Source organism: Esox lucius, chromosome 6 (assembly GCF_011004845.1).
Source record: "Esox lucius isolate fEsoLuc1 chromosome 6, fEsoLuc1.pri, whole genome shotgun sequence".
Taxonomy (NCBI): domain Eukaryota; kingdom Metazoa; phylum Chordata; class Actinopteri; order Esociformes; family Esocidae; genus Esox; species Esox lucius.
Window position 1 is genome coordinate 24,951,542 of NC_047574.1, and position 72,089 is coordinate 25,023,630.

General features: G+C 43.2%; 3 protein-coding genes and 1 long non-coding RNA gene across 4 annotated transcripts; 2 read left to right on the top strand and 2 right to left on the bottom strand.

Moving 5' to 3' along the window:
• Positions 1–481: 481 nt before the first annotated feature.
• On the bottom strand, positions 482–3,264 carry LOC105030302 (serum amyloid P-component). The gene is made up of 3 exons (XM_010904054.4): positions 3,185–3,264; positions 2,973–3,064; positions 482–1,596 (listed from the first exon to the last, which is right to left on the bottom strand). Exons 1-3 carry the CDS (start codon positions 3,190–3,192, stop codon positions 980–982), a joined length of 717 nt encoding a protein of 238 aa, XP_010902356.1. The 5' UTR covers positions 3,193–3,264; the 3' UTR covers positions 482–979.
• A 5,250-nt stretch (positions 3,265–8,514) lies between these two features.
• On the top strand, positions 8,515–16,683 carry LOC117594596 (extensin-like). The gene is made up of 3 exons (XM_034292838.1): positions 8,515–8,603; positions 9,293–10,037; positions 16,549–16,683. The coding sequence occupies exons 1-3, from the start codon at positions 8,515–8,517 to the stop codon at positions 16,681–16,683; spliced, it is 969 nt and encodes a 322-aa protein (XP_034148729.1).
• An 813-nt stretch (positions 16,684–17,496) lies between these two features.
• Positions 17,497–38,772, bottom strand: pkdcca (protein kinase domain containing, cytoplasmic a). Its single transcript, XM_010867588.5, has 7 exons — positions 37,720–38,772; positions 28,363–28,485; positions 24,676–24,950; positions 24,339–24,418; positions 23,198–23,305; positions 20,066–20,239; positions 17,497–19,401 (listed from the first exon to the last, which is right to left on the bottom strand). The coding sequence occupies exons 1-7, from the start codon at positions 38,518–38,520 to the stop codon at positions 19,316–19,318; spliced, it is 1,647 nt and encodes a 548-aa protein (XP_010865890.1). The 5' UTR covers positions 38,521–38,772; the 3' UTR covers positions 17,497–19,315.
• Positions 38,773–38,823: 51 nt separating this feature from the next.
• LOC109615879 lies at positions 38,824–56,855 on the top strand. Its single transcript, XR_002196885.1, has 3 exons — positions 38,824–38,886; positions 51,378–51,537; positions 56,665–56,855. It is a non-coding gene; the product is annotated as an uncharacterized LOC109615879 (long non-coding RNA).
• The last annotated feature ends 15,234 nt before the right edge of the window (positions 56,856–72,089 follow it).

Genomic DNA, 72,089 nt, shown 5'->3' on the forward strand with positions numbered 1-72,089 from the left:
TTTATTACCATGTATCATCTGTTTTACCATAGATTACCTCGTATCATCTGTCTTATCGTCTAAGACCATGTATCATCTGTCCTTTCACCACTGACCATGTATCATCTGTCCTTTCACCACTGACCGTGTATCTACTGTCCTATAATGCTTTATAGCATGCTCTGATGCTTTGGAAGCTCTCTGCGGATCACTGGCTTTTGCTCTGAGATGCAATGAAGAAAATGTCAGGAACAACCTACTAGAACAGCTGAACTTTATTTGTAATTAATCAGAGTCACTTTAAATGATAGCAGGTGTGTAATGACTTCTATTTAACATGAGTTTGAATGTGATTGGTTAATTCTGAACACAGCCATATCCCCAGTTATAAGAGGGTGTGCACACTTGTGCAACTAGGTAATTGTAAGGTTTTTATTTTTCATTTTCCCCCCTCGAAGATTTCAGTTGGTTTTTCAATTGAATTCTTCACATTATTGGTCACATTAAAAGTGGAAAAAGTTCTGACATGATTTATCTTTGTCTCATTCTTTTACATCACAAAAACTTTTACATCACAGGAGCCAGTGTAGCTATGTAACTAATATCTAGTCTATAAAAAGGATTTTAGGAAATGAAATGTCCACAAACTTGCTACTGTGTTTGCAATTAAGCTAATTGGGTAAAAAACTTTTCATAAGATCAGCTACTCAGCAAACCATCCAAGCCAGCTTACCTAGACAATGCAAAACATTTCACCATAGTTTTTGATGATCTCTAGAAATTAATGAAATTTAGCTGGCTACACAACCGATATTTTCATATTTGATTTAGTTACATATCATGCTTGTCTTCTATCTTCTGTCACACCAACACAGAACCGGGGAATAAATGTAAGGGTCCCAAATAGCCCAAATTACATCAAAGATCAAAGATGTACATCAAAGAAGTCTCAGCAAGAATTAACAAAGAGCATCTTAGATCACCTGGAAACACCACAACCCTAACATATAAAGTCACTTTTCTCTATGAACACTTTTCCATTGGTGGTAAATTGCAATGCTTCCCAGTTGAGAAGATTCCCAGGACTTTTAACTTGGCCATTCATATAGTATTTAATATCACATGGTGAAAGGACTTTGTCCCAGAAGTGGACATCAGTGACATCCCCCACAAAGGACTGTTTGGGATCAAAGCCTCCGCCATACGTGTCCTGATCTTGACCTAACATTATGCTTGGTTCACCAGTTATAGTCACATGAGGACTAATAACCCTCCGTGCACTTCTCTTCCCATTCAGCCACAGCTGAGTCAGACCAGTTTCAGAGTCCCAGGTCCAGCAGAGAGAGATCCATTCATTTATAACATCTGGTAGATTGAAGAAATCCAGTGACTTTTGTCTGACATGGACTCGATATGTTCCCAGGGACGGTTTGTACAACACCAATTCGTTGTCAGTAGACTTTGCTGCCAGTGAGAAAAGAGTCTGGCCTCGATCTAAGCCAGAGTTGAACCTCTGACACATGGTCATAGCAGTAATAGGCTTGGTGATGTTGGCATGAAGCTTTATATATGGGTTTGCATCATTGGTTGGGATTGTGAAGACTTTACCTGAAAGATCTTAGGGGAAAAAAGACTGGAGTCAAACTCACAAATAATGTTAACACAAACATATATGCCTCGGATAGATGCACATAAATATCTTCATTAATGTAATCATTTATAAAATCAAATACCTTTTTTATTGATACAATTATATCCCATCAGAATTTTAATTTTCTCTAGGATGCTTAGATGGCTAGTATTGGTTATACATTCAGGAACTGTACATACTGTAAGGAATTTGCCATGAATGACAGTATTGTTGTATCAACCAATCATAATTTAATTTGCAATGGACTGTTTTGGTTCTCCTAATGAAATTGCTCATTAGGAGTTGTAGAAGTCTCACAGTCATTGCATAACTGAAAGAGAATAGCTAGCATTTTCCTTGTTCACACGCTTTGCTGTGAAGACTTTACCTGAAAGATCTTTGGCAAATAAAGACTGGAGTCAAACTCAGAAATGATGTTGACACAGACATATATGTCTTCAGAGAAGGCATAAAGATAGACACACATTTGCTTTTATTCATATTATATATTTTCTTTATAGAAGTACTTTTTTAATGATATCATCTTTCAAATCAATGCAATTATCCTGTTATCAAAAGCAGATGTTATCTACAATTATTTTGGCTTTTATGTTAGGATTTGATGCTTGTTTCAAATGATGGTAATCTGATAAGTTCCACAGCTTTTTTTGCAGCTCACTCACTTTAAAGAAATTATGAAAGTTCTCACTTTGTGTGATGAACTTGATTATAGACGTTTGCAATGTAAAGCAATAGTTATAGATTTTTGGAAATGTTTAGAATTTTCAGGATTGGGGCCTACTGACTTATTGCTGTGAATAGAATGTTGTTGTTTTTTGGAGACAAAGCGCTCAACACTTCAACTACAAGTTTTAGGCAATGTCAAAATGTAGAAAGGTGATGAAGAAAACTGTTTTTACCTCTTTGGCTTTAACCAAATTAATCACATTCCACTTGTATTGATAGCACAAAACTACAACTCACAATTAAATGTTAACACAAACATGCAAAAGCTAAATAACAAGAACACAGTTATACAACTCATCATTAAATAATGTTAACACAAACCTACAACTCACCATTGAATATTGTTAACACCAACCTACATCTCAATCCAATATGAGGTACCACTCTCAAAATTATTTAAATCATAAAGTATCTCAGATAGCTTGTGTAGCTGTAGCTCTATGAAGATCATCTGGATGATGAGGGAAAACAAACTGTAATATCGGCCCTATTTGCTATCGTTGGATTTGTGCAATAAATGCAAAAAAAATGATTGTGGAACCTGACATGCATGGAACGTTTTCATATGGTTTGTTTACAGGGCATTAACAGAATCTCTGTCTAAAGAAGGTTTTACCTTGAGGTTCTCCAAAACAGCCATAGACCAGTGCTATCAGAAATAGCAGCTTTATCTGCTTTAGAACACTGAAGAAAGACATCAACAAATTGCTGAAAGTATAAAATAGTTAAAAGTTGTGGCCACTTATAAACTCTGGTAAAAAGTGTTATTTACAAAATATTGTATTAATTTTGCTGAAATTTGAATTAGTAATTGGGAATGAACATTACCTCCCCATGATTTTATTTCTTTTAATCCAGATGAAGAGATGCAAGGAAACTCTGTTTTGCCTACTTTATATCTATTAGCTGGAAGGGGTATGATGATTCCTGACCAATGATTTCAGGGATAGGAATGGATTTCCTAATGTTTACCCCTGTTATTTACTTTTCTTTGTATAAAGGCCAAGGCAAGTCCTCCTATCTGTGACAACCTACCAAATTCAGGTTTCAAACATTGATCCTGTATAAATGAACTCACATAGCTATGCCAATGGGGTTGAGCACTCTACAGGTGTGATGAAGAAATAGGGGGAGAATAGGGGGAGAAGCAGTGTCTGAAAGATGGAAGGACAAAGAGATTAAAACTCTCATCTAAGATCATATATCATCTGTCTTATCATTTACGACCATTTAGATTAGATTCAACTGTATTGTCATTGAACAATACAAGTACAACAAAATGCAATTAGTGTCTAACCAGAAGTGCAAATAGATGAAGAGGGCAGGACATTTACAAGTATTAGGTATAGTGTATGTTACAAGTGGAATGTATAGAAGTGCAATGAAGGCAAATACAGAGCAAATGTCAATTCTAAATGAGGCAAATAGGGGAGGGCAGAAAATTTACGTCACCCTGTCATTTAGGTCCATGTACCGTATCATCTGTCCTATCATTTAAGACCATGTATCATCGTTCCTATCATTTAGACCATGTATCATCTGTCCTATCATTTAAGACCATGTATCATCTGTCCTATCATTTAAGACCACGTATCATCTGTCCTATCATTTAAGACCATGTATCATCGTTCCTATCATTTAGACCATGTATCATCTGTCCTATCATTTAAGACCATGTATCATCTGTCCTATCATTTAAGACCACGTATCATCTGTCCTATCATTTAAGACCATGTATCATCTGTCCTATCATTTAGACCATGTATCATCTGTCCTGTCATTTAAGACCATGTATCATCGTTCCTATTATTTAAGACCATGTATCATCTGTCCTATCATTTTAGACCATGTATCATCTGTCCTATCATTTTAGACCATGTATCAACTTTCCTATCATTTACGACCATGTATCATCTGTCCTATCATTTAAGACCATGTATCATCTGTCCTATCATTTAAGACCATGTATCATGTCCATCTTAGACAATGGAATTTTATTTAGATTATATTTAGAAGTAAATTGACATGGGCCTACAAGTCCCCATTCCCTTCCTAGCCAAACCAGATCCCATCCCATGACCCTGTTGTCAGATAAACCAGGTCAAAAGAGGTTAATTAATGCCTGAGGGTTCCTAACCGACTGGCAACGAGGTCAATATTTGACCTCTGACCTGACTGCCATGACCTCCCTGACAACATTCCTTTGATAAGACGGTGAGATAGAGAGAGGCAGACAGGGGGAGATAGAGAAAGTGGGAGTGGGCTTTGTCCATGGGGTGGAGAGGGGAGATGGGGGGTGAGAGAATGGGAGGTATGAGTGGACGATGGGGAGGGGCTGGGTGGAAAAGAGAGACTGGGGTAGGTGAGGGAGAGAGACTATGAGAAGGGAGAGGAAAGGTACATGGGTAAGTAGGGAAGGACCGGGTCTGGCTCAGATTTGAGGAGTTCTTCCCTGTAGGCTGTGTTTCCAGTCCCTCCACTGTGACAGCACACATTGTTCTGGTGGTCCTTGTCATCTGTCTCAAAGCAACACATGTTAAGACTCAGTGTTTGTGCCTCCAGTGATTAGATGGAAGATATCAGAGCTGAGACAGCAGGGTTAATGGGTTTTTCATTGGCATGAAAACACACTGTCCTAGGCGCACGCACACATATAAAAACACACACATACACCTCTATTGATGTTTAAGCCGTAAGTAGCTTGTAAGTAATAGATGTTATTTCTGACTGTGACAGTATCGTTTATCATGACTGGTTATCACCATTAACTCATAAGCATTTATTAAAAGCTGTGATGATTGCAACTGCTTTGAAATTTTACATGCTGATATTTGTCAGTTTCTACACATTCGTACAAGTGTTGGTGTGAAATGTTATTAATATTATTTTTGCATGAAACTAACTGGTGCGTCCTTGGAGAGTGGAGTCACGTCTAAAACGGGATTAGACATTTTTAACAGTGACTGTGCTTTTGGATTGAATCCAGTTATTAATCTCATAGTGACTGATCATTTATTAGTAGTATTTTTTCTGTATGGAAGTAAATTGTTTAATCCTCTCAGCAGAACAATTTGTTTATTAAAAAAAGTATTCATACAAATTGTGTATATTATATGTGTTTTACAATATATTTTAAATTAATAAGATGAGAAAGAGATGTTTAAAAAAAAATCTTTAGAAATATACAGTTTACTGACCTCACCATCAGACAGAACTTCCTAAGGCATCATTCCACATCAGGAGTGGAATGCATCCTGGTTGTAGTTCAGGGGAGGAGGAAAACAAATGGAATGCAGCCAGCAGTCTCTGACAGTTTGATGGGAGTTATTACACAGAGGTTGTGTTGGCCAGGCCATGTCTCAGCCCAGTACAGAGTGTTAAGAAATATTCCTGTCTGGACTTGCTCACACATGCACTGACACACAAACACTAATAAAATGTTGCTAATTTTGTAGACACTTCTATCCTTTTTGTGTTTCCCCCACATGGGAATTGAACCCACAACACTGATGTTGCAAGCACTATGCTCTACCAACTGAGACACATATACCTCTCCCAGGGTTGCTGTTAATGTTATTTACTGGAAAGTAACACAGTTCAGAATTTCTTTGGATATGATACATACTGCAAGAAAGAGGAGGACGTCTGTTTTATTTCTAGTCCATTCCAAACAATTGCACACCCTTGACATAATTATGACTGGATGTGTCACATGAAATACATCCACGTAAAAGGTGAGCCCCATTTTAGTTTGATATTTAGTACAAAACTGGAACAGATATTAAGCTTAAAACCAGTGGTACGGAACATTCCCCACAGATATTCTGGCTGGGTTTAACACCCTATACATTTACTCATATATAAGTACGTGGACACCTCTACTAATTATTGAGTTCAGGTGTTTCAACCACAAACATAGCTCACAGGTGTATAAAATCCAGCACATTGCCATGAAATCTCCATAGACGAACATTGGCAGCACAATGGGTCGTACTGAAGATCTCAGTGACTTTAAACGTCTGTTTGTGCCCCGATCAACTGTAATTGCTATAACGTGAAGCGGAAGCATTTAGGAGCAACAACAACCCAGCCATGAAGTGACAGACCACACAAACTCATAGAGTGGGACTGCCGAGGGCTGAAGTGCGTAGTGCATAAAACATATTTTCTCTGGAGTGATGAATCATGCTTCACTATCTGGCAGCCTGATGGATGAATCTGGGTGTGGCATGTGCCGGGAGAACACTACCTACTGGAATGCATAGTGCCTACTGTAAATTTGGTAGCTGAGGGATAACGTGCTGGGGCTGTGTTTTAAGGATTTAGTTCCAGTGAAGGGTCATCTTAATGCTACAGGATACAAATAAATGTTCCAGCACGACTGTGCCCCTGTGCACAAAGCATGATCCATAAAGACATGGTTCTGACAAGGTTGGTGTGGAGGAACTTGAGTGGCCTGCACAGAGCCTTGACCTTAACCCTACTGAACAGCTTTGGGATGAATTGGAACTGAGATTGCGAGCCGGGCCTTCTCGTCCCACATCAGTGCCTGACCTCACAAATGCTCATTTGGCTGAATGGGCACACATTTCAACCGAGACGCTGGAGAATCTTGTGGAATTCCTTCCCAGGAGAGAGGTGGCTGTTATAGCTTTAAAGGGAGTGGTAACTCAATTGATGCCCATGGTTTTGGAACAGGATGTCCAACAGGTTCATGTAGGTGTGATGGTCAGGTGTCCACATACTTTTGGCCCTATAGTGTATCTTTGAGTTTCCTATGTCCTGCTACAAATAGAACACACAAAGGTTCATACCTGAATTAAAAAATATATTGAATTATTTTCTCTAGCTCATTGTGGGTGTGATCCTATGCTTCAGGTTAAAACAATAATTGAACTAATGCTAATGTAACTTTTTCATCGTGAAGGGAATATTTTGTTTGCAGCAGTCTAGACACGCAACATTTGAACATAAACATATTCATATACCACCAAGAAAATGTCAAAGCTCAATAACAGAACTTCTTTCTGACTCAGCCATACCTACATCTCCCAGTCCGCTGCATTCGGGCCAGTAGAGGAAATCTTACCTCAAATGCACTCTCCTTGGGTGGCATGGCTGCGGGCACTGGGTGACTAGACAGTACCCCTTCATTCCCACGCGGGCGTTGATTACTTACTTGTTGAGAGCCAGTCACCCAAAAGGCTGCCTGATAGCATCAGGACTGATGGGTATCTAGTGGGGCATTTCCCTGCTCCATGCTATTCTAAAACATTCCCCATTCCTAAGAAACTGGTATTTTCCTTGTTGCTTTGTTTGTGGATTGCTCAACGTGATTGTTAAACAAAGTTTTCTTTGTTTTCATATGTTGTCAGAAACGTAACATTACTTGAAAGTACATTTTATAGAAAATTGTCATCTCTTTGTTTTTGCATGTAGGTATGGGTTTCTGTGTGTGGGACTGTGTTTTACCTTGTCTCAGGGGTAAATGTGGCACAGTGGATATGAATCTGGGACATTCCGTTTAGTGTGATATGTTATGTTAAAGGGGATGTCTCTAATGTGCTCCCACCTTTAGCTCTATTACAGCAGCAAACCATCAAACCAAATCTCTTTTCTTTTCTATGCTGTAGCTCTTCATGAATTCAAACAAAAAAACACTGGAATAATTTACTGATGAGGCAAAACACAATGGCCGCTCACAGATGAAGTGAATCACCATGTCAAGGTTTGGGTAGGTTAGATGGCAAACAAACAATCAGTTCTCGTTGTCAACATGTTGGATGCAAGAGACATGGGCAGGAGTAAAGACCTGAGAGACTTTGACATGGGCCAAATTGTTCTGGACAGACGACTGGGTCTGAGCATCTCTGAAAAAAAAACATGCTTGTGGGGTGCAGCACCTACAGTGGTCCAAGGAGGGACAAATCGCAAACTGGTGACAGGGTGATGGGCGCACAAGGCAGGGGCAACAAAGGCCATCCCTTCAGGTCCAAACCGACAGAAGGTCTACAAGTCCCAGAACATTTTAATGAAGGGTACGGGAGGAATGTGTAACAACGCACAGTGCATCGCTCCCTGCTGTGTTTGGTGCTGCGTAGACGCAGACCCGTCAGAGTGCTCACGATGACCCAAGTCAACCGTCGAAAACTCCTACAATGGGCGCACAAGTGTCGGAACTGGACCAGTGGAAGAAGGTTGCTTGGTCCGATGAGCCCGTTTTCTTTAACATCACATGGACGGCTGTGTACGTGTGCACTGTTTACCTGGAGAAGTGATTGCACCAGGATGCACTGTGGAAAGACGACGGAGTAGGGAGTGTGATGCTCTGGGCAATGTTCTGCTAAGAAACCCTGGGCATTCATTTGGATGTCAATTTGACATGTGTCACCTACCTAAACATCATTGCAGACTAGGTACATCCCTTCATGGCAATGCTATTCCCTGATGGCAATTCCCTGATGGCCTCTTTCAGCAAAATAATGTTCCCTCCTACACTGCAAACATTGTTCGGGAATGGTTGGAGGGACATGATGAAGAGTTTGAGGTGTTGCCCTGGCCTCCAAATTCCCCAGATCTCAATCCTTTTGAACATCAGTGAGCTGTACTGGACCAACAAGTCCGATCCACAGTGGTTCCACCTCGCAGCTTACAGGACTTGAAGGATCTGCTGCTAATGTGTTGGTGCCAGATACCACAGGACACCTTCAGGGGACTTGTAGAACCTTGGCTAGTCGGCGCTGTTTTGGCAACATGCAAGGGACCAACAAAATACTGTAGGCAGGCGCTCAACCATATAGTTGGCAGCTTAGGGTTGTGCTTAGTTATTGCACTAGTTACAGTTGTTAGGTTTAAGATTATAGTGTTCATTTCAAATACCAGTCCACCATCCCCGACTACCATCCCCCATCCCCAACTACCATCCACCATCCCCAGCTACCATCCCCCTCTACAATCTCCATCCACCATCCCCAACTACCATCCACCATCTCCAACCACCATCCCCAACTACCATCCACCATCTCCAACCACCATCCCCAACTACCATCCACCATCTCCAACCACCATCCCCAACTACCATCCACCATCTCCAACCACCATCCCCAACTACCATCCACCATCTCCAACCACCATCCCCAACTACCATCCACCATCTCCAACCACCATCCCCAACAACCATCCACCATCTCCAACCACCATCCCCAACTACCATCCACCATCTCCAACCACCATCCCCAACTACCATCCACCATCTCCAACCACCATCCCCAACTACCATCCACCATCTCCAACCACCATCCCCAACTACCATCCACCATCTCCAACCACCATCCCCAACTACCATCCACCATCTCCAACCACCATCCCCAACTACCATCCACCATCTCCAACCACCATCCCCAACTACCATCCACCATCTCCAACCACCATCCCCAACTACCATCCACCATCTCCAACCACCATCCCCAACTACCATCCACCATCTCCAACCACCATCCCCAACTACCATCCACCATCTCCAACCACCATCCCCAACTACCATCCACCATCTCCAACCACCATCCCCAACTACCATCCACCATCTCCAACCACCATCCCCATCTACCATCCACCATCTCAGTTTTATGCCTCCTCTTCCCAGTCACTTCATCTGTTAACTGGTTTCAACCTTGAAAGCCTGGTACTTGCTGCTGTTTTGGACGAACTGATTACATTTTACCACACAGACTACATGTTCTCCCTTGATTGGTCAACTACGACAGCAACAAGCAGGAAACAGTTCTGTTTTCTCCTTCTGACTTGAACTTGGCTAAGCGGCACGAGCACCACTGCCCTGTTGCCTGGAGAAGAATCCATCCCCACCTCGGCATAGTTGAAAAGAAAGGGGCCAAGCCACATGCTGTGCACTGTCTGTGAGCACCTTCAGAGATAGAAAGGGTCAGGGCCCCCATCTTGACTTCCTTTACTTGTGCGTCTCTCTTAAACCCCCATCCAATATGTCTCTGTCTGTCTGTCCATTTGTCTGTATGATGACAACAATAACACACTGAGCAGTGTTTTACAGTAGATTATCTCTCTCTCTCTCCCTCTGTCAGAGTATTGGCTTTGATTCTGCCTTCTTCAACCCCAGCATTTGTGTGTCCTTGAAACTTCTGTCCCTCTGTCACTTTCACTCACTTTCTCCCTTGCTCTCTGTTTCACCAACACACACATACAGCCTGTCTGGGTGGAGGCTTATGCCTCTGACATTCCTTTAGGTATCACACAGATCTGGACTCACAACCCTGTGGATTTGTCTTTCAGATCACATCCCCCAGTCACATTCACTGTCACTTAACACTAACCTGACATAGCACGCGTTAAAGAAAGACGTGAAACTAGGTCCCCTGCATGCTAGTCCAGACGAATAGGAGATTAAACTGTCTGGGGTGGTTCTCTTCTGCACTGTTTGACCGATCCAGTAAATGTGGAAGAGTTAAGATGGATTGTTGCCTAGTTTATGTACAAAGGAAAATACTGTCTCTTTCCATTTCCTATTGTAAACTGGAACTTAAGCTGGTTACAGACAATGCAAAAATAATTCAGGAAAATGGAGCTCACTCACAGTGTGGCTCACTAAAGAAGTGGACAATGCACCCTTAGGCAAAACACCATCCATCTCAAATGACATGAACATAATGACGGGAGGGATAAAATGGGGATTTATGTCATGGCTCTGACTGTCATGACATAATCCTGCTTGTCCATCCTAAGTGAAGCCAGCAGTTCCCTGCTTGTCAGCTGCTTGCTATCGATCTGTCAGAGCTCCGTCACGTGGTGCCCCCCCCTCACAAGGCGTTGACACGCTGCTGTTAACAAAGTACACAGTGCGGTTCCTGGTAACATCTCTCTCCCTCTCTCTTTCTATCTCAATCGTTTTGTGCCTCTCTCCTCTCTCTCTGTCTGTCTCTGCCAGCTGAGCTAGACTGAGCTAGACTTAGGTCAAGGGCTTATGGCCAACTACTGTTTACTTTGGTTGAGATTTCATCCCTTGATGTACTGTACACACTTTCTGACACAACTTGATTGCATCAATATTCAGAGACGATGAATGGCTGAAGTTTGTTTCCTCCTTATTAGATTAGATTCAACTTTATTGTCATTGAACAATTACAAGTACAGTACAACAAAATGCAGTTAGCATCTAACCAGAATGGCAAGGTGATGCAATATGACAAAAAATGCCCTTGTGGGAGCAGTGCTAGACAACCAAATCTCTCTGCTTGAGATCCACTGTGAAGTACACTGTGATTCTGTGTCTCTCTTGAGTTTTTACAGACTTGTAAATCACTTTAATGCTACCGGGTGAAGTGAATGTGTGTAACACTTTGGTAGTAATAAGGTGGAGTCTTTATGAGAAGAGATTTCTTGGAAGTATAAACAGTCATGAAGCGTTAAGAACTAGAGCGTGGTTCTGGCCAGAAGAAACAGACCACACAGGGTTTGTCTGTGTGTGTGTGAGCCAGGTCTATGTGTACCTGTGGGGAACTGATGTCCCCACGAAGATAACAAAACCAGAAAAATTGGTCCCCACATGTTTTTTTCAATATCCCCACTACCCAACAGAGAAAAAAAGGAAAGATAGTACAAAAGATTTAGGGAAGATAGTACAATTTGGGGTTCATTTACTTTACTGGTCAAAAATGTTGCATAAAACCTATTGAGGTTAAGGTTAGGGTTATGTTAGATTTAGTGTAACGCTTTGGGCTAGGGAATACAGGTGTCTGAGTTTGGGTTAAGTCCATATAAAGATAGTAATACAGACATGTGCGCTTGAGTCATTGAAATATCCTTTTCATGTTAAATGTACTATAACTGTATAGTACCCTCTGAACACCCCAAATCATGTCAACATTAAAATAATACATCACAATAATAGCTCATATCATTTGAACCAATGAGGGTTTGGAATTTTAAAGCCAATTATCTCAGGATCATCTTTTTGCTGATAGAACCTTTTAGTTCCACTCCAGAGACCAAAAAGGCAGAGAGATCGAGTGAGACAGTGCAGGTATCACCACTTTCCTCTGTACCCCCACCCTCCCCGCCCCCCACCGCCAACCCACTTGATGCCCAGATTGAATGTCGTGTCCAGACGTTCACATGTAGTCACCGCCAACAATTGCTGCCATTGTGGCTTCTTTCAACGGCCCCGGAGAGAGAGACACGGGATAGCTGAGATAGAAAGCGGCTTGTGGGAGCTCCTGTGACCGAGGACAATGCTGCCAGTGTTGTCGGCCCTCAGGGCCATGCTGGGACCTGGGGGCCAAGTGCAGCCAGCAGCTTTGGTGAGGTGCAAATCGAACACACGCACAGGCGCGCGCACACACTTGACGGATGTTCTGCACTGAAACGCGTGGAGATACAATGACAATGCCCGATGGCCAGCTTTCCTAAAACCTCCAACCTGCTTTAGATGCCATGATTCGCTGACTCAGCTGTCTGTCTCTCATTAGCAGCCTTAAGTCTAGAGGCCCTCTGCCCTCCAGCCGCCGTCCCCCTGGCCCCCAGGCTCTATTCCCCTGGCCCCCAGCCGCCATCCCCCTGGCCCCCAGGCTCTATCCCAGGAAAGGCCCTAATCCCCCAGGCCAATAAAACACAGATGCTGCCCCTTTTCCCCTGCTCATCCTGTCCCTCACACAAGAAAATGTGACGCTAGCAAGCAGTCTGTCTTTTCCTCTCCCTCTCCATCTCTATCCCTCCTTTCTTTCCTTCTGTCTTTATCTTCTCATTAACTATCTGCTCTCAATACCTCTCTCCCTCTTTTCTACCCCACCCACTCTCCTTTCTCTCTTTCTGTCTTTCTCTATCTATCTCTCTAATCCTCTCGTTTCCGTTTTTGAACTGGCACCAAAGTTTAAAAAGAGGTTCCCTCTGACAAAAAAAAGAGGCCATTTCAGACCTGTCCTTCTTGATGTGAAGCACATGGCAGGTGTCTCCCTTTTAGTTTTACATCCAAGAAGCAGTTTTCCCGCTAGCTTATACACACAGCGATCACACAGTTACACACATTCACGCATCAACAGGCACTCACAATCCAACACATACATGCTCAGACAGACAGACCTGCCCTAAACAAACAGAAAGCATCAAACACTAATGCACAATGAAACCCACACGCACCACATGCCCGTGCAGACAATCTTTACACAAACACGGACCGTGACATTTTTTTGCTGGTTGGTTTGTTTTGGAGAGATGGTTGGACCAGGCTAGCTGGCCTCCACATAATCACATGATCTGTCATATGGAGAACAGCTGCAGTAACAATGGGACACAGGTCTATAAAACAGCCCAACCAACTAGGGGTTGCATTCCTGGAGGGAATTCATGCATAATACATTATACCTGTGTGTGTGTGTGTGCATGTGTGTGTGTGTGTGTGTGTGTGTGCGTGCGTGTGTTATAAAGGATATGCTCATCCTCAGGACAGCCTCATTTTGATTCAGTGTGTGGTATTGTTCGTATTTATTAAGAGTGTGTGTGTAGATATGTACAGTCATGTAAAAAAGTAAGTACCCATCCTGGAAAGTTTATTTTACATATTTGGACATATGGATATGTAATCTTTCTTTCAAAACAATTGATAGATCAACATAACTTGATTCAAACAAATGACATTGAAAGATTATACTTTACAATCATTTATCCATCAGAAATATTAGAATGAAATTTCATAGTGCAGGAAAAAATAAGAACACCCCTAACTTCATTAGCTTGTGTTGCGCCCTTTGGTTGAAATTATTTAAATGTCAATCAGTCTCTTATATCAACTGGAAAGATTTTTTGCCAACTTTTTTCACATAACTTATTCAGCTGTCATACTCCTGGGTTTTATTGCATGCACAGCCCACTTCAAGTTCCACCACAGCATTTCAATAGGTTTCAATTTGGTTTTTGACTCTTCCATTTTATAACTCTCCATTTATTCTTTTTGAGCCTTTCTGTTGTAGCTTTGCTTGTATGTTTTGGATCATTGTCTTTTTGCAGGTTTCGTGTTCGATTCAGCTTTATGACAGATGACCTCACATTCTCCTCAATAATTTTCTGGTACAATATAGAATTCATGGTTATATCAATGATGTCATGTTGGCCAAGCCCTGAGGCAGCAAAGCAGCCCCAAACCTCCTCCATTCTTTACAGTGGGTATGGGCTTCTTCTGTTTCAAGGCTGTTTCATTTTCACCAAATATGGTATCTGGCATTGCAGCCAATCAACTCCACCCTTGACTGATTTGTCCAGAGCAAATTGTTCCAGCAATTTTGGTCTTTACCCAGGTGTTGTCTAGCAAATGTCAGTGTGATATTCTTTTTTGAGTGCAGAGGCTTCTCCCTTTCTAACCTCCCATGTAGTCTCTTTATGACAGTTGACTCATGGACTTCAACATTGATTGTGACAAGAGAGGCCAGTAGATCCCTTGATGTTACCTCAGAGTTCTTAAAGATAGCCATGTGCATATTTCTATCAACTCCTGGGCTGAATTTGGTGGAACAACCTGCCTTATGTAGATTGCCAGTGGTCGGGTATTTTCTCTATTTGTAGATGATTTGCCGGACAGTGGAATGATTTACTTTGAATTGCTTGGAAATTGATTTGTAACACTTCCCTGACACAAAGGCATCAGTAAAAAAAATTCTGAGGTCCTCGGCTAGGTCTTTTAATCTTGTCATGATGTGGTACCACACACTCATATGGTTAAAACCAACCCAGACCAAATTTCACATCTTTATGGGAGGCCGCACCCTCCCAAGTTACTCTCTAATTATTTTCTAATCAATTGTGCCTTTTTTGGTATACCTGATTCCAATTTTAGCCATTTTATATGATGGTTAAGGTAATGGAGTACTACCTTTTTATCCATAAGGAAATTGTTTTCTATTTATTTGAATGGTATTAAAGTTGATTTTGTAGTGATTTGTTATATTGAGTTACCTTTATCAGTGAATGTGATTGGAATTTATCCATGTGTAAAAATATATATGGGGTTTTACTGTACATACTTTCACATGGTTCTATACAGATGGGTGACAACTTTAAGGAAATTCTTTTTGTAAATGAGTAGAGGGACATTACGAATGCAGATGCTTCCATACTGGTATACTGCATGATACAATTTAACAATTATCGCCTAGTTGATCTCATTTTTGAATGTTCGAATGTGCGTATCCTTATAACTCTTTGTATTTTTGATCCAGTTTCCTTACCACAATCAAACAATATTTTAGATTTTCTTCTAATAATCCACTGATTGGGTCCCGATTTTTTTTGCTTATTATTTGAATATGTACCACTTTTAAAATACAGGCAGAAACTGGTAAATCACATAATTCAAATTAAAATGCATCATACCTAAAACATTTCCGTATCTTAAAAACATTCAAAACATTCAAAAGATTTCAGGACTGTATCAACCGTGGACTATGAGTAAATCTTTTTCACATAGTATGTGTGTTGACATGAGCAACCTTTGAACACCCAGTGTAAAAAAGGATTCCCGTTAATAGGATGCTCCCATAGTGCTATGGCCCTCCATCTCCCACTGTTTAACAGCTTCTCCCTTTGTCCTTCCCAGTCTGGGGTCAAAAGGTCAGGGGTCAAGGGTCAAACAGACTAATTTTCACTGAAGCGGTCAAAGAGACAAAGACTCTCACTCAAGAAATGTGCATGCAGTTGCTGACACACACATGCACTTGTGTGCACTCACTACATTAACAATTGGAGAAAGTAGACCAGACATCTCTTCATTAAGAACTTGTTCTCTCTTCATTAAGACCTTGTTCTCTCTTCATTAAGACCTTGTTCTCTCTTCATCAACATGTCATTCTCTCTTCATCAACATGCAGTTCTCTCTTCATCAACATGTCGTTCTCTCTTCATCAACATGTCGTTCTCTCTTCATTAAGACCTTGTTCTCTTTGTTAACATGCTGTTCTCTCTTCATTAAGACCTTGTTCTCTCATCATTAAGACCTTGTTTTCTCTTCATTAACATGCCGTTTTCTCTTCATTACCATGCCGTTTTTCTCTTCATTAAGACCTTGTCCTCTCTTCATTAACATGCCGTTCTCTCTTCATTAACATGCCGTTCTCTCTTCATTAAGACCATGTTCTCACTTCTTTAAGACCTTGTTTTGTCTTTGTGGCTGCATGAAGAGGCCTCTCAAGCATTCCCCCGGGGTTCCTGTCCCCCTGGCTGTGCCCCTTGCAGTCTCTGCCCCCAAAAACCCCAGCCAGCCCCCCAGCTCTGTGCAGCTGTTTGAGCCAGTGACCCGGGACTGGTCCAAATGAGCCGCAGGCCCATGCCAGCTCCAGTTCGACTCACACCGTCCAAAATAGTTTCATGATTGTAAAATTGTGTTTGTTCTCAAAGCACAAACTCTCTCCATGTCTCCCTTTTCTCCTTTGGCTTTCATGTTCCCCTCTCTGGAAGTGAAGGAGAAAGCCAGCTCCATATGTTTCTCTCTATTTCTTGTGCGATTCTGTTTTCCCACGTGGCAAATGTGTTCGGCTGATCGTAAGGAAATGTCTTCAATCTTTTCATTAGAATACAGAAACTGTGGATCAGGAGGCCAATTGAAACAATTCTGAACTCTAACCAACATGTCACATTTAACAAACTCCACTAGAATCTATACATCTTCATACTAGATGTTGTATCACATAGGGTCAGAACTGTTTTTAGAACGGTAACTCAAACTCTGTTTTTGTGGGGACCTGAAACTTAACCCTAACCCAGAAATACATGTTCTCCCCCACTTAGCACTAAACCTCATTTCAATAACCCAACCTTTAGGTGTAAACTAAACCTAGTACCGAATGCTTAACACTGACATAACTCATAATACCTAAACCTAAAAGTAACCTCAATCCTAACATTATGCTCAATTGTAAGTTTTATTTTAGCACTAACATCCAAGGCATAAATCAATTTTGTACTTGTGGGAACTTGCCAAACAACCTTGTGGACAGATTGTTTAGGTCTTTGTATCTTTGTGGGGACTCCCCAAATATGCCCAAAGATCTGAATTACATACACACACACAGACCGACATAGACACAGAGAACCCCACACACACACAACAACCCAGACATAAAAACAAATAGTTTGCCATAAAGTTTTTATTTTTCCATATAAAAATAACAATCTCATCAGTAACATCATTATATACATGTGTTCTTGCTTTTGATTTATTTTGTTCAAAAGGTTGAGGGCTTTCACTGAAAGCGAGATCTGTGTAACTGACTCTTGAGCTATCTAAAGGTTCATGTCACATTTCCTTAGGAAATTAGAATAGAGGTACTTTCTGCTTTGTTAACTTTTAACCCAGGGTCATATTCATTAGGGTCAAATCATAGATTATGTTTTAAAAAAGGAAAACAGTAAGATTTATTTTTGGATGAGTTTGGGTTGTCACTCCCTGGTTCAGTCCATGTTTGCTGCCTAATGAACGTGACCCAGAAGTTGGACTGGAGCCAAATTACACTCTCTCCAATAAATAAGCTACAATCGAAAGCTGAGCTCACGGAGATCACAACACTACATTACATTTGGTCAACATACAAAATCAACAATGACACAATACATTTTTGATTTGTCCGAAAGAAATAAATGTCTATGTTTTCATTGACATTGGCAAAAACAAGAAATGTTATCTGACAACTCAGATGTTACAATCACCTGTACTGTAAGTGCAGATTCTTCATTCACTAAGATTTGGAATCAATCACACTTTCTGAGATGCTTTTTGAAAGCACAGAGAAACCCTGTTTGACTTTAGAGAAAGTGCTTTGAAACTAGGAAAGGGGTGAGCTAACTCTTTTGGCTTTATAAGAATTTGAAATTCAACAGAGCGGGGCACAATAAAATAAAATAAAATCCATGTTTTTTTTATTGATTTGCGGGCCATGCATATACTCAACACTGCCACAGGCTGGATTCAATCTGATCACCTTATTTTTCCCACCCGGAAAACCAAACAATAAGGCGTCTATAAGACTGTAATACTGTATCAGTCCCTGTTCTCTGACTGTGACGTCTATAAGACTGTAATACTGTATCAGTCCCTGTTCTCCGACTGTGACGTCTATAAGACTGTAATACTGTATCAGTCCCTGTTCTCCGACTGTGACGTCTATAAGACTGTAATACTGTATCAGTCCCTGTTCTCCGACTGTGACGTCTATAAGACTGTAATACTGTATCAGTCCCTGTTCTCTGACTGTGACGTCTATAAGACTGTAATACTGTATCAGTCCCTGTTCTCTGACTGTGACGTCTATAAGACTGTAATACTGTATCAGTCCCTGTTCTCTGACTGTGACGTCTATAAGACTGTAATACTGTATCAGTCCCTGTTCTCTGACTGACGTCTAGAAGAGTGTAACTTTAGTACACCTGAGCATTGTGTAAAGATGTCAAATTAACGAAGTCCTTGTATGGATGTTTTATTTTTTGGGGTAAATCTCATATTCAGATATGCTTGTCTTTACCTTTCTTAGAGTTTGATAATTGGCTGAACAGTCATGGAGAGGCTGCCTTTGAAGCGTAGCATTCCCTGAACAATGACAGACATGCCATAGTACCAGAAGCAGAAAGTGACCTCACTATGCCCTGAGCTTTAAGCCTGGACACCTCTAAATGTCCCTTCGTAGAACTTACAGCGCATGGCGGGTCCGATTCACACATTTACTTGGATGGATTGTCAACAGAGACGTGAACGTAATGCTCTCCTGCCAGTGTTATTGCACTTCACAGGGAATTGGATTCATCTTCTCCGCACTGAATCAAGGGTGGGGTCTAGAATCATCCAGAACTTCCCCTGTTCAACACATCCAATCAGGTTGACAACCTAAGCTGTCCCAGGATCAGGTTAACCAATCACAGTGAGGTTTGGCAGTTATCTCCTCCCCCTACTCTGATTCAGCCGCCCGCTCTGACGTAGACAATCTGTCCCTTGGCGGAACTCAGACTGGCAGTGCCTGTCTTGAAAAATACAAGCCGGCGACCTGAAAACACAGTCAAAGAAATACAGTTAATGAATGTGAAAATGTTAGGGAAGAGAGCATGACAGCAGAGGGAGTGAAAGAGGAGGACAAAATTGAGTGTGGGGGAGGGGCAAGGGGAGGGTTAAAGGATGACCAGGAGTTAAGAGAAGGAATGTGAAAGGGCTGTGGGTCTAGACTGGTCTGGTTCAATAAAGATTAGTCATTGCTTCACTAATGTGCTCCCCTGAGACTGCACTCAAATGAAATGTGTCTGTGTGTGTGTCTCCCCATCTACTAGTGAGGAGTGGGAGAGTGATGAGAGATGTGAGATACTGAAGGCCCTGCATCTGTCGGAGCAGAGACATCAAACAAGCACACACACACAGACACACAGACACACACACAAAATTCCTAACCACTTCCTAACACTAAATCTAAACCTAAATATAACCCTTAACTTTAACTCCCAATCCTAATCCTAACCCCAACCTCAATGTAACCTTAATCATAAACGTAACCCCAAGCCTAAAATATACTTTTTCACTGACACTGTGTCAACTTTTTCTTATTAGCCTTGGGTCAATATACTAGTTCTATAGTATAATACACACACACACATACTGGCAACCACACCCATATACACCATACACTGTATTAGACGACCATATGGTCAGTTAAGTCTTACCTGTCCATGTGGTCTGATTGGTCAGGACAAAAGCTTGGCACTGGGCGTGGCTCTCGCACACATCAATAGCCTCCCGGATGCTGAAAACGGACAGCAGACAGCCGTCATGCTGATAGGACGGCCAGCAGCGATAGTTCTCTGCCAGGATAGAGGTGTCCATCACACTCTTATATTCTACAGACACCAAGGAGAGGGAACAGAGTTAGCAAGGAAGGTTGTGTGTGTGTGTGTGTGTGTCACCAGCTGGTGGAGATTGTACGCGTGTAATGAGGTAGCTCATTGTGTGAGCGTGGGGGCTCTGCTTTGTCTGTCTGTCAGGGGGCATGTGAGGCCCAAATGTTTTCTATGTTCTTGCCCTGCTCGACCCAGCCCCCAAACCAGCCCACCATCCATCCACACACACACACACACACACACTTCCCGTCTCCACGGCCACCCTCCCTCCACCCTGCTAACTGCCTGACAAGCATTGTAAAGGTCAGTCTCACTGACCCCACTACAATGCATTCCACCGTAGCCAAGACAACCTCGACCCAAGGCAGGGCGGCACACATAACTCAGGGATGACACAGAGAGAGAGGAGGGTGGGATGGAGGGAGACAGAGAGACAGGGGAGAGAGTAAGAGAGATATGAAGGGAGGAAGATGAGAGAAATGGAGAGGGAGACAACATAAAGAGAGAGAGTTGTGAATGGTTCAGGAATTAAAAGCACCATTCTAACGGCACTGGAACTGACTAGGAGTGGCTTTGAAGCATAACATTCTACTGAGATTGCTTTTAAATGTAATATGTGTGTAAGCAGTTATAATTTAACTGTTCATTTACCCTGGCAATGAAATAACACAACTTATATTACATTGAATTATAGAGGGAATGAAAACAAAAGCTTCAAATTGTTGTAACTAAATACAGGGTCAACTAAGGATCTTCTAATAAGTATTTTCGGTGAAATGTAATAAAACCAAAAATAACAACCTCGATACAGAAAAAATGAACAGTAAGGTCAATACAATTAAATGGTTTCCCTCGCCAAGGCCCATATCAAGCTAGCTCTGCTAGCCTAATGTTAATAGCTGGGCTTTGTAGAAGTTACAATAGGCTGTTTTGTGCACTTGGTTTTACGCTCAATAGAGCAAGTCATCTTGCTCAAGCGGAACAATAGTTCCATAGCTTTACAGTACAACCTCAGTACATTACTGATTAAGCCAGACATGGTTTGCCATGAAGAGGAAAATAATATTGGCCACCTGTGCGGAACATTCTTTATAATATGTTTTTAACAGTCCTTAATTTGATTAAAAGTTGGAATTCAAACAATCTGTACAGTACAGTTGAGTGTGCGCATAGCCCCATGGTCTGTTTTAGGGTCATCTGGGGTTGTGGTTGCTGTGTGGCTTGAATGGTGACTGGCAATTGTCATTCTCATGTTTGGTCAAATAAAACATGTATAATTTCTATTCTGTACTGGTAAGATACATTACTGACTATCATTACAATTAGTGGCCATTCTAATGCCAGTCTTTTATATGCTAATAGTTAGGTTTTCCTCTGTCTCGCCCCAAATACCTGTGATTACACTGTCGTCCTGTCGATGACAACCCACTACATGGTCCAGTCAGAGTTCTCTGTGTGTGTGTGTGTGTGTGTGTGTGCGCGCATGGATATGAGGTTGTGTGTGATGATAAGTATACAGTATGTGTATAGTGCTCCAAAATAAGTTCAGAAACCTTTAGGTTGTGTTTAACCAATTTGAAATAGCCTATATCTGCAGACGTCAGGATCTAGGCGTACTATGGCCAGTATGTTGAAGCTCCAGAGATCCGTGATAATGAGCCTGATGAGTTTCTAAAGCGTCCCGGCCCGTGAAACGCAAATCTTTCGGTCCATCTTTCTCTTCTGCTTCCCTCTCTGTCTGACTCTCTCTCTCTGTCTCTCTCAGTGTCACGCTTGGCTGGGCCAGGAGTAGACCTAGTGATTTACAGAGTGGTTTTAAACGCCTGTTTGAAGAGGAGGAAGAAAGATGGCCTTTAAATGGTGGGAGGGGGCCGGACAGTACGTCTTTGTAGACAACCTTTCAACGTTTCACTATGTGGAGGTACAGACACACACACACACACAAACACACTAACAAAAACACATTCACAGACGCACACACTGCGAACCCCCAACCATGCCCCCCCCAACCCACACACACACAAACACACACACACTTTGGTGTGGCATCAGACAGCCGTGCTTTGAGAGGCAGTAAATAAGTACAACTATTAGAGGCTTTATGACTGTAATGAATCATTTATGGAGCTCTCGCTTTCTTAAAAGCTCCAGGAAAGATATGACTGTTGGAGAGACAGGGGGATTTTCCTGTGGCATTTCAACAGGACAGGGAGACGAACCACAGTCAGTGAGTGACCCTGATGAACGGGGCGACTGAGGACAGAGTTAATCAGACCCTCATTTGGCCCTGGGGCTAAGAGTACTTGTCGGTCAACAACTGTCTCGCTCCAATGTACACTGCCAACAGAGCAAGGGAAAGACAGAGAAAAAATTGTCATTATATATCTAAGTAATTATATATTAGGAAAGGATTTATTTTATATTAGGAGAGGTGCTAAATAGGAAAGAATAGCAAAGATGGGACTGTGCGAGTGAGGTTTACAGTACCTCTCCCCCACCAATACTACTTGGTATTACCAGGCCTGCCAGTCTCCCCTTCCCCCAGTGACTTCACTGCTGTTACATAAAACCATAATCTTTTTAATCTCATTCCATTTGTCCGGAGTATATCTGATCTCACTCTTCAGGGCCCCCGTGGCATCTCCGCACACCACACTCCCATATACGGCCATCTTCCCAGGCCCTCCGGGTTCCAGCTCCAGGTATGAGAGGGTGGGTCTGAAGGAGGACAGTGTAGTCTGGGACTCAGAGTGCAGCGGAGGCAGACGGACAGTTATGTAACAGCGTGGTTAGTTCTGGACGAGCTGAGACCCAGCCCAGCGGATGCACTCCTGGCTGTCTTCAATTACAACAGACCCTTATCTTAGTACGGACTGTATGGGAATAGAAGAGGTTTGTGTGTGTGTGTGTTTGTGTTTGTGGGTGTGTGTGTGTGTGTGTGCGCATGTGCATGTTTACCTGCTTTGGGCATCTGTGTGTTGTTCTGTAGGTAAAATCCATTCCTGTACAGGTGTAAAACTTTCTCCAGCTGTAGCAGAGTCTCATCAATCCCCCATTTGAGCTCTCCTGAAAACAACAGGGGGCAAATCTTTCAGATGGCACGACGCAGCAGGCATTCTACGCATTCAAACGACGTCTGAAATAACAAAGGCACCTTCTCATGCCGACATTAAAGGGTGCCGGTGAACCAGATTTCTGGGAGGAACCAAACATGGGTGCAGTAGCCCAGACAAAAAAGGCCCGGGTCGGTTCAGTCTTTGAACATGGATCAAAGGACGTGGGGAGGTGTCTGTGTGTGTTGTCCACACTGCTTAGAGGTTGTTAAGATCTCCGTCTGACTGGCGGACTGGGGCTGATAGTATCACCTGATCCATCCCCCAACTATCACACACATACTCACCAACACTGACAGAAAGACACACACGTACGAATGCACACACACAAATTCTGATGTGTGCAGATTCTCTCACACACAAACACACACACACACACGCACACAGAGATACACACACACACACACACACACAACGCCCTCCCACACAGCCTTCCCGGCCTGTCGTGTCCCAGAAAAACAGATCTCAAACTCCCGGCTGCCTGACCGTCACCACGATGAGATACCGGATTGGGGCATTGGTGAAAGAGAGAGCAAGAGAAGAGGATGAAAGACAGCAAGTTTAGAGTGAGGGAGAGAGACAGAAATAGGGAATAGGGAGAGATCTGAAGAATAGACAGACAGGAAGCACAGGGAGGATATATGGGAATCCTCCACTGACAGAAAGACATGCATACCATAGTGCTGAGCCTGTTAAAGTATATTGATAGCTGGTTGCTTCATCCAACTGGACACAAACTGGTTGAATCAATGTAGTTTTGAAATCATTTCAACCAAAACATTCCAATGTCATGACATTGAGTGCATTCAGGAAACTGATTCGATTTGCAAAATGTCTTCAACGGACAGGAATTTGTGGATTTTAGTTTGTTTTTCACAGAAGTGTTTATCTAAATCCAATTTGAGTTTGCGGATTCACCATGAATTCAAATCACCAGACAGCTCAATGAAATGACTACATGAGGTCTGTGGCGAGTGGTCTCTCACCTGTAGAGTTGACTATCTTGTCCAGTAGGGGGCGTAGAGTGGGCGGGGCACTGTGAGGCAGCAGGTACGTGAAGAAGAACCTGGAAATCCACATCACATCAGGAGTTTTAAACACCATGACAAGGAGTCTTGAATTCAGAACTACAACTCCCATCATAATAATTGACATATATTCAGTGTAGAATGGTATACGTTCAAACAGGAGCACAAGGTTATTGTCATGGCTGGAACACAATTAACCAAAATCTTCCTCCAATTTCTCCCTCCCTCCAGCCACCATTGAACTGAGGAGATTTTCCTGAATGGGTGTTAATATGGCAGAGGTCTTGCTCCACACCTGTATGCATTGTAAAGGTTGCGCTTCTCATTGATGCCTAGGCAGCGCCCTCTACTGCAGGGGAGGGAGAAGTTGCGAGCCGGAAACTCCATGGCGCAGTCAGTGGGGATGGATGGTGAGCAAGGTGCCTCCTCCGTGCTGGCATCGTCCAGGTCGGTGACTTTGAGCTCCCCCTTAACCAAGACAAACTGGCGCGGCCTGAAGTCCAGCAGGGTGACCGAGCCCAGCGGGGAGCGGGCCAGGTAGTGGAGTAGACGGACCAGACTCAAACAGATCTATAGCAGAGAGACAGAGAAGAGAGAAAGAGACACAAAGATAGAGAGACAGAGAGAAAACAGACACAGATAGAGAGACAGAGATAGAGACACACAGAAGAAGAGAAACAGAAACAGAGTGAGAGAGAGACATGAAAAGAGACAGAAAGAGAGAGATAGAGAGGCATTATGTACATTGTTATATCATCCAAATAAAGTCATTTCAATTGGATTGAGAAAGAGAGATGAACCAGACTTTAACACCAGTTACATCACAGTGTTTCCAGGTCATCCAACACCTCATTTATGAAGGCACTATCTATGTACAGCAGTCTCTCCGAAATGAAAGACCACTGAGCGATGCTGTCGATTCCGTCATGACTTGTGACAACAGAGGACAATGAAAAGTGTCTTTGTTGGGGATTCAACAGGGTGCCATTAGATGTGGTGGAAGGCATCAGTGTATTCTATGACATGATAAGACACAGGGGAGATGAGTCTATCTCTGTTCTCTCCACTCCTTATCACACAAACCATTCTTAATACCTCCTCCCCCTCCTCCCCCTCCTCCTCCTTTCTCTCCAAATGTTCAGACTGGGCAGGTCGGTTTTCCTTTGAGTTGTTGTCTTTGGGGTTGACTGAGAGTAATCCTGATCCCCCATCCACCATGAACAGAAATCCCTGAGGACCACTTGCATGTGTGGGGGGGTACGTGTGTGTCTGGGGCGGGGGGGGGGGGTCTCTGACATTGTGTGCCTCCACAGGTCGAGGGCGAGGCTTGAGGGGAGCCAGAGGTCGAGTGAAGGGGGGACCTGCAGTCCATCCTATAAACCAAACATCTACGGTTCCAAGAACAGGGGGAGCGAGACAGAGGGAGAAAGGAGCGGAGGAGGAGCTGAACAGCTCGTATCTATTCAGAACAGACAAAAGCTGTTTTTAATGCACTGCGGATTAAGAGTGTGTAGGAGGGGTCTGACACTGAGCAGTAAGGCGTAAAATAGGGGGAGGAGCTTCTTAACATTGTAAAGACTGTAGTGCTACAAGCGGCCACTTGCAAATGCTACATCAATTTTGGAACTTTTTTTTATTTTACCTCTAATTATTCAGAGCTGAGACATGTAGGTCTGTGTTACAGTATTGTTACAGCACTAAAAACAACATATTAAATATTTCTTGACCCTCACTTTAAATTCTGTGTCATATCGCACATTTCAATTTGTTTCCCTCCCTGTACGTTTTTCTTTTATATTGATTGATTTCTGAACACTTCAAAAAATTGAACACACGATTTTGTAATTTGCCACAGTATTCCTTAATTTGACTAGAGTATTCCTTAAATTGACCCATAGAAAAAAAGTAGCTTGGACTGAAAGCTGACTGACATACAGCTGGGTGGGTGTGGTTAGTGAGGAGGGAGGAGTTATATGGGATATGGGTGTGTCTGTCTCACTGACAGCAGCTGCAGGCCAGGTCCATCAAAACCTTCGTCAATGGACAGAGGAAATGGCTACAGACTTAAATGGAGCATTTGAAATTCAGTGGGTTTACAGCAAGCCTCCCTAGAGTCTATTAATGGCTCATATGAATTGCAAATGTACTGAGAGAAAGCATATTTTGCTTTCACTCGGCCCCTCACATTTCAAAGGAAGAATCTTGGGTGACAAGGTAGAAATGGAGACCCGACACTTATGTTGTGGGAAAACTAAGAAACCACCAAAAACATAGCCCGCTGATCGGAATCTCCAATCTGGTAATACACCTGTCAAATGTTATAATTATTGTAGGAACAGGAAATTTGAAATAATAAACAAATAGTTACTCAAGAGCAAGGCATTGTTTTTTTTAACTCAATAGTTTTTTCCAAAGATAGACCCTCTGTTTTCACTGCGTCTTAAAGCCACAGAGTACACGCAAAGACATTTTCAGAGCCATTTGGAGAAAAGCTTCAGATTTTATGAGCAAATTAAAGTTATTTAAATACTGTTTCTATCGTACTTACTAAAAATGAACAAGTAGGAAGAAATCTTTAAACACAGGTACTTTATGATCGCTGGTTAAAAGGGGGAATGTATTTCATCTATGTACTGGGTATTGTTCTCTACTGAAGTACTCAAGCTTAGGAACTCTACTGGCTATCACTCAAGGGCCAGGAAAGTTACCTTAGTCAATTTATTTACCAGAAGGCTGATGTATTTGATGGGGCTAGCTACACTGTAAAGCTCAGTGAGGGAAGGAGCATTGACCTTGATTTATGACTCTTCATGATGAATACAGTGTTGATTATGGGATGAAACAAATTATGCTTTAGCAGGTCATGTAACGGCTTTGTGATGACATGTAGATGGGTGTAGTCTGCGCTGTAAAAAATGACAGCGACGACACATCACTGAGCTGTGGATGTGCTGAGCTGTGGATGTGCGGAGCTGTGGAAGTGCTGAGCTGTGGATGTGCTGAGCTGTGGATGTGCTGAGCTGTGGATGTGATGAGCTGTGGATGCGTCAACGGCTGCACTGGGATGTCTTCAACTAAATGGTTTGAAAAGGATTTAACGTTATGAAACTTTAAGGGAACCCAAAAGCCTGTCAGAGCTATTAAAATGTTCCCACTTTATCTTTTATGATCCATTAGCGCTAAAAGAACGATTTGAAATTTGGCAACAATATCAACTGTGCACTCCGATCTTATATTCTTCAACTTGTAACGCAGTGAATCTCCTCCAGTCTTGCTAGTCAGGAAAGTAAGAGAGGGAAGAGAGAAAATAAGGCAAAAAGAGAGAGATGAGAAAAAAAGAGAGAGAAAAGAAGAGAGGGACATAGGGAGGGGGAAAGAGGGAGAGAAAAGACAGGGAGAGAGAAGAGAGAGGACTGAGTAGAAGGAAGAGGGGGATGAGAGAGAGAAAGAATGGACAGAGGGGTTCAGAGCACACGCTGCTTATTTCATGGTCCAGAGCTCTTTCATCGTCTGAAGGCAGCTGGGTGGACCCTCCCCCGGCCACAGGAAGCCATAGGAAGTCATTAGAGTGTGGAACTGTGGCGATAGGGATCGGCAGCCTCGGCCGAGTGGTCTCAGCGGCCCAGCGGCACACCAGGTTGGGGCTAGCCATGTAGGGAGGAAACTGGGCAGGGGAAGGGCTCCGGCTGTGGAAATCCCCCCGCTATACCAGTAATGTTCCTTTAAACCAGGTCAAGCAAGCCCATGCAACAGCCAATTGGCTACACACTCATACACAGCCCGTGACGGGTGGGTCACAGGGGGCTCAGAAAGGCCTGGGTTTCAAGTCATGTGATCCACCTTTGGTCCCTCAGCGACCCCAACCGGCACTAAGCCCTTGGGCACTATTCAGACGTGTTATCTGAAAATCACGCCGGAGTCCGCGTTCAGGGAAAGACGCGCACGTTTGTGAGGGTGTGTTAGTCGTCTGCTTAGGACTCACCCTGAAGCGTTCCTCCCAGGATGTCTGCAATAGCTGGATCATCTCCAGAGGGCTGCCTAGCTCTGTGATGGCTGTCACCGTGTCCTGGATGTCATTGCTGTCCTGGTAACAGTAACCATACAACTGGAGGGGTACAGACAGAAACACTCTTAGTTTATCTACAAACATACACACACACACACACAAACACACAAACACGATATATGGATTCTGAGCAGATAATGACAAACCGTCTTCAATCGGAAGTATTATTGTGTGTCGGTTGTAGGCATTTGTTCTGATATGAGAACGCAATGAGACGTGAGATGGCGTTGGCACTGATTTGTGCGTCTTTTGGTCGATTGCAGTAGTTTACTCTAGATTGCCATGGAGACAGGCTCTGGGAGAATTTGGCTCCATGCTTGCAGAAACATTTGCGTAAGATCATTTGTGCCAGAAGAACCAGTTAAAATTAGAGGGCATGAAATTCAATCTGAAAGCATAACAAACCATCTGGCTGTCAACCTTAACCACCAGAAAACCAAATCACAGGAACACACTGACTACACTGAACAGGGAAGGTGGCACTGGTTGTTATGTTTGGACCATGACAGTGAAAATAGGAGAAAGTGCTGTAAAGTGGAGAATTTATCAACAGAACTATGATGACATTTAATGTATAGATTCGCGTAGTCCAACTAATGGATGTTTTGGGTGCTTCTGAGAAGAGTGACCCATAGACATTTCCTGCAGTGGTGTATGTTGGGAAATGTGAGGTGCCCAGCAGATGCCAACCCCGTGGGAGGAGATGTGGGCAAGGCTGGCAGAGTGCCCCCATCGCCCCACCCTTGGGTACTGCATGGGAGACACATGGAGAAGACTGCACTTATAAAGCTTTATTTAGGCTTCAAGGATACGTCCTCCTTTCGTTACTCTTCTTTTGTGGTAGGAATGCACTTTGAAACGTAGTTCAACTGAATAGTTAAGTGTTGCATTTAAGGATGCACCGATGTCGGCCAGCAAAATGTGTTGGACGATTTCAGGAGGACATTATATAACTATATTGGCAGATTGCTTCAAAATGCCTGATTGCTTCCTCTTTTGTCTGTATAGGTGTTCAATCTGCTCCAGTATTATTAATTTTTGTTTGAATCGTGTCTCCTATTGTTTTATTATTATTGTTTATTAGCCGCTGCAGTTTTGTTAATAGACTTTAAATGATAACAGTCTAATTACTTAATGCATTTATATCCAGACATCCAGACAATGTACAATTACATAAAGATTATTAATTATTTTATTAACATGTAATTCATACATTTGATGCATTGTGCATGTTATTCAAATATAGAAATAAATCCCTTATTCATTTAATTTGATTATCAGAAACAACATTTGCATTTATTTTATTCCAGGGTACACAGGTACAAAACATTGTAACTGGCATCACCGATTGTGATATATGAACATTGTCTATTGGTATCTGTAAACTTTTTTTTTACTGGCGCATCCCTGGTTGTCGTGTATTGGTCTCTCTTTTTCAACATGGTTGAGTATGTCAATCCTGTGTTTTTAAAATAAAAAAAACATGTTTTACATCTGAAGGAAAATATAGTCTTCTGAATATAGTTTAATATCGAACAATGTAACTGTATTTTTGAAGATAGTGGACATAACTTTTTCAGCCTCTTAAGCTTAGTTTTCATTCAATCTGCACCAAAAATCTGATGGTTTTTGTCCAAAGTATTTTTTTTTCAATATTCACACACTTTAACACAGCCTCAAAGCATGTTACTTTCTCATTCTGACAGTCTGGATGGACAGTCATTCCATCCATAACTCTGTATATGAATTTCAGAGGGGCTCCACTTCTCCAGCCCCATCCCTCAGCTTTTTAAAGAATGTGATAAGATAATAGTTTGTTATTGTTTCAGATGCTGGTTCCTGCCTTCAATGAACAGTAATGACTCTTATCAAACCATGCCATCTACAGATAGCGTGCCACTGAATCAGCAGAATCACAGTTGAGCCCCGAACTCCCCCGCCATCTGCCCCATCGACGGGCCTGTGTGGGGAAACAGAAAGTGGCACACAGTGAAAAGGCTGACAAGCTGTGGTGAGGTAACTGCTAAAAGCCAGGTACGTTTGGAACCAACCCCGGTAGACCAATCCCCAGGTACATTAGGAACCCACCCCGGTAGACCAATCCCCTGGTACGTTACGAACCCACCCCATTAGACCAATTGCCTGGTACCATAGGAACCCAGCCCGGTAGAACAATCCCCTGGTACATTAGGAACCCACCCCGGTAGACCAATCCCCTGGTACATTACGAACCCACCCCGTTTGACCAATTGCCTGGTACATTAGGAACCCACCCCGGTAAACCAATCACCTGGTACATTAGGAACCCACCCCGGTAGACCAATCACCTGGTACATTAGGAACCCACCCCGGTAGACCAATCACCTGGTACATTAGGAACCCACCCCGGTAGACCAATCCCCTGGTACATTACGAACCCACCCCGTTTGACCAATTGCCTGGTACATTAGGAACCCACCCCGGTAAACCAATCACCTGGTACATTAGGAACCCACCCCGGTAGACCAATCACCTGGTACATTAGGAACCCACCCCGGTAGACCAATCACCTGGTACATTGGGAACCCACCCCGGTAGACCAATCACCTGGTACAATAGGAAACCACCCTGGTAGACCAATCACCTGGTACTTTAGGAACCCACCCCGGTAGACCAACCCCCAGGTACATTACAAACCAAGTCCAGTAGACCAATCCCCTGGTACATTAGGAACCCACCCTGGTAGACCAATCCCCAGGTACATTAGGAACCCACCCTGGTAGACCAATCCCCAGGTACATTAGGAACCCACCCTGGTAGACCAATCCCCAGGGACATTAGGAACCCAGCCCGGTAGACCAATCCCAAGGGTACATTAGGAACCCACCCCGGTAGACCACTCCCCTGGTAGTTCTCCCCTTTACTGGCCAGAGGCAGGAATGAGTCACCATGGCACGGCCTAATGAGGAACAGAGAGCGGACCCGGGGACCAGAAACATTAAGAAACATGGGCCAAAACCTGTGGTGAGCCGCAATGGCCAGTCGCCTGGACACACAGGAAGTGAGTGGAACAAACTGCGATTTTTAGAATGAACCCAAGAAATCCCCCAAGCTGTCATTTCCAGGCTGGTGATACCGAGTTGGGTGGGACCAGGGAAAAGAGGTTGGGAGGTCCAAGCCTGAACAAGCGACAGCCGATTTGTCAGTAGTGGCGAATTTGGGCAATGTTTATTTCAGGAAATGCCTACTCCGTGCGGTGCAAATGTTCAACAACACAACAAGCTCTGCGCTCCTAAACAACGACATTCCATGAAACCGTGGCCCAGACAGGTTAATAATAGAGTCGAAGAGTCCATGAATGCTCTTCTCGATGTGGGCCAGTGTATCGGTCAGAATAAAACTGGCCCAGAAACCAAGAGGTCTTGCTGCAGGAAAGGTTGCCTCACACATGAAGCAGATGAAATGGTGGCCAACGCGCCAACACGCCAGTGCTCCGCGAAAGCATTTCTGTGCGGGACATTTATTAATGTGTACACACAGTGTAAACTCAGTGGCCGCCGCTGTCCGGCTGGGCAGGCCGAGCTGGCCTTTACCCCAGTCACCACGCTCTCTTTAACGAGGGCCTCCTGGACCTCGATCAAACCATCCCCTGGGGCGGACATGTTTGTCCAGGGATGAAATGGCCAGCATCTGCCAGGGCCCAGAGCACACTGCCTCGCTTCTGTTGAACAAGGTCAGTGCAGGACTGAGTGTCAGTGGAACAAAAACACCTCTATCACCAGACCACATTCTCTCTGGATCTTAGCTATTGCCTGGGTGTGGTGAGTTAGCAACTTACTGTAAGCTTAGATGAGCTAGGCCCAATAAAAAAGTAGAGCTTTCCATTTTACTCCCAAATCAGGTAATAAGTAACATACTTTGGATTATTATTCATGGAGAATTGATCAAATCCATGTGTGAATTGCATCTGTGTACAGTATATGGGTTTAACTTAGAGCTCAGCTCCTGTGTGTACGCATGTCTTTGTGTGTGTATGTGTGTTTTCACGTCGGTATCAGTATGTAAGAGCGGGTTTTAGCTTGTGTCTGGTGTCTGGTGTGTGAGTTTGTGTGTGTGTGTGTGTGTGTGTTTGTGAATCGTTTGACGTTAACGATTGAATTTGTTAGCCTTGTATTAATCAGAGATTTGGACCCATTGCCAGTGGCAGAAAAACCTCTAATGTCATGTTCCTTTTCCATGTGAATTGATCCAGCAACATTAAAGGGATCTGAGACTTATAATGCATTAAATAGAGAGGATGAAATTGTTAAAACGGTATGATTGGTTGCATAAAGGGTTTAAAGGTTTTCAGTCTTTATGATTCCACACTGTTTATTACTCTCTTTCCCCTTTTATAATTTGCATGACTTCATAGAGTTGAAAACTGAGTTGGGAGCTGAGCGTGTGTGAAATTCTACGACTGCTAAGTAAGCAGTCTTTTGATGACTGCAAAATCGACCTTATATTTTCTGGGAGCAAGATTTGGCACCTTACATCTCAACCATACCGGGAGGGTTATGAAAACTAAAACAAGTTTGTTGAGTTGGATCTCTACTTGTGTTCTCCTGTCGCTCGGTAGAAAAATAAACTGAAAAATAATGTCAAACGGTGCGTGAAAAACGACGCACACAAGGCATTCCGTTGGAGTGATCTACTTCAGCACCCAGCAGTGAACTTCAACATTTAACGCATCAAAGGCCTTATTTGGGCTCACATCAATACCTGGCCTTCAGATTACCAACAGTACATGAGCTGTTCTCAGAGCGGGAAAAATGGGTACAGAGCTTTAACTAGGGTTCATAATGCAGTCTAAGGCTTGTAAATAACCTTTCTTTTAACCACCTATTTTGGCTGGATGTATAAGGTGTTGTTTATATGATGAGTAGAATAAATACAATAACTTTGAGTGGTTTTGATGACATGAAAACGTGTGGTATGAAGCACATATCGTCACACAAGACATAGTACACAATTTTTGGAGACACGACCTCGACAATGGCACTTTTACAAAGAGTCCCCTAAAATCACGAAAAGCGTCTATTATTCGAATAGTGATGCTCACTGGTCGTATGACTTACTACCACACACAAACTTCTCTTTATCCAATAAAAAAAAAAAGAAATACAATTTTGCCTTTCGTATAAATGTACTGTGTTTCACGTGGTGAGAGTCTGAGAGAGTCTGTGATCCCAGGGGAGGAGGCAGGTTGCAGCCGACCCAGGGCCTGACCCAGAGCCAGAGATGATAAGAAACAGGGCAGAGAGATGCAAGACAGTCAGAAAAGGCTTGGGACCGCATTTATTTTGTGTCTTACCCTCTTCTCCCCCAGCTTCCTTCCCGTGGAAGTCAGAGGTTAAAGTGTTAACCCCGGCTTAATTGCGACTCTGTCTTCGGCTAACCCCACCCCCCGACCCCTCCATCCCCCTCATCCTCCAGCTGACCTCAGGGCCCCCGTGGCCCCGGACACCCAGATTTAACATTAACACAACCCGGTTACTGATTCCCCGGCTAATGGAGGAGCTCTAGTGAGCAGGCCCTGCGGGAGAAACTGACAGAAGGACATGCTTGTGTAAATATCCCCATAAGACACAGCCGGGCAGTCTCAGCACCACTTCAGCAGACCAAATATCCCACCACTTCCAAATCATGTGTCTCCACCACACACACACGCCCTCAAGAACACGCACGTAGACGCTCACACAAGACGTCCCTTCCATCTCCTGTTCCCTCCTCCCTCACCCCTCCCCACAGCCGCTCAGCCTAGTCGGGACGCCCCTCCTGTTATCTCCCTCTCTGATCGGCTCAGATTCGTCTTGTTCACACTCGCTGTAACATGGACAAGGCCAGGCAAAGGTGGGCCCGGGCCCGTCGTGCGTGCCGGTGTGAAAACACATGTCCACAATCCAGCTTCACCCCTCCCCCCCCCACACCTTCCCAGAGGCATCCCCCCACCCATCCCGGACAACAAGCAGTGTCCGCCACCAAGGCTATCGAAACCATTAGGATAACAGTGATGGACTGCTTCTGTCTCTGCCGCCAGCCTCATGTTTGGTTGGTTCAGGGTGATTAGATTCGTTGGTGAGAGGAAGCCTTGACATGTGTCCCTGTGTTAATACTCAGGGGCTGGAGAGGCAGGAACCGACCAGACTGTGCCGTTGACCGCGTTCCTCAGACACAACCGGAGTTCATCACTCCAAAGGGATGTGTCTGAACAGAGCTGGACCTGAATTACACTTTTGATACAACAACATGCATTTATTTAATGAGTGCAACATTTTTAGTGAATTTGCTGCATTGATGTCAACAGGAGATTTAGATGAAAAAGACACTGTAATGCATAGGGAGTTCCAGTTTTGAACACGATGAACAAAATCTGGACCTAAGTCGGTAAAATAAAAACATTTGTTTTAGGAAGGGAGATATTTTTTTGATTCCTCCTTTACATGGCTAGTAGAGCATGTCGGTTGATTTGACCCAAGATGTAATTGGGGCCTTTTTCTTGCATGGTGCAAAACGTTTTGCCTGAAGCCTTATTCCATGCATTTTCCTCATGTATAAAGAGGAATGAAAAATACGTTATGTTTTTTCCTATGATTAAAGAGAGAAATTCCATCCCATTTCAAGTTTATGTTAACATTTTCAAAAACAATTCCAGTAATCCCTCAATGTGTCTTCCTTGCCAGAAAATAAATGTTGATGGTTTTTATGTTTGCCCGGAAATAAATCCTCTTGGTTATGACAACGATGAGAGAGTGGGATAGCCAAAGTGCACATTCAACTCACATTAAAGCTAGCGTTTGTGTGTGTGTGTGTGTGTGTGTGCGTCTGTGTGTGTGTGTATGCATTACAACGTAATGACAGAGAAGACTAAGTGGACACAGAGAATGTGTGTGGTACCCTCTGACCCTGATCCAGTCCTCACAACCCAGGACTGAGGTAGAACTGAATAATAATGTCCATCTGCAGTCAGAAAGTAAATGATGACATGGATTAAGAAGTGCAAACCCCCTGCCCGGTCTTTATCAAAAATATGTTCTCATCATTGAACAAAGCTATGAAAAAAAAAATTTTAAGATCTGTGGGTAAATACAAAGTAGCACAAAAAAACAGGGATGATTTTAAATATGAGATAAGTAGCTGATGACAGAGTAGTCCTAATTTCCGTAGTGTTGAATAAATGATCTCTGGTATAGTTAAGACTTAAATGGTAAAAAGATTTTGATAAAAGTTTCGATTGAGTTTATGTATGAAATATTCCAAATACTCTAGCTAAATCAAATGGAAATACACCCAATTCTTGCAACATGTAGAAGATTAATTATACATATGTAATTATAATTATATGTGTCTATAAAGGCCACTCATCCAAACACAAATTATGCAAATTATCCACGTGGTTTTATGTTTTAATGTCCTATTTTATATTAATAATAATAATAATTTTGCTTTATAATAGTGCACATGTTATAATGGTGTTCTATTTTGCTTGTATGAAATAAAAACGTAAGCAGCTAAGTCACCTCTAAATCTATACAAGGAAAATAACTAGATTATTGCCAAGATATTGCCTTTTATCCTCCTGGATCACACATGTATAACTTAAAAATGTCCTCCTTTCAGTGGGAAAACATAATGCTGATTGATATCGTTTCAAAAATATTAATGAAACGTGTTTATGCCAATACAATGTTCAACAGATATCTTCCAGTTTGGGTGTGCTTGGAAAATACTGAGCAATTCTGATCAAAAAATCCCAAAAGTATAATATTGTACAGAAATGTTTTTTTAGGGAGTGTAATTGATTATTTTATTGTATTTTAATGAAAAGTCTGTATACAATATATGGCTACTGACACTAGCCTATGTCTTTCTTTTAACATCCTATGAAACAGTTGACCAATCTTGAAAATATGCCACTTTTTTAATTGTTTAACCTTTTAAAACGTAACATAATGCATTACCTAATTAAAATGTGGTTATAATACCGAGTTAACACTTTGTTTTAGAACATCAAAACGTTTTCATTGTATTGATACTTCTCTATCTATACAGAAATCTATACAGAAAAGTAATTACGTCGTTTGGATTGCTGTTGCTTGGATTTTGTTATTGGGCCTGATGCAGAGCATATTAGTGTAAATTGCTGATTGAGGACTATGTTGTAGCCTAGAAATGCCACAGTTTCTCGAGGCCCTATTTTCTTCAAAAACAGTCGCGTAACAGTTGAAACATCAGATGAACATGCTTCAAATACAGGCTACAATAGTAGGCTCTTAGACATGGGTACATTTGTGGGTAAAGAAATATAGGTGAAATATAGGAATATATGTACAGGCAAAACTATTGATTAGGCCATTTAGCTTATGTCCGTCTGAATTGTAAAACCGTCCTTTTCGGCCGATATATTTGCTTGTGTGATGTCCTAACATCTTTAAACGGGCTGTTAAAATAAGCTAAATTAATTAAAATGCCTCTCAGCTTTACATAAACGTATGTTTTTCTCGGATAGCTTATCGTTAGGTCTTTCCACAGAACTTCCTCTAAATGTAAATAAAATTCGAACAAGCCTTGAGGCGTCTCGCCCGCTAGTGCGCAATACGGATCTAGTAAACCGCTAATCCTCTTTAAATCTATGGTAACAATGGGGCGATGGCGCTCGTTCAGCTGTGAGGTAGTAATCAGCCACTAAACGCACTACATATCTTGCAAATAGCACTGATATTAATAGACCAATCATGTAGTTATTTAATCTGAGTTATTTGGTTTCCACTGCTACACTGATCTAATTTCTCAAGGAAGCTCGTGGAAATGGAATACACACGAATGTTCCAAGTGTTCAACCAACGTGTCACTTTTGACACTCTGTGACTAGAGTTTCACACCTACAGTTATTCAGTCATTAGGGAAAGAATGATTAATAGTTTGGCTGTTGGTATACGACAAAATGGCTATTAACTGTAACGTTGATACTGCGTAAAAACAAGCGAAATGGGGTCATATATGAAGTCAAACTTGAATGATTTATGGGGCCACTGCTACGGTAGATATAATTAACTTGTAATTAAATGTATGGGTTTCATATGTAGGGTATAGGGCTATAGACAACGAAGACAATTATATATATTTTACATATGCGTGATGTAGGCAAATACCTTAATAAATAAACGTGCTAGTAATTTACAGAAGTAGGTTATAATAGACCGTATGCTCTATATATGGAAATCTATTCTTTTTTTGCTATCTTAGACTGATTACCTTGAGGATGTTGGGGTGTTGTAGCCTTTCCATCAGCGTCATTTCTTTCAATATTTTGAAGGACGCCAGTCTGTAGCAGTCTCCAGGTGAACTATATTTCTTCACGCAATTTTCCATATCGTGTCCCCCGAAATCCACTGATTTAAGAGCCACGGACAAGCTGCTGTTGAGAGCCGCCTTGTAGACAGCCTTTGTGTAGCCAGAGCCAAGATACTGAACATTGGTCACATTTGCTATGCTGCTGCAGCCGAGCATCGGGGTACCGTTAATGCTCTTCGAATTCATAGTGACATGTTTTTCAGATTTTGCGCGCATGAATGTCGAAGGTGAAAGTCGATTTTGAAAATGTGTCTGTCGGTTATCGGTTCGCTCAATTACTTTGATAGGGTCCCAATTGTTCCCTGGCTCTGAATCCATGAGCCTCCTTCTCTCTAGCGGGCGGACTAGATCTCCGGTGCCAGACCCATGCGCTTGACGCTGACGGTACCGCACAACTTCATCGAATCTCTCTCTCATCTGCAGCATTAGGTCCTGGTGATGGCTGCTTTCCGAGGACGGTTTACTATGTGACTTGGCTGCAGCTTCAGTCACTAACTCACCAACGCGAAGCTGTGAATCGCCAGTAACCCGCTGCTGTTTTTCGTGGTAATATCGATGCACTCTATTATCGTTATTCTGGTGGTGCTCAAACCCTGGTATATACAGCAAATTCATCAGTGTACCGAGAAAGAAGGAAAGGCAGAAGCCTGCCGCAACCACAATCTTTCTGCGCTTCATTGTAATCTGTTTTATTAATAGCATAAAATATCTTTGTCTTCGGCTCCAGCCCCCGCCTACCTCCGCAGCGGTGCCCGGAGTCCACGGTTCTATCGCGCGTGTCAGAAATTAATGGTATTCCGATGCCTCGAACGATGCCGAATGCGCTATGATCACGTCTTCATCTTGAATTATATGATTTATGCAACCACGGAGGTTTAAGATCCTCCCCATATAAGGTGAATCATGGTGATACTGAGACACTTGCCTTCACAGACTGCAAGCTCGCCACTTCTGTAGCCTTTGCGCGCATCAGGCGGGGGTCCTCTCTCCGAGCCTACTAGAAGCCCCCTGTACGACTAAACAACGGTGACGCACCTGTGATTGACAGCATACGTGAGCCATGTCAATGTGAGTACTGTAGTTCTTCAGGCAGTCCATTTCTCGTTGGGCTACGTAAAATAGAACGCCTTCAAACCACACTACCCATGATGCAATGTAAAAATAAAAATAAATAGACTGACGGACAGACAGACTAACTGGATTCCAGCAAACCAGAAGCTGTGGGGCGGTGTTTGAGTTTTCCTCGAACTGCGGTGTGGAGTAGGCCTAATGGCACGCGCAAAAGCTGCCCACTGAAGTGAGTGATGAAAGCACATACATTTATGGACATGCATTTTAATAGACTTTTCACTATTACACTTAATTGGTTTATGTTGTTTAAATTCAAGTTTTGGCTTAATGATATGTGTAATGGTTAATGTAGGCTAATGTTTGTAACGCCTGCTTAATTGAGGACTGAATAAAGGCAATGTCAATTGGTCGCATAATGTCCTCCGAAATATACACGGTTACCATTACGCATGGACTCCATTATATAGACTTTCTATTAGGTTTTCTACTGATTTATTGTAACTCAAAATTAAAGGTAGGCTACTCTGAATATAAACGTTCCCTTTGAAAAATAGACATTCCGCTGTTAGAGACAACTGGTAGCATAACCTAAACATAAGAACATTTATTGCTTTCGGAATTCATTTATCTAACACTTTCGGATTGATTTAAATCGTCAACCTCTGTTTTAAATTGATAGAGAAGTCCAGACTCCTTGTAGGCTGAAGTCCTGCGAGCCTCTGTTTCTTGGAAAGAAAGATTTGTATAATTATGTCTCTGGGGTCGTGGGTCGGAGAAGAAAACTCTAAATTAAAAGCAGACATTACAAAAAACTATTATAAATAATCAAATAATAGGCTTCAATAGGCCTAAGGATTTATTAATCTCGGCATATAAGCATTCCTGAAAAATAATGTAATGTTAGCCACCATCACTGCCTTCCCAAATAAAATCCGTCGTGTTGGTCAACTGTAAATAGGCTACACTGGTTTAAACAAATATATAATAATCCACATTTTAGTAGCCCAAACAGAAGGTTTTCCCAGAGGTTCGCTTTCTACTGCAGTAAAAATGATAATTAACTTTAAAATAATGTAACCTACCAACTATTTTTCTGATTAATTTCATAACATAAGTTACTTTGGGAGTAGCAGAGGGGAGACCTTGCGGCCTTTATGGCTTCATTAGGCCAAATGAGCTTGATGACGCGGTGGGAGAACGGCCTGAGCCCTGCTGCGGCTCCGGATAGCGAACCTGAATGCAAGTGACACGGCTATCCATCAAACCCACATTACCATGCTGTTAGCAACTAATTAACAAATACAATCAACCTGGAAACTGGATAAACAAAGCGGAGACGGAGGGCCGCAACCGAAAGAGGGTCGACTGGCCAGACAAAGGAAGGCATAGGGAGTCGCGCACACGCACTAGGTTTTTACACCAGAGTCTTGATTTAGAAAGATCCGAGTTGTGAAAATAATAATATATTAGATTTTAGGAACCACTGGCCCTTTTCATAGACGGGGAGATACAATTTTTGGTAGGAGCTAAAACATCAGTATTTTTTCCTTATCTGGAACAAATCCTGTTTTTATGACACATATTTGATAAGTGGTGCGTATAGAGAATCTTAGCTCCATCTCCTGGACAACAGTCTAATGATCATGATAATAAATTGTGATAGGAAATATTTATAAAAACTTGAGATAATTATCACTGTGTATTTGGTGTTTCTTTTTCTTCACGATAAATTGTGAAATATTCAGTCATGTTAATCTCAGTATATGAATGGTTCATCAGACTTGACCGTCGATCACTAGCATGTCCAATAAAAAACAAAGGTATGGGTTACACTTCATCTTTGCCTATTTATAGTGTTTCTTCTTCTTTATGCGCTTCAATCATTGTTATCTCTAAATAATAATGGTTCCTTTATATTGTTGGTTGGTAAATAAATGGTTTTTCAATAATGATTGGCAACGGAAATCTTTTGCCTATTTAGCAAGGTAATCCCTACATTATGATGTAAATTGTGTTAGTTAATTTGCAGGCCTATTTTTTTATTCCATCTATCAACACGTTTTTAAAAGATAGCCTATAACCACTATTTTGCACGGATACAAATAATGAATTCTTTTTCTGGAATATTTTGGTATGTAAAGTATCAGGAGTAATGCGCAAAGGAAATAATATTGACCTCATCAGTGGTCCAATTGTTGTTTAAATATTTCCGATTCCTAGAGGTCATTTGCATGGCTTGGTATGGGGCGGACAGCTCTGCCTGAGGATGCGCCTACGGGAAGCTAAATGCGCATTAATCCCACTTAAACAACGTCATTTTCAAGAGGATTTCTGGGGACAATAGACAAACAAAGTATTCTTATAACCACTGTGCTGAGGCCTAACCTTTTAAGGATTCAATTTAACCAGTCGTTTACATAAGAATCCCCTTGGAGGGAGTGTCGGTTGGCTGGCTTCGGGGGTGACGGATTAAGCTGTTGCAGCACAGGAATGTTTAGCCTTTTCAGTCCCTTTGTGTTTGGTGCAACCTACGACCTTATTTGACTGAGGTAATCCTCTTCTATTCTATTTTCCGAGGGTGATAATTCTGCGCAATGGGTTACTGTAAGCCACACATTAGCCTATTTAAAATAGTTTTGCGGGATGTACTGCCATTCATTGTGCGCTACCCTATACCTACTATGGCCTCAAAGTAATTGCATGTGTCAATCAATCAACCTTAAGTCAAAAATAATTATTAGTAATTTGCAACCTGTAAATGTGAATGACATGGAGAGGCTTCACTAAAGAATAAAACAGAACAGAAGAGGATTAGCTCAGTCAAATAAGGTCGTAGGTTGCACCAAAGACAAAGGGACAGAAAAGGCTAAACATTCCTGTGCAATTTACAAGTTGTGCACTTCTCCGTGAATGAGAAATATCTCTATATTAATTTTCTATATGACTCAAGTACCAAAACAATTTGGCTAGTTTCATAAATAAACAATTTAAGGAGGGATTTCAAAATCAGAACTTCAGTTTATAGTGGAGTCTGTCCACTTCAGCTTTTTAAAAATAGATTTGTCCAAGTACTTAATTTCTGAATATTTTCTTCATGTGATAAAAAATATTTTGAAGTTGCGGAATCCATCATTGTTTATTATTTAATTTCCCAATTTGATACTAAGCATTTTTACGATCTATTGAGGTTTAAACGGACCCCGTTTTCATCTGGACCTTCAATAAGGAGGTAGAAAACTCCAAACTGTTATGTAAGTAGAGAGTATATTTGAGTGGAGTAAGGGGAAAGTAAGCGAGAGAGAAGGGAGAAGAAATAGACGGCTTAAGGCCAGGGTAGGCCTATATACCTCTGTGGCTGGATGCATTGAAATATTTGTCTCGCGCAGCGGAACGTGCTGTGCCCGCATAGTTCTAATCTTTTGCGTAAAAATTATAGGGGAAGAGAGGGGGAGCAGTACAAGTACCCCGGGACAAGGTATGGTGCTCGAACGTCTGAAACATCAAAGTATGCGAACTTAAGCGAAACGAAAGAAAGCTAGAAAATAAATCTTAAACGCCAACTGACGAAACCCCCACTGTCGAAACATCCCCTCCCCCTTCCCAAAACAAACCAAATTGACTTAATCCATGCGCAAATGGTCTCCATGCACCCACTTTCAAGTGGAAGCATAAATTCACCTTTAGAGGCATGTACTGCCCGCCAAAACTCAGTCACAGTTAGAGTTTACGGGCCTCAGAATACACTGTGAATGTGACCTGGAAACAAGCGTGCGCTTTTGCGGGAGCCATTTGGAAACGCATAAGTGTGGCGATGTGCGTCCGTATGTCCAACAAGAATTCAGAGTTTCACATCAGTTTTAAGTTTTGCCCAGCCAAGGGCAAGATGAACAACTCTGGGTTAAGTAATGCGTCAATAGTTAAAGTGAATGGTGAGAAGATGAGCATGGCCCCAAAGGATTGGAAGATACTGTATGGAAACCTTACAAGGATTGTTAGGGTTAGGTATTGTTCAAGTTAAGGGTTAAGGAAGCGGAGCATATCCTTGGGGTTTCCTGATTTGTAAATGGGGTCACAAGAAATTGGAAATAAATTGTGCTTGGCACATAGAACTGGGGTTAAGCCAGTAACCTCCTGTATTTTATTACTTTGGAAGGATTTGGGCTAGAAACAAGTTGTTCTCTGTGGCACAAAGCTTCTGCCTGACATCAAAAACTAGTCAGACTGGACTGCATTTTGTGTTCTTTAAAGCAACGTGAAAAGATGTAATGTAACCCAGTCTGTTAAGCAACAAGCTTCTCCCAAAAAAATATGAATGCATTAAACAAGAGAAAACATTGATTTCACAACTAAGTCCCTTTTCCAGAGCTGGCAGAGTAGATGTATTCTCATCCACCAGCCATCTCTCCTCTCTCCTTTTTTTGTGGGTAAATCAAACCTGCATGGGTACTAGGTTTTTGCTGAGTCAATAATGTCCATATGAGAAAGACTATCTGACCCCAATGACATGTACTGTTTAAGCTCTTAGAGGGGAGCTCTGTTTTTTAAATACACATATTTGCTGTATTTTTACTGCTATCACTTGCATTTCATTTAAACATCAGAATCGATAACCAAGGTTTTTCGGGAGGGGGCAAGGCCACACACACACACACACATTGGTTTTTCTATCCTTGTGGAAACCAGAAAAACAGAAATTAATGTTCCCACCAGAAATCAAAACCCTAACTCTAATCCCAACATTCACTCTAATCAAAACCTTAACCCTTATTTTAACCTTATCTTTATGATGTGGACCTAATGTCTAATCTTAACCCATAATACCAGTAAGTTTTACCCTAAGCCTAATTGCCTTTTTTCTATTGAGGACTGGCTAAAAAAAACTTGCTGGGATGGATTTGTTAGGTTTTGCTATCTTTGTGGGGTCTTCTGGTCCCCAACTGTACTGTTAGACCCCGATCTCAGACAGACAGACAGACACACACACACACACACACACACACACACTCACACATATTTCTGGTGCCAGCAGAAAGACAGCACTGACATTCGGATGTGCGTAAGTCTTTGCACGTTTGCCATGCAGCTGAGCACCAGAATGCCAGGCAAGCCTTGAAGGGGAGACGCTAGCATGCTTTACTTCTATGTTTCACATCCCTCTGACATAAGCCTGCTAGCACACCACCACATTCCACATCCCCTAGAGATTCCTCCTCAGACCGAAATATCTGCTAACAGGTCACATGTCCTGAGTTGCTATTGATTCACACATTGATTCAGCGAATCGTAACTAAATGAACATATTCATTACAGTACCGCTATTTATAATAGCCCAGTACCATCATTATAGCGGATCAGGGAAAGGCCTGAATTAGCATTAGCTTCAGTAGTGTAAGTGCTTGAGCTCTGACTGAGTTCTCCTCTCCGCTCCACAGGTCGGAATTCTTCCGCCAGTCCCAGACTGGGGGCGGGGCTACAGCTGCTTCCAATCAGGGATGTCTAATAAAGAAGGCCTGCAGGTCACAGTACAGATCACTGTATCTGCACACCATATCATTTCAGACTACTGGTGGGGCAGAAAATTGGATGAACGCCTCCATCCCACCCCCGTTCACCAGGCCCCATCCCGCGGTTTTTCAGAGAGTGATCGGAGAGGAAGTGGCTTAAGGTTGAAGGAGATGCTGATATAGATAATGCCACTCCTGAAATTCACTCGCGCCACTTTCCCTGCCCCAGCCGCTGACAAACAACCGGAGCTGTCATGTGAACTGCGAGTGGACTGTCCAACTTCATCACGCTGAGTAATTGCTTGCTTGTTTTAAGCATCAATACATTTACAGAGCCACATTCCCAAGGCTTTCTCTTCAATGTCAACCATATTTCATGGTTCCTTTCTTCTGAACTGTCACAGTTTGAGTCTAAAACACAGTGGCAGTGGGCAACAGGTTCAATACTTTGCTTGTTTCAAGGCTGTTTGCACACCTGGTCTGTTCCTATATATTTTAAATGTTATTGTGCGGTTCACTGACGTCTTTGGAGCTGTGGAAATGCTCCAAAGTAACTTAGACCAGATACCTTGAAGTAAACCAAACTTCTGGAATGATGCTCTGAATTTGGTTTGCTGGAAGTCCTTGGTCTGGTTTCCTTTTTAAGAGCATTGATTTTATTGCTTATCAATATACCCACACCAAGCCCCTGGAACAGGGTCAGATCGCCTCATCTTAGTGTTTTTCCATCTTCTTCCGCTTCATCCGGGGCCGGGTCGCGGGGGCAGCAGTCTAAGCAGGGATGCCCAGACTTCCCTCTCCCCAGACACTTCCTCCAGCTCTTCCGGGGGGACACAGAGGCGTTCCCAGGCCAGCCGGGAGACATAGTCCCTCCAGCGTGTCCCAGGTCTTCCCCGGGGTCTCTTCCCGGTGGGACGGGACCGGAACACCTTCCCAGGAAGGCGTTGCGGAGGCATCCGAAACAGATGCCCAAGCCACCTCAGCTGACCCCTCTCGATGTGGAGGAGCAGCGGCTCTACTCTGAGCTCCTCCCGGGTGACCGAGCTTCTCACCCTATCTCTAAGGGATCGCCCAGCCACCCTGCGGAGAAAGCTCATTTCGGCCGCCTGTATCCGGGATCTTGTCCTTTCGGTCATGACCCAAAGCTCTTAGTGTGATAAACCAAAAAATATGATATGCAACATTTCAATTTTTAGAATGCACAGTATCCCGCTATGTATGCTAGAACTAATAGTCAGCTTTTTTACATGTATGCTACATATTTGAATAATAATTTTGACAGAATGTATTTTTTAATTAGTTCCTAAATGCAAACCATTAGCTTGAAAAAAATTAAGTAGTTACACCCTAGAATACAATCATGGGTTCTGATGGCATGGCTTGTCATCCACTTTGCCTTCAAACAGAATGCAATGAATGTTTAGAAAAAGCTTATCTTTGAATGTGATGTGAATGTAGCTGGTAAGAGCCCCCCGACCCCGCCATATCAGCATATGCCGCGTTTCCACTGGTGCCAAACACTGGTGTTTTACCCTAAAGTAAAGTTTTTTCTGTTTCCACTGACGCGGCCTGACACTAGGCCATGGCCGATTAGCCCGGCTCACTTGGTGCCAAGCCCCGGACTTTAAGATTTGTGACGAGGTGTGAAAACGCGGCACGTTGTTCTATTTGAATGGCGATGTGTATCGTTTGCTTTAGGCTTCTCGTAATGGTTTTCATCCGATCTAACAAATAGATCCCTGATAAAATAAAGAAAATAAAGCAATAGTACAGGGCAGCGAAGACTCACAACAGAAAAGAGTTGGAATGAAGGTGGTAAGATGCCATTGACTCAATAGAAAACGCTGCATGTTGTGCTATTCGAATAGCGATGCGTATCATTTGCTTAGTCGTCAGGGTTCTCTGAATGGTTTTCCTCCAATCTAACAAACAGATCCCTGAAAAATGTAAGAAAATGAAGCAACAATACAGTGAAGCAAAGACTCAGAACGGAAAGAGTTGAAACTTTCGAATGTGGTACGATACCATTGACTCAATAGAAAAATGGAGCGCTGAGACTGGGATGTAGTCTGCAGAAACTATAACAACACAAAATTACCTCAGAATTCTCCCAAATCCTTCTATGAAAGGTAGATCGTTTTGTCAAAATACTTATCAAACTAAATAATGAATACATTGGGTTACAGTTGCAGTGTTATGAGTATAGGAGAAGGAGCTGGTCGCAGAAGTTTGAGGAAGAATTTGTTTTTTTATTACGCAAGTTGAAACGCGGTATTAACTGAGCATGGCATTATTGTTTATTTTGTTTTACTACTTGAAAAATATCACCTTTTATTTTTTGTAACCGGAAAACTAAATGGCGTTGATAATTTACTTCTACCTCCCCACCTGAGCCCTTCCTTAAGTCCTTGGTACCAAATGTATAGTGGAAACAGAAATGTCTGGAGCCAACAATAGCATAAATCACCGGTGTGACCCTGGTGCCAGGGTAAAGCACCAGTGGAAATGCGGCAATATAATACCCAAAGATTGTGTTTTTAGAAGAGGATCAAATGTAAAACACTATAGCCCCGCTGGCTGGCATATAAAGCCACAACACCAGGGGCGAACAGATATTAGGGGTGAGTAACATCTGCTCAAGAGTTGAAAGGCTTGGCTCAGGGCTTGTCTGGGTGGTTATGAAGCCTCCGTGGGAGATTAGATTGATGTGTGAGGAGGACAGGGGTTAAACCGATCCTCTAGCACCTGACCCTGTAACATCAGTAGCTAGCTGGCTAGCGTTAGCATAGCTCCCTGACACACCCAGCTAGCTCTTCGTAGACCCCCACCCAGAGTGGCCCAGGAGAAAGTGATCCGGGGCAGCCGCTGAGAGACGGACGCGGGGCACTTTACGCTGTCAGATGGCCCTGATCGTTGGGTCGTGTCGGCAACCCAAGAGCCCAGAGGGAATCCGTCTTCCCAGGACAGTGGCCCCTAGGAGGGCTGGGAGGACTGGGGGGGGGGGGGGGGGGGGGCGCCTGGAGAGAGGAGGACTAACAATGGAGCTGTTCAGCAAGGAGATGCGAGTGAGGTTCCACCCCACAGCCCTGGGAGAGAGGGGGGCATTGTCACCCAAAACAGAGGCTCTCAGAGAGAGATAGAGAGAAGCGAGAGAGGGAGAGAGAGGAAATATGGAGGAGAGAGAACAGCTAGAACGGACATGGGATCTGACAACAGGTACATACGGAGAACTGGTGACAAGGACTTTTATTGAAAAACCTATGGAAAAAACGTATGGGAATACTTCAACTTGAGAAACCAAGAGATAAACATTAATGAAAGGCATGAGTGGTACAGTTGAGCAACATCACATCACAAAGTCTGTCAGCAGGGGTTATAGAGCAGAACCAGAGTCCACACAGGGCCTCTTCCATCCCAGGGCATGCATAGGGCCTCTTCCATCCCAGGGCATGCATAGGGTCTCTTCCATCCCAGGACATGCATAGGGCCTCTTCCATCCCAGGGCACGCATAGGGCCTCTTCCATCCCAGGGCACGCATAGGGTCTCTTCCATCCCAAGACATGCATAGGGCCTCTTCCATCCCAGGGCACGCATAGGGCCTCTTCCATCCCAGGGCACGCATAGGGCCTCTTCCATCCCAGGGCACGCATAGGGCCTCTTCCATCCCAGGGCATGCATAGGGCCTCTTCCATCCCAGGGCATGCATAGGGCCTCTTCCATCCCAGGGCACGCATAGGGCCTCTTCCATCCCAGGGCACGCACAGGGCCTCTTCCTACCCCATGCACACGGAGGGCCCTGTCCAACCCAGAGCCCATAGAGGAACTCCACGGGGTTGTCAGGCCAGTTGGAGAACCCAGCTCTGATCTCTCATCATCTTACCTCCTCCCTCCTTCCCTCTGCATCTCTGCCCCACTGTTTTTTGCTCTCTTTGTCTGGCCCTGAGAACTACAGGAGGAATGTCCTTCATTAATGAGCACTGGTCATATGAGCTTGGCTGTGGTTCCACTTCGTGGTTTGAAGCCTGAGGCTCTGAAATGAGTCGCGCACACAAGCAGACACACGCTCAGAGGTTTGTTACCTTGTGCGTCTAAAGACTGACCAAAAGGCACCATTTCCCCGTAAAAAACAATCGCTTCCTGTTCAGTCGTCGTATGTTTGTTTTCAATTAATGTTGATATTGTGCACTCAGGTCATGAAAAACACTGCAAAACAATGGCTAAACGTGTCCACTAAACTAGAGGTTTGGACCGGCAGTTATCAGGCCGTTTATACATCTTCATGAACGTCATGAGCTTCTGAGGCCAGTTCTGGCGAGCTTCACATCTGTCCACAACATGGCGCCCAAATCGGCCTAAGCCGCCGTAGTGTGAGCTGTCACGGCGCCCACGGCGACGCCAAACCCCCACCCCGCGCCCAGTACGGCCTGTCTCCATCTCGTCATTCCTCCGCGGGGAGACTGAAGAGCTTAATGCCAGAGATGGGCTCAGTTTACAGGTCAGAGACAGAGAGGGCCCTCTTCTCGCTTCCCGCGGCCATCCTAGATGTGCCGGCCTGGGGTGGGCCGGGTGTGTGAGGCGATATGGGGAGCGGGACCCCCCCCCCGCTGGGAGGGCTCAGCTGTTGAGATGGCCTCAGCGCCACCGCTCGCCAGAGGAGCAGAGATCCGCGCCGCTGTTATTGTATTGTATGCAGACAACATGAAACACAAGGATCTCGGCTCAACACAGGGAGGTTCTCCTGACACAATCCGAGTTTAGTAACCTGTACTCCTTTAAGTGTGTAGGGGGGGTCCCTTTGGGTGCGGGGGACAGAGACGGATGGGGCACAGTTGGGTCAGAAGTACGTGGGGGGTGAGTGGGAGACGGCTGCTCTGTGTCGCCTGCAGGCCGGGCCACAGAGGGTGGAATTACACCCCCTGTCTGGGCACAGGGGCTCATCATGATGGATGATCAACACCCGACAGAGAGTCCAGCCCCACCGGGTCACTTGAGCAGGCATCCGCTTGCAAGCACACACGCACGACACGCACGCAAAGACGCACACGCATGCCCTGTCAGACGCACAGGCATATGCACATGCTGCCAGGTAATCTTGGGCATTGTGTATGTACCTACCCACTACTAACGTAAGTCCTAAAAGACCTACAGGAGGCAACAGAACATGGTGGGGGATTGAAGACAGATTTCAGCATGGAGGGAATCCAGGCCAATCATGGGCTTCTGCTCCATGTTTAAACCCAGCTATCTCCTAGACAGGCCTAATGCAAAGGGACAGACTGCATTGACAGTAGTTGAAGTAAACCTGAGAGCTCCTTTGAGATATTACAAAAGCTTCCTGCCCATCCCGTAAGAGGCACCAGTGGGTTTCTTTTTTTGTGGGAGGGGGACTTGTGGTTTGGATTAAAGCTCTGATTGACATTTCAGCACTAGTTAAGTCCGGCTAAAGATGTATTATCTGTAGTAGGGCCTTGACAGGACCTTCACCATTTTGTGTGCATGTGATCATGTTTAGTATTTAGACTATGGGAACGTCGCATTAACCCAGCTCTGTCGGTGACAACATACGACATGCATGTGATCATGTTTAGTATTTAGACTATGGGAACGTCGCATTAACCCAGCTCTGTCGGTGACAACATATGACATGCATGTGATCATGTTTAGTATTTAGACTATGGGAACGTCGCATTAACCCAGCTCTGTCGGTGACAACATACGACATGCATGTGTGCGTTTGTGTGGAGAGTGAAGAATCAGGCATCCTATTTTTGTTGTCTTCAGTTTGACACATTTTCTGATGACCAGTTGGTTAATATGTCCCTGTCTGATTTTAGCCACTCCTCAGAAGTTTTAGCAAAGAACTTCAACGATTGAGACGTGTCATCCGATGTACACTCCCATAACATATTTCTCCATGTCTGTCATCAGGAACTGAATGCAAAGACTGTGCAAAGCTGTCATTAAGGCAAAGGGCGGTTACTTTGTAGAATCTACAGTATTAAATGTATTTTGATACAGTTTAACACTTCCTTAGTTGTTTCCTGTTTCCATATGTGTTATTTCATAGTTTTGATGTCTTCACCATTGTTCTACAATGTGGAAAATAGTCAAACTAATGTAATTCCCATGAATGAGTAGGTGTTTCTAAACTAATGACTAGTACTGTACACTGTACAGGATCAATGGGCCTGAATGTCCCAGTTAGAATGCCTTGTTCTGTTTTACAGTCTTTTTACAACGTGCGTGTCTTTGTTAAACCTTTAACCAGCTGATAATTGATTCACAATGAAGGCGCTGGTTAATTTCATGTAGTTGCCATCTGTGTGATGTCTAAACCACTAAGAAATGTCTGCATTCCTTGCTGATTCATTGAGATATCAATAGGGCTAGATCTCTTAAAAAGCTGCTGACGATAGATCTCAGAGGGATCTTGACAAGTGAAAAACCAAGGCTTGTAATTCCTTTGCTGTGTCTCATCAACCGCATCATCAAAAACAGTTTGAATCACAAATAATCTTTCCCCCTGGCATTGTTTCACACACAATGTAAATGTTCCAATGCACTGTCAAGACCATTCACTTAAATGTGCTGACAAATACATGAAAATGTGAAACATTTTGTCCATGTTTTGTGTTAGGGTTAAGTTTAGAGTTAGAAGTTAAGGTTAGGGTTAGGTTTATGGTTAGATATTCAAGAAAGGTTTTGGAAACAATCCCAGATTTATTACATGAAAACATGGTGTGCGGTTGTTTACTGTATGCATGCGTTCATGTATGTCTGTGCGCCTGTGTTTTTGCGTTCATGTAAGTGACAGCAAAAGGCAGATCAATAGCAGAAAAATACGAATTATTTTTGACGCATTTCTTTGGCTGCAGTGTAGAGCCGAGAGGGAGAATTCCAGGGGTGGTGGGAGCTGTGTGCCCTGCCTGTGTAAACAAGCTGCTGTAATTTACTACCACAATGATTCTCCCTCCTTTCCTCAGTGCTCTGCTCCCGTTTTCACCTCCGTGCCAGCCCGGCCCGCCCCCGTCCATTCCTGTTCTTCGCTGACCGCCCCCGTCCCTCTCCTGTCAACTGTTGATCCAGATCCAGGGACCAATGGCTGACTCCCTCCGAGCTTATCAGGGCCCTCAGATCCAATAGGTGCCGGACCTTATCAATCATTACTATATGAAGTTTGTTAAGAGTAAACAAGGTATGCTCATGTAATGCAATGCATAAAGCGCCTTGATTAAATACAAAGGAATTATCCCAGGTGGTTAGTGTTACCGCCTGGGATGACACAGGCCTTCTACCCCTGGCACCATTCTGCGTTTCTGGCCGGGAGCATTTGTCGAACGGTTCATCATTTTTACGAGTTCTGCTAAGACTAGTGACATGCAAACAGACAAGACAGCCCAAAGCAAACACACATCAATCTGGCAGCTCAGAGCCCAGCCTGTGTTTATGCAAGCATGTCTGTAACAGCACAGCTCACACACAACTGCACCGTGAACACGGAGACTCTGAGGGATGCATCAGATTTCACACTCCGGCCTAATGTGTGTGTGTCCTAAGAACCTGACACAAAGTATGTGTGTGATATGGCCAAGGATATTGAACAATTAAAGGGAAAATCCACCGCTGGTCACTATTAGTGGGAGTTTTTTTCTGCTGTCTCCCTAAATAATTACGATTGGATGTATTTTTTTTATTTCACGCCGGGAGATCTCCAAAATCTCCTTGTTAATAGATTGAGTCACGTTTTGTAAAAGTCACGTTTTGTAAAAATGATTGTGGCCTTTGTGCTTGGCTGATCCAGCTCAGTCCAGTCTAGCCCTTCAGGAAGCTGTGCTCCGAGGGTCCGTGGGAGTGCTGATGTTTGTTTGGGTTGGAGGGGTCAAAGGGCATGGCCTGCACAACAGGAAGGGCCCTCCTGCGCTGACTGATGTGTATTATGGGTCTATTGTAGCTCACGCACACAGGCCAGTCCCTAAGGCCCTCAATCTTCCATTACCTCTAAGACTGAACCGCTGTCCTCGCCAGCTGACACAGAGCATTCTGTGTGCACGTGCATGTGCATGTTTGTAAGTCAACGCATGTATTGATGCGTGTGCGTGCATGGTTGTGTGCAGACAATAAAGAGGAGTATATCATTGTCGGTCAATGGGTTTCTTGGGTTTGTGAACGCATACTGTCACCCTCCTTTTCTTTTTTCCAGTTCGGACTAAGATGTTTGCCTCTGGGAAGAGTCCCCTTTACCCCGATCTCCGCTGGAGCTAGGGAGACTGTGTTACAGTTTGCTTAGCCTGAGTTTGTTAGAGCTACAGGTCAAGTTATGAACGGCTGTCTGGTTTGAAAAGAGATCACTTGTTATTAACTCACGGGTGGTGTACAGCGCCCATATGTTTGACCCTATTAGCAATGTTTGGTCTCCACATCTGACATAGTGGAAACATAAGTAGAAACGCTAAGTAGAAACGCTGCGTTTGTGATTCCCTGAGCATTCCCAACAACATTACCTCTACGATATCCAGAACGCTGAGGCCGTAGAGCTCCTGGTACTCTCCAGGCAGGCAGCTCTTTAATGACTGTAGCTCCTGTGGAACTCGCCAGCGGAGCGTTTTTTTTTTTTAACTGAATGCCTAGAGGCTCTGAGAGCTCCTGGTAAAGCTATCAGCCTCAGCGCTGGCATGGTCTCCTCTTGCTAAGTGGACGGTCGTAAATATGTGAGCAACAAGAGGGGAACCCGACACGCACCCCCCCCAACCCAACCGCAACGCTGCACCAACACTCAGGTCCATGTGAGGTTAATTATGCGGGAGGAGCACCCCCAAAAAACGCATCGACAACATGCAACAACACACTTCCATTAGGTCCCACCCACGTAAAATCACACACATGCCTGATGTCCTTAACAATTATTCAACTTTTTAAGTCTTCATAAGTCACTTACTAAGTTTTTTTCAACTATATTTTATTCTCATAAATCTTCAGTCTGTTACTCACGACACAATGCGTGTCGTGAGTAATAGACAAAACTGGCATTCATATCGACTCCTCTGAAGATTTTTGATGACTGAAGTCATTGTGGGTCCATAAAGAAATATACTTGAAAATGAGGCATTTTTCCAGGTCCACTGGATATCAATATATGCCTTGAAAATTAGCCGCTATTACATACCATTAGGCTGACACACACCTACACAGACCCCCCCTCCACACACACACATCCCCAGTCCTCTCTAATTGCTTGGTAGAGTGGCTCATTAGCTAGAGTGGTTTATTTGTCACTAACGACTGTCTGTCAATGGCCGGAGGTTGATTGCTACAGCGATTCTCAGCAGGCACTGCAGTTAATGAGGTGATAATGGAAATGGGATTTTCTCTTCTCTTTTTACTGGCCAAATAAAAACAATATCACACCTTTAATTCGAAATGTTGAAACCTGTGTTGGTAACCATGTTTCCATCTACGAGTGAAGACGTGCTGCACCAAGATGGAACATCAAATCTGACTTGTTTTGTGCTTTCAGCTTAAAAGTTCTCCTGGTGCTGTCAATCTGGATGTTTTTATTATCTTTACACAGATGCTAATGTAGCTACCTGCAGCTCCCCAGCACTTAATGTTATGCCCAAAAACAACCGTCACATCAATGTGTTCTCCAACACTAGATACGTTTGATTACATTTATGAGTGTAGTGAAAATGTATGGATATGCGCATATTTCTCCTTTACAATAAATATTCAGGGTCTAAATTGCCATTCAACCAATAGCATTTTCCCTCATCCATAATAATCTCTTCTTGTACATCCTATCCATGCTGTATTTTTCAGATATTGTTGCGAGCACAGGTGCCTTTTTAAGTGGCGTATTTTCTCCTTTACACAACAGAAAGCACATCAAACTTTAAATGTTTAAAATCTGGTACATGAATATGTAAACAAAAAGTACATCACCAAACATTGATTTGAATCCACCAAATATTGTCTTTGGTGGAATTACAAACTACTAAGAAAAAAATCAATATTTTCTTCATGCAGACTTAATTTTTTTTCAAGTCAATCTGTTGCCAGTTGGATGGAAAATTAGCTTCTAACAGCCAATTTAACTATAGTGAATACAGTACTGTATACTACAATATCAGTCTGTTTGGGCTAAAATGGACACACTGTATTTGGCTTAATTGATGCCATGTTGTTTTGGTTGGTGGTGAAATTAAATTATTTGTGTGTGTACGTGCATGGTTGTGTGCTTACCCTTGGTGTATGTGAGAGAGACAGAGCAGGAAATAGATATTACTTGTGATAGTTGCTTTGAGGTGCAGTTGGCTATCTAACTGAAGACATTTGTCTGTGTCAGTGGCTGAGCTATTTTCTCAGATTTTCCTCTGTCTCTCCCCTCTTTCTTTCCAGAGTCAGTCTGAGTCAGTCTTCCTGTTGAAAATCCCTCAGATATTAAAGCATTATTGAATTAGAGACTGTCTGGTTTGGGCCCAACACCCCAGCCTTTATGTGGAGAGGACAGTGGCTCTGCAAAAGCCTAGGGAACACTGAGCATTATTATACAAAACTCCCTAAAACAAATCAGGATTCTGAGTTCAAATACATGACATCATTTGGATTAATTAAAGTCAGGTGGACTAAAATAAAAAACATTAAGAGTCCCATTTGACCTAGTGGACTGTTCGAAATGTATTGGGACAGGCTCAAATTTGATCTGTCATTGTAAAACAATAAACTGGAAAATTGTAACCTTTTCTCTTTCATGAAATAATAAATAATCGTTTTAGAAAATGTTAAATTAAAGTAAGAAATGATATACTGATATGCTGTATCTTAACAAGGGGGGAAATGCAATGAGAGTTTTTACATATATCACATGAGCCAAGATCGGTATAAAACTATCATTGTGAATGTTTCGAATAAATGGTTAAACTAAAACGTGGCATTTTCGGTCTAAACTAGCTAGCTAGCATGATGAAGAAATTATTTCAATCACATAATGATCCTGTACTGTCATCGCCAGCCAAACAATGAGAGTTAGGTGTGGATCCAATGACATTCTGAATCCGTGCCCTGATTAGGGATTACACATGGGTTGCTTTCCATCAGCTCTTTTGTCTGTTTGTACACTGAGACACCACAAACACCACATCACTGAATCAGACTGTGATAGGAAGATGGTTAAAACCCCCACACACAGCCTAAATATCAGCGCATTGAGTAGAACATAACATCCTGGACATTTCATGGTTGTAAATGTATTCAGTGAGAGGAGAAAAGACAACGTGAGGAAAAGACAGTTGAAATCTCCTGTCTGTGGGTTCTTCCACCAAGGAGCTTCAGCATGCTTGATTACTTGAATGCTGCCAGCTGTGAGCATGTTCCGGGATGTCCTTTTGCGATACATCTTTTTCATCTTGCAAAACTCTGCTTCGATAGAAGCTGACTTTATAACAAGGAGTATTTTGCCTACAATCTGTAGATAAATTCAAGCAATTTTTACTTATGTATCCATTCAGTAAACAATTTGGGAAGGTGGAAAGTGACAGTCCTTGAACATTACAATTAAATAAAGTTTGAGTGTGTTTACATGCTAAGACTGTGGGTCCTCCAACATTTGAGATCAGTAGTCTCAGCATGTGTCTATAAGACAAACCCTTTATGTCTCAGCTCTTCAGTGGAGATGCCAATAATTGTGAAAAATATTCTCATCCTCTGGCTGTGCATCTTGTGACACCAGTTGCTTCAAACTGACCTACCCCGCGAGCAGCTTTCCCAAACTAAACTTCAAACTGACCTACCCCGCGAGTAGCTTTTTCAAACACAACTTCAAACTGACCTACCCCGCGAGCAGCTTTTTCAAACTGAACTTCAAACTGACCTACTCATGTTAAAATACCAAATCCAGCAGGCCAATGAAGTCAAGCGCATAAAGCCTCTGTTCATAGGGTTATTGAATAGATTTCCCTCAGTCCATTTCCACATCCTATGAACAGGCAGTGCAGTGCCCCCTAACCCCCATCCACCATTACTACAAATAGCCCTCATCTCCTCGTATTAAAAGAACTGACCTGCTGAAACAAAGATGGGGTTTGTTCAGAAGGACTCAGCTTATCTTTCCCTGGCTCAGAGACATGGAGTAAGTGTAGACAGCAAGCACATTCATTTACCACCGGCCTGTTCAACGTCATCTGAAAAAAAGGCCTTGTTGTTGCTGCTCATCATCTGTTTGATATGTGCTTCTGGCTCTGTCCGCCTGCTCATTGGTTCTGGTTCTCATTTCAGCCCGTGTGTACGTTCCACACCGCCACGGTTCATTTGGTATTTCAACGACCGAAGCTAAAGGTGCCGCCTGAGACCGCGGTGAGCACAGCGGTCATGACAGCGGTCGACCCCCGCAGGTCCTTCATTCCTTACGCACACACACGACCTGGAGATCAGGAGGCCAAGCCCGTTACCATGGAGACCTCACGTTCGGACGAACAGCCCGGGCTCCTGTCCGTCGCTGGGCTACTTGGGCCTTTTGACCCTTGGACCCCCGGGGCCTCATCCCTCCCTGACAAAATGGAGGGCTACGAAAGTCAACAGGACGAGAACAAGGAAATGTTTCTGGCAAGAGCCCCCACTGCTGAGGTGGACAGCAGGATCGCGTTTTTGGTATCCACGTTGAGCAGGACCTTCTGGTGTGTAAAGGACACTGGACATGCCTGCAATTGTAGTCCCTTTAGAGTGTGTGCTGATCAAATCGGGATTGTTTGAGGTCATCTAAATTCCACCAATTTTCCCGGTCAGTTATCCTCACCCGCTTCAAGATGTCCAGCGTTTTAATAGTGCCCAGAAATGTCAATTATGTCTGCGCGACCAAGAGAAAGTTTAAACTTGAAACATTTCACTCCTCTGCTGTCCAAGCTTCCTCCTTTTCTACCTGCACTCTCTGACCAACAGGCTGTTCTAGATCCAAGTAGTCCACAATCTGTTTTAATAGCAAACCAGGCTATTATGTTGTTGTCAATGTACGGATATGTCTGTTTCAACTCCTTCCAGGTATGTCTGGACACAGGACAATATACTAAAGGTAATGATCAATGAAAACAAGAAAGCCTGATACACGTAATGGAAATTGCCATGAGATAAGATTCTAATCAATTCTGCAATGCACATTTAGGCCTTGGAAAGTGGGGTTTACTCCTAATAGAATAATTGTGTTGCTTTTTTTTCTGTAATAGCTGTCCACTTATATTGTAGTTACTTCTCACAGCAATTGCACAAATAGTTTCCACACTCGAGCAACAACTGGAATCATGTGTCTGGGATCCAGGTCGAGAGGGAACTGACCAGAGAGCAAAAAAGTGAAAGAGAGATAGAAAGAGAAAGCCTGAGAAATATACTGAGAGGTCAGGGGGATTTGTTGCATTGTCAAGATGGCCTGGATCACTAGTGTGCAGATGAAGTAAATATTATTATTCATTGTAGAACAATTACCATATTTTTGGTCTTGGCAGGCATCCATATCCAGGAAGATATCCAAGTAGATCAGCAGATTCAATAGGTCAACAGTATACTATACACATTGTTAAACAGTTGAGCTGATGCTTTGCAGATGATGTTGAAGGCAACAGAGAACATTTTTAACAGTGAATAGGTACCACCCATTTACAGTAACAGGGTAAAATTGTATAAAAACTACACTCAAATATATTAATCAATCAAACCTTATGTATATTTCACACAAAAACACACATTTCAGACTGATGAAAAAAGACCAAAAGGTTAAAAAAATTTATTCCGGAAACTATAACAGCAAAGCAGTAACTAAAAAACAGTTGGTCTGGGAGAATAATAATAACACATCAATAATTCATAAATTATCAAAAATAATAAATAAATAGATAGGATGTGAGACAGCCATCCAGGTATTTGTGTTGGGGTATCAGCTGGGTTAAAATAATCTGTGGATACAAAGAAAGAAAACAATATACAGTATCCTCATACTGCTTTGGAAAATGGTTAATTGTCTTTCTCTCTGACAGAACAACAGGGTTTTTAACGCCAGATTAAAACCATTGACTCTTTTATACGGGCCCAGCCCTCATTATGTGTAATTTTTGGGGCACTTTCTTGTGCTGTGTACATTTGCATAATTGTAAATGTATTTATATATACAGTATATATATATATATATATATATATATATATATATATATATATATATATATATAGCCAAATAACTATTCTGTACATGTAACATTAAACACAGGACAGGAAATGCATTTAAAATGTAAATAATTTTTCGTCAATTTAAACATAGATTTTTAGGTTTTGTGCCAAAAGGGAACATGTACGAGATTATCAATCTATGTGTAATATATCTATTATGTATACTTATCTGTGAGAGTCCGACTCAGCTGTGTAATCTACCCAAAATGATCATCATGATCTACAGAATCTGAATTTAAATCCAGGTGGCCGACAACGGTGCATCAGTGTTAATCCAAAATGGTGTCCTCTCAGCACTGTGGTAGGCAACAAAAACACCTGATTCAAATTCTTCATCTAGTGTGTTTCCTTAAGGAATGATAAGGTAGCTCCCCCGTCTTTGCAGTGAACTCCCATAGACCTAGAGAGCCCAGTGAACGTACACCAGGGTTGTGAAGAAGGTTTGGAGATGCAAAGACACTGAGGGAAGGATGTGAATGTGAAAAGACAGCCGGGCGAGAGGAGGTATGGACAGAATGTTTGAGAGAAAAAGAGAAGAGAGGTAGATAAGAGAGGGTAGACTTGCAGCTGTACTCATTAAAGACAGCTCATAGGCCTCTTTAAAGACAGCTCATTGGGCTCTTTAAAGGCAGCTCATAGGCCTCTTTAAAGGCAGCTCATAGGCCTCTTTAAAGACAGCTCATTGGGCTCTTTAAAGACAGCACATTTGGCTCTTTACAGTCAGTGTGTTGGGGTCTTTAAATACAGCGTTTTGGGCTCTTTAAAGACACCACATTGTGATTGGATTACGTGTGTTTGGAGGTTAAGCAAAGTGGCGTAGCGGCTGCCTGAAGGGGCCTCTTCTTCCGTGCCAGAGGTGACACTGCTAATGCCTGATTCCACGCCACTAATCTTCCGGCTGCTTTCATTCTACTCCCAGCTCAGTCAGCTAATGTTTAAACTCCACACAACTAACATGGAGGTGAACGGAACATCAGACCCAGATGACTAAAGCGACGGCTTTACTGTGGGGCCAGCTTGTGATTCTAACGTCCTCTACCAGATCAGCTTAGCCCTGAGGGTTGGAGAAGGAATGTGTGTAGGGGATATGTGAAGTAGCCGCTCAACTTTCCACATCGTACGTCCAAACCGGGCTTAAAACATTGCACCTTTGACATGAAGGAACAACGTTTGGTTCAAGGTCTCCATGAAACCCCTGCTTGAGGGGAGTTTGATGGAGTAGTAGCACTTTGAATAACCTGGAAATAAAGTCTTAGGCTAAGGAACACGATAGGAGTCTGGGCGATCCTTTCAGTAGTGGGGGGAATGAGAGATTAAAGTGCTGGCTAATATAATATGTGGTGGTAAAGAACATACTGTTATTTGATATTTCCCTTCCAAAAGCTTCAACCATTTACAAACACACACACACCCATCCTAACCCTCCCAGTCATCATGTCTCCTACAGCGTCAGCAGCACCATCTGTGGAAGTCATCGAGTCTTCTCTTATGTGGTCTCTCCAACCCCCGTGCTCTCAATAAGACTGCCAAGGCTACCAGAGATTCTCCTCTGAGGAATCTAGGCTCACTCCGCGATCTGTGTTTAGACTCCAGCTTTCACCGGTCACTAGCTGATTGCAATATTAGGTGGCTCTGTTGGAGGTGCAAGCTCCAGGTGGTCTCTCTCCCTCGCTCTCTTTCCCCCTCTGTCTCTCTCTGTCCATCTCTTCACTACGCTCAGGACAGTGTCCATCTACCTTTCTATTTCTATTTCTCTCATTCCTTTTTCCTCTTCCTTTGTTGCTCTCTTTACTCCTTTCTCCATGTTACTCGTTCTCTCTCACGCTATATCCCCCCTCCCTCTCTGGCTAATGAAGGGTGTGTGGGGTCTCCTCCTGAACAGCATTCTGCAGGGGTTGTTCCACATCAACGGCCAGCCCACTTAGACCTGCCCATCTCCAGTTTCACCGTAACCTGACCTCCATATGTTCAGTCGACTGGTTGGTATGTCCGCGAGTGTGCTCGAGTGTGTGTGTGTGTGCACTAACGTGTACACGTGTGCACCTTTTTTTGTCTCGTGTGGTATGCTTGTATTTGTGGTGCTCTGCGCGCGTCTCTTAGTCCTGCTAGGCCAGGGCTCTGAGAGACTTGTAATTACAGCCATTAAAAGCTCAAGGCATTATCAAGCACTGCACTGCTTTACAGCTTCATAAACACTCCATTATGGGGATCCACCTGTGGTCAGAGTCTGCAGTCCGGAGGGGGGCTGCAGTCAAGTGGGGTCTGCAGTCCAGAGGGGGGCTGCAGTGAACTGGGCTCTGCAGTCCGGAGGGGGGCTGCAGTGAACTGGGCTCTGCAGTCCGGAGGGGGGCTGCAGTGAACTGGGCTCTGCAGTCCAGTGGGGGGCTGCAGTGGACTGGGGTCTGCAGTCCAGAGGGGGGCTGCAGTTTACGGGGTCTATAATAATTTGTCACCCCTTGAGTAGACCCAAAGACCCCAACCACTACCCCGGGGGTCAGTCAACCTGGCTTATGGTGACCTCTGACCGTGACTCCATCATGGCTGACTGGGGTCAGTTGATTTGACGGCCCAGACTTTAGGCCTCAGGACGATGTCTGGAAGACTGAAATGGAGGCAGTAATGGAGAGATGGATGGAAGAATAGAAGAGGGAAAGAGAGAGGGATAGAGGGATAGAAGAACAGAAGAGGGATAGAGCGTGAAGGATTGTCTTTTAACTCACGGGCCAGACACAGCTGATTTCTGTCAGTCTCTGTCAATCATGCAAAGTCTCAATACTTGGCCTCTCTAGAAACACAAGGTCATCATCCAGAAGTGAGATCGTTTTAATGCTTTTGTGGCATCATTATCTGTGTATTTTCAGCTTTCATTCCATTTCAGACCTCAATCCTGAAATCCACCCAACACATTAAAGCCAATGACCTTGTGATGATTACTCCCCTACTACCCCAGCTGACCTACTTCCATGATTCATCCCCACTTCTCCAGGTTAGTCTACCCAGGGCTCGGGGCCCCTGTGGCGGGGTATTTTCCAGCTGGTAGTGGTTTCCAGGAGAGGGCCCTGGCTGTGCTAACACTTGCTGCTGGAGCTTTAAGGGGCTCAGCCCCTTAATTAGTGGTAGAAGAGAAAAGAGACAAAGCCCCTCTCTTCTCCCCACTCTTGTCTTTCTCTATGCCTCTCTCTTCCCTATATCTCACTCTTCACATTGACAAAGCAAGTATTTATTTTACATTGGCATTTTGAATGTTATTCAATCCTGTTTCCAAAAAAGTTGGGACACTGCGTGTAATTCAAATAAAAACAGAATGCCATGATGTGCACATCATTTATCCATATATTTAATTGAAAATAGTACAAAGACAATATTGAAACTGAGAAATGTTATGGTTTTTGGAAAAATAAATTGAATTGGAGTTGGGACAGGGGCAAGTTTATCACTGTGTTGCATCACCTCTTCTTCTAACAAAACTCTGTAAGTGTTTGGGAACAGAGGAGACCAATTGCTGTGGTTTAAAAAGTGAAATGTATTCCCATTCTTGTTGGAAATAAGATTTCTGCTGCTCAAAAGTTCAGTGTCTCCTAGGTTTCCAATGGGTGATTGCACCCAAAATCATTTACTATGGAGCCATGCTGTTGTGGTACGTGAAGAATTTGGTTTGGTTTCAGGCCGTTCCCTGAAAAAAACATTGTCTGGATGGCCACACATTTTCATAGTTCAGCATTAAGGGTGCTTTCACAGACGTGCAAATCACCCATGCCACAGACGTGCAAACCACCCATGTGCACTAATGCACCCCCATACCATCACAGATGCTGACTTTTGAACTGTGCGCTGATAACAAGCCAAATGGTCCCTTTCCTCTTTAGTTACCTTAGGACATGGCATCCATGATTCCCAAAAATAATTTCAAATTTTCATTTGTCAGACCACAGGACAGTTTTTCACTTCAATCCATCTTAGATGAGCTTGGGCCAAGAAAAAGTGGCAGTGGTTCTAGATCTTGTTTAAATATGGTTTCTTCTTTGCATGATAGAGTGTTAAATTGCATTTGTGGATGTAGTGACGTACTGTGTTCACAGACAATGGTTTTCGGAAGTGTTCCTGAGCCATGCAGTGATTTCCACAACAGAATTGTGTCTGTTTTTAATTACAGCCTGAGGGGCCGAAGATCACGGCAAGCTAATTGGTTTTCAGCCTTGTCTTTGACATATCATTTTTCAAGAAATAATAAAATGTCTCAATGTCAACATTTGATATGTTGTCTTTGTACTATTTTCAATTGAATATAGGGTTTAAATAACTTGCACATCATTGCATTCTGTTTTTATTTACATTTCACGCAGTGACCCAACTTTTTTGGAAATGGGGTTATACTATAAGCGGTGTATATTGTAGTAAAAACCTGCAAATGTTCTGAATAGGTATAACAAGGGAAAACAAATAAATATACACTCACCTAAAGGATTATTAGGAACACCATACTAATACTGTGTTTGACCCCCTTTCGCTTTCAGAACTGCCTTAATTCTACGTGGCATTGATTCAACAAGGTGCTGAAAGCATTCTTTAGAAATGTTGGCCCATATTGATAGGATAGCATCTTGCAGTTGATGGAGATTTGTGGGATGCACATCCAGGGCACGAAGCCCCCATTCCACTACATCCCAAATATGCTCTATTGGGTTGAGATCTGGTGACTGTGGGGGCCATTTCAGTACAGTGAACTCATTGTCATGTTTAAGAAACCAATTTGAAATGATTCGAGCTTTGTGACATTATCCTGCTGGAAGTAGCCATCAGAGGATGGGTACATGGTGGTCATAAAGTGATGAACATGGTCAGAAACAATGCTCAGGTAGGCCGTGGCATTTAAACGATACATAGTTGGCACTAAGGGGCCTAAAGTGTGCCAAGAAAACATCCCCCACACCATTACACCACCACCACCAGCCTGCACAGTGGTAACAAGGAATGATGGATCCATGTTCCCATTCTGTTTACGCCAAATTCTGACTCTACCATCTGAATGTCTCAACAGAAATCGAGACTCATCAGATCAGGCAACATTCTTCCATTCTTCAACTGTCCAATTTTGGTGAGCTTGTGCAAATTGTAACCTCTTTTTCCTATTTGTAGTGGAGATGAGTGGTACCCGGTTGGGTCTTCTGCTGTTGTAGCCCATCCGCCTCAAGGTTGTACGTGTTGTGGCTTCACAAATTCTTTGCCGCATACCTCGGTTGTAACAAGTGTTTTTTTCAGTCAAAGATGCTCTTCTATCAGCTTGAATCAGTCGCCCATTCTCCTCTGACCTCTAGCATCAACAAGGCATTTTCGCCCACAGGACTTCCGCATACTGGATGTTTTTCCCTTTTCACACCATTCTTTGTAAACCCTAGAAATGATTGTGCGTGAAAATCCCAGTAACTGAGCAGATTGTGAAATACTCAGACCGGCCCGTCTGGCACCAACAACCAAGCCATGCTCAAAATTGCTTAAATCACCTTTCTTTCCCATTCTGACATTCAGTTTGGAGTTCTGGAGATTGTCTTGACCAGGACCACACCCCTAAATGCATTGAAGCAACTGCCATGTGATTGGTTGATTAGATAATTGCATTCATGAGAAATTGAACAGGTGTTTCTAATAATCCTTTAGGTGAGTGTAATGGTTATATTCACAATGTTAATGTCATTGGTTTTCCTTTTCTCATGGCAACGGGTCACAAATCCTGCTACTGCAACTGCACATTACAGTCATTTGCCTATCAGACATGGAAATTTGTCAATATTTGATATGATTTAAAAAATGTTATGCTTCTGTATGGTTTGAAGACATTATTTGTCTCTAATGTTGTCATACATCTGATATGACCTTACACATTGTCTGTCAGGTATGAACGTGGCAGGCTATTTCTAAAGCAAGGTCAGGTTTACCGAGTCTGTTTTATTAACAAGTCCAGGTTTTTCTATATTTTGTCACAGTGGCCAGGTACCATTGTGTAGTCTATGTTTAGGGCAAAGTAGCGTTCCAATTTGCTTTTTTTTTCAGGTTAATTCTTTACAGTGTGTCAAACAGTTCTATTTGTTTCTTCATTATTTGGTTGGGTCTAACCCTATTGCTAATCTGGGGCTCACATGTGAGAAATAGCGCCACAACTTTTTTTAATTAACAGCTGGGTTTCTCGTTCTTAAACACATGAATGCGCTTTTAGGCGATCTGATGCAATTTTTAGACACAGCTAACCGAAAATATTACAACCAGCTTAATGCAATGGCAACAACATGGGTAAGAAACATTAGCTATTTAGTTATATGTGTTTCTTAAGGCCAATGTATATTTTATGTAAATTGGGTTAAGTTAGACTAGCCAGTTACACAACTTAATTTTACCATTTGCTTAGTGGTTCTGGGTGCTAAAGTTGGCTAGTGTATCACGAAATCAAGCTAAACAACTGTGACGGTGAGGTGACGGACAGCTCCGTCATCTCCTGCTTTTCCCCAGTTTCCCATTATTCACGAACTCACCCCGGACTCCTTCTTTTTCTTGTCTCCAATCATCACTCACACCAGGTCCCAATTCAGTCATTAGTATTTAAATGTTTCTCCTCTGCTCCCCTCACTTGTCGGTTATTGTTCCGTCTCCGTATGTACATGTCAGTGGTGAGTGTTCTCGGTTCAGCTTTTGTTTTCCTTCAGTGTGCTTTATGTGCGCTGTGTTTATTTTCATTAAAACATTACATCAACTGCTGCTCTGCCTACGCCTGATTCCTCCTGTCCACCACTGCGACAACAACCTGTATAATAATTCATATATTTTTCCCTGTCCAGAAAGAAAGTGTTAACTCCATGTCCAACTTCAAATGTTTCACTGGGTATTCAAATACGAAGCTAAATAATTTGTATAATAATTTGAATAAATCAATTTACCTGTCTGGAAGAAGTTAAATCAGAGTCAAACTCAAATGTCATTAGTTCTTCCACTTTGGAAATGTGGCTGAACCAATGTTCATTCTTGTTTTGGCCCTTGCTTAATCCATCTGTTTCACGAATAGCACTATGCTCCAGAATCTTTCTTCGCTTGGCAGTTTTGGATGTGCACCCCTGTTTTAGGCAATGGGGGAATTGGTATGTTTTTGTCATCTCTAGCTGCCATTGTAGCTTCTATCAGAAATTTGCTACCTCCAGGCAGCATGTTCACAAATGGAGCCACGCCTTGCGTCGCCAAAGGCGATTGGCTGGGAAAGAATTGGCTGCATTGTCGCTACCCGAGTCAAATTTTTCAATGAAAAAATCCTACCTACTGCACTTGAATATTACCTGATGTGATGTGAAATATCAGAAGCATTTTATATGTACTCAGAAGCACATGGCAGGAGAGCCCCCGGACCACACCTAAGGACTACCAGGCCTGAATGTCCCTGTCTATATTCTTCCTGGTTGTTGCAGATCAAGTAGGTGCCTGACGATTCCAGCTGCCACTCCACTGACCATTCCTTCCCTGATTGTCCTTGTTCTTGTTCACCTAGTCATGCAGCTGAATTAGATAATCATTTCAATTTGTAATCTTAAAATCTTCACCAGGCACAGCCTGAAGATGACTGGCCACCCCTCAGAGCATGGTTCCTCTCTAGGTTTCTTCTAAGTTTCTGAGATTTTCCTAGCCACTGTGCACCAACCCTGTTATTGGTTACTCTTTGGGGTTTCAGGCTGGACATCTGTAAATGCACTTTCTGACAAATTTGTGACAACCGCTGATGTAAAAATGGTTTTATAAAATAAATGTGATTGATTTAGCAGAGATCTGCATGCACAATCTCAATTGGGGGTTCATTTCATTTAGGGAATTGTTGTTCTATCTCATTTTGTCTCCCTCCCTCCCTCATACCTGGAAACTATATGACCCACTATGCAGGGCTGAATTAAGAAATCATAGGCCCCGGGCCTGGGATATGTTATAGTGCCTCTAGGCCTGCTGGGTTGGGCTTCAGCGTGAAGGTAATAATGAGGGTGAGGTAATGTGAGGTAGAGGGTGATGTAATAATGAGGGTGAAGGTGATGAGGATGAAGGTAATAATGAGGGTGAGGTAATGTGAGGTACAGGGTGAAGGTAATAATGAGGGTTTGGTGATTTGAGCAGGTCTTTTCACTTGTTGGCTCCGGCAGTTTGACTCAGTGAGGGAAGCAAAACGATGTGAATGAACTACATCGGCAGCGCAAACAGCAGACAATAAAAAACAAAAACATTGTTTTGTCAGGCTGAGACTACAACTAGGGGCTGCAGAAATAAGAAGTCTTAAGAACTTTGATCGCTTTTAGTACAATGTATAATGTTTACAGTGCTAATTGAATACAGTGGTGGACAAAGACAAAAATGTAGCCACAGATTCCGGATCCGTGGAAAATGACGGAAAGTGCCAGAACAAACTGAGCAAAATCTGAGATCTGATGGATCCGGTTCTGGAAGGATCCAGATGAAATCAAGCTCTGAGTGAAGGTGATTTGGCAAAAGTTAGAGTTACTACTGGAATGTGTAGGAGCCACTGTCTTTGGGGTTAAGACAAGGACATCAATAAGTGGTTACATCACAGGACAAGTTAACCCAATAAAGAGGGGCATATTGTGTTAGAGGCAGAGAAGGGTGGGGTCATTAGGGCTACAGGGAGCCATCAAGGTGGTTATTCTAGTAGGGAGTTAAGGATGGGGGGGCACAAGAGTACAGATCAAACAGACCGGAGATACCGGCTCCGTCAACACCAGGCCACATCTGGCTAACCCCCAAACACACACACACACAACGACAACCTTCCACCAGCCAGATGTGAAGCTTGCCTTTTACAGGCCTCTGCCCCAGATCCAGCTCTCTTCTCCCACAATCAGTGTTGGTTTGGGCCGGTACTGTAGGTCTGCATCATTAGTGGAGGTCTAATCGGCAGCAGGAGTCAAAATGCTTCTGCCTTTCCGAAAGGCCGTGAGACCAGTGGTGGAGACACAGTGTAGAGATGTAGTTAGTGCAGGACTGCTACCGAACCACACCACACCACTGCTCATTGTTTTGGGTTTTTAACTGCAACTCAGCTGTTTGCATTCTGCAGTAACATGAACCAGGACAGAAAGAATCTCTTTAATGCAACAATGTAGATAATGTATTATTGAAAAGTTTTCAACAAATGTAGAAACAGACTTTTAATTTTAATTAAAACTTTGATGGAATATTGAAATAAATAAATAATAAATAAACAAATCCATTACAGACACCGAGAGAAATTAATTAGGGAATGGATGCATTAAAATATACATACACACACACACACATGTATATATAAATATATATATATATATATATATATATAGAGAGAGAGAGAGAGAGAGTGAGAGAGAGAGTGAGAGAGAGTGAGAGAGAGAGAGAGAGAGAAAGATGGGGAATGCAGCCCTCTACAAGCAGTAAAACCACCTTCCTCTTCTCTATGGTCCTGTAATTAAAGCCAAATGAGATTTTTGTTGCTCCCTATTCGTTTTTTTATTTCTAGCCACAAAAAGCCAGGGGGTCTACGCTCCGTGGCCACCACTACACCATAAACACGCCTCTGCTCGCTCACCGCTTCTCCTTTTATGTTTTAAACCGGTAACATCATCAGTTTTACTCTTCAAACAAACTGTTTAACAGGAGAAAAGTCCCTCCTCCATATCCCCCATTGAAGTCCACAGCGGTTTTTGCATGTTTAAAATTCCACACCATATTAGATTTCACGCTTGGTTTTATGCTATCCTATGGAATGTTCTTTGTTCCCAAACTGAGAACCACTGGGTCTGAACTAGGCCGTACGGTACCGAGGGTGTGGTTCTTCAAGCAGAGGTGGACTTCTCCATGGACACCTTGTTAAATGGCTGTCTTTCTCTGGACTCAAGGTTTAAATAGTCCAGAGGCAGGGTTGGGCTCATTTATGACTCAAACATCCTGATGACACACACACCCACACACATACATACATCCCATATATGCCTTCCATCCAAAGCAGACATTGTTTGGGATAGTAGGTGGGGATTCAAGGAGCACAGATCAGGGCTGCGCCCTGTGTGATTCGGCTGAGGCCGTCTGTCCCCGGTCAGAGTTCAGCTCTGCTGCTCCTTGTTAGAGTTTTATTAGAGGTGTGCTCATAGTGCAGACACTAATCTGTATCATACGTTGGCTCCTATGGTTCTACAAACCCCAAAGACATTGGGTGTATTTCATAACCAACCTATTGGAGGTTTGGTTACACAGGGAAGAGTCACACCCCATTAAATAAAGACCTTTTAAGGGTGTGGGCTACTAAAGCACTAACATTTATTTGAATCCAGCAGTTTTAATCTTGTGGCCGATCAGTGGTAAGTTCAACTATTTATGTACTAATATTTTCATTATACGGAAATTAACTTTATGTCATTACCCCATGGCATTGGATTGCATTTCCGCAAAATCCTTTAAAGCTGTTTGACTTTGGCAGTATCTGCAAATTGCTAACAAACCAATCTGAATAGGAATTTAAGTACAAAAGAGAGGGGGAGGGAGCATGGATGGAGGAGATTTGAAAGAGAGGGAGTGGAGGAGCGGGGGGAGAGAGAGGTGTAGCATAGCAAGGCGGGGTGAACTGGCCTCCTAACATGCTGGCCAAGGTCAACCCTGGCGGTTTCCACCTTTCCCTCTGCCAGCACACGTAATAACTCTTCCGTCAACCGCCGTGAGCGCAACACACCCTCAAATGTTCATTTGAGACTTTTAGTTGCACAACCGACGCCAAAGGTGCGATGGGGGGGGGGGGGGGGCGTAAGAGGGGCTACGGGCCGTTTTCCGCCGTTGGTCCTGGGGCTGTTATTGGAATATTGCAGCTCAGGAGGATGCATTTCAAGTTGCACTCGTGATGTGAGTTATGATGTGTGGACGCATACAGGTGAGCTACTGATTCCAACTGTGTGAGGTGGTATCGGCCTGCAGAAGCACGGGCCCTGTGTCGGGACCCCTTCCGCCAGACTCCCCTTTCCCCAACAACACTGACGCTGTCACCGTCGAGCGGACAGGGCCGGTTTTGGGATTTTCACACTGCAAAGTGGTCCAAACAGTCTCATTAAATCGCAGAATGTTTGCTGGCGAAGAATGCTAGCGAAGAAGAAGAAATCCCTCTTATTTCTAGGATGTACAGGCTCATAACTTCAGGCATGTAGCCAATACCGGCTCCTTGTGTCAGCCCCACCCCTCTGACCCCTCCCCTGTCACTGCCCTGTTCTTCCTATCAGTGCAGCATCACTCTTTCTCTGCATTTCTCTTACCGTGTACAACTTCAGAACAGTTGTGTTACTGTTTCTTTCCTTTCCTATTTGTTCTTATGCCACCATAATGCAGGACGACTTAAAGCGAGCAGCAACCTGCTGTAACATATCTGTATTTATGTGACAGTCTTATTTAATGGAAAATGTCATGGAACATAAATTAATTCATTGCTTCTCGTGTAAATGGGCTAAATGATATTATTGAAGCTATAAATTGGGTTGTCGTGGAGACTACGAGTCGGAGAAAGACCCCTATGAATAAGAGTGACATGTACAACCAGACTAATATTTTCAATAGCCCCTTACAGAGTCAGTCTCCAATAGACCACTGTGGAATAGCTCTGATATACCGTGGCTGTGATGGACCATATTTCACACAGGCAAGCACAGAATCCCAGCAATATATTACACCAAGCTAATGAGAATGGGGTTACAGCTCACAGTGGAGTCAACAAAGAGTCAGCCGGTAGCCAATCAACTTTCAACTCAGAGCCAACAAAGAGTCAACCAAGAGTCACCAAGTTCCATCCCAGAGGGCTGGGAAGGATACACAGAAGAGTGCACGCACAAAGAACACAATGGAATATGTGAAATCGGAAGACACTGTAAACAAGTCGATGAGAGTTGCCTAAACATTCCTGAGGATTCTGATAGCCACCGCTGGAGGTTTTGGAAATGTACCAGGGAACCATCTCCTGAGGAATCTGATAGCCACCGCTGGAGGTTATGTAAATGTACCAGGGAACCATCTCCTGAGGAATCTGATAGCTACTGCTGGAGGTTATGTAAATGTACCAGGGAACCATCTCCTGAGGAATCTGATAGCTACTGCTGGAGGTTATGGAAATGTACCAGGGAACCATCTCCTGAGGAATCTGATAGCTACCGCTGGAGGTTATGTAAATGTACCAGGGAACCATCTCCTGAGGAATCTGATCGCTACCGCTGGAGGTTATGTAAATGTACCAGGGAACCATCTCCTGAGGAATCTGATAGCCACCGCTGGAGGTTATGTAAATGTACCAGGGAACCATCTCCTGAGGAATCTGATAGCTCCTGCTGGAGGTTATGGAAATGTACCAGGGAACCATCTCCTGAGGAATCTGATAGCTACTGCTGGAGGTTATGTAAATGTACCAGGGAACCATCTCCTGAGGAATCTGATAGCTCCTGCTGGAGGTTATGGAAATGTACCAGGGAACCATCTCCTGAGGAATCTGATAGCTCCTGCTGGAGGTTATGTAAATGTACCAGGGAACCATCTCCTGTGAGGATGCAAAGGAAAACACCTGGAACAGCAGACTTTGAGGGAGATGGAGCACACAGGAAACTACAAAACCCAAATAAACAAACACAGAGACCCAGCGGACAAAAGCCGGCCCGGCTGAAGCCACGAAGTTGCAGTGAAACTGAGTCAAACCAAAAGACACTACCAGGGAATTGACTTTCCACAACAGAGTATAATTATTGTTTGTTGTGTTTGTGTGAATCTGCGTGGGTATGTTTAGACTGTGCTTGTAAGTAGTCTGGACCATTCGTGACCTCAGTTCTGTTCCCAGAATCTGGACCGGGCCGGGATGACAGAATAAATAAACGAGAAGCACTGATAGAACCCCAGGCCTAGTCCAGACCGTAGATACACACACACACACACACACACACACGGATAAGCTGCAGCCAACACAAACAGACTCACACCGTCACGCCAACGGAACTGCTGGGGCCCCTCTCCGGTCTCTGCACACAACAAATATGCCAGATCAGCCTGCAAATGAACCATGAGGAGGTGTGTGTTCAAACAACTCTCCACATTCATGCACCATGGAAAAATCTCTGTACAACTCTGCATTAACCATATGGTCTGAACCGCACCAATCAATCGTTCCCTCTCTCTAGTGACCCCCCCCTCTCTGATTCTACCCACTGTGAAACAAATGCTGCTGGAAGAGATGTTACGGACTGGGAAATTGAGAGGCAAAAAGAGAAACAGAGCGAGAAAAGGAGAACGAGATGGAGAGAGACAGAAAGATACACAGAAAAAGAGAGAGACAGAGTCCTGTGAGTAGGGGAAGTCTGAAAGAGGGAAAGGGAGAGAGAGTGATTACTCAGCACAGCCACATGAAAGAGCAATGTTCGTTTCTGTCTTGTGCACTGTGGGACTCGGCAAGGATTTATGTCCTATTTGTGTTG

Bases quoted from the DNA above. Each gene is read 5' to 3' on its own strand.
- LOC117594596 (XM_034292838.1), top strand. From the start codon at position 8,515: ATGGGCGCACAAGTGTCGGAACTGGACCAGTGGAAGAAGGTTGCTTGG. The intron at 8,604-9,292 runs GTACGTGTGCAC...CACCATCCCCAG, and splicing joins AACATCACATGGACGGCTGT to CTACCATCCCCCTCTACAAT. The intron at 10,038-16,548 runs GTACTTGCTGCT...GGCTGCATGAAG, and splicing joins GTTTCAACCTTGAAAGCCTG to AGGCCTCTCAAGCATTCCCC.
- pkdcca (XM_010867588.5), bottom strand. From the start codon at position 38,520: ATGCTATTAATAAAACAGATTACAATGAAGCGCAGAAAGATTGTGGTT. The intron at 23,306-24,338 runs GTGAGAGACCAC...TGTTGTTTTCAG, and splicing joins CAAGATAGTCAACTCTACAG to GAGAGCTCAAATGGGGGATT. The intron at 20,240-23,197 runs GTAAACATGCAC...TGGTGTCTGTAG, and splicing joins CACACAGATGCCCAAAGCAG to AATATAAGAGTGTGATGGAC.
- LOC105030302 (XM_010904054.4), bottom strand. The intron at 1,597-2,972 runs GTAAAACCTTCT...TTTTCCCCTAAG, and splicing joins CTGTTTTGGAGAACCTCAAG to ATCTTTCAGGTAAAGTCTTC.